This window comes from Triturus cristatus, chromosome 6 (genome assembly GCF_964204655.1).
Source record: "Triturus cristatus chromosome 6, aTriCri1.1, whole genome shotgun sequence".
Classification (NCBI taxonomy): Eukaryota; Metazoa; Chordata; class Amphibia; order Caudata; family Salamandridae; genus Triturus; species Triturus cristatus.
This window is the reverse complement of record NC_140589.1, coordinates 255388064-255460152: the sequence shown is the minus strand read 5'-3', so window position 1 is coordinate 255460152 and position 72089 is coordinate 255388064.

Here is a 72089-nt window from a genome sequence, read left to right as displayed (position 1 = left end):
CGAATGTGATCCGGGAATGCTGCGACGTGACGTCGGTACGCTTTCAGGCAGCGTTTCACGACCCAGGAATTACGATTCGAACCGACAGCAGTCCGGATGGCAATATTTCCACGGCACCCAAAAAGTGCCGGAAAAGCGAAGTACGGCGCGAATCGACCAGAGTAGGTGGCCCGGTACGCACCGTACCCCCCCAGCCCCCGTACGTACGCGCTGACCCCCCCCAGCCCCCGTACGTACGCGCCGACCCCCCCCAGCCCCCATACGTACGCGACAACCACCCCCCAGCCCCCGTATGTACGCGCCGACCCCCCCCCAGCCCCCGTACGTACGCGCCGACCCCCCCCAGCCCCCGTACGTACGCGCCGACCCCCCCAGCCCCCATACGTACATGCTGACCCCCCCCCAGCCCCCGTACGTACGCGCCGACCCCCCCAGCCCCTGTATGTACACCCGTGTACATGTTGAACCCCCCCGTGTACGTTCGAGTCGTACCCCCACCCGTGTATGTACGGTGCGTACCCCCCGTGTACGTTCGAGTCGAACCCCCCGTGTACGTTCGAGTCGTACCCCCACCCGTGTATGTACGTTCGAGTCGAACTCCCCCGTGTACGTTCGAGTCGAACCCCCCCGTGTACGTTCGAGTCGAACCCCCCCGTGTACGTTCGAGTCGAACCCCCCGTGTACGTTCGTGTTGAACCCCCCCGTGTACATTCGAGTCGAACCCCCCGTGTACGTTCGAGTCGTACCCCCCCCGTGTATGTACGGTGCGTACCCCCCGTGTACGTACGAGTCGAACCCCCCCCGTGTACGTTCGAGTCGAACCCCCCCGTGTACGTTCGAGTCGAACCCCCCGTGTACGTTCGAGTCGTACCCCCCCGTGTATGTACGGTGCGTACCCCCCGTGTACGTTCGAGTCGAACCCCCCTGTGTACGTTCGAGTCGAACCCCCCCGTGTACGTTCGAGTCGTACCCCCACCCGTGTATGTACGGTGCGTACCCTCAGCGCTACGCGCTGGGGGTACGCACCGTACATACACGGGTGGGGGTACGACTCGAACGTACACGGGGGGGTTCGACTCGAACGTACACGGGGGGTACGCACCGTACATACACGGGGGGGGTACGACTCGAACGTACACGGGGGGGTTCGACTCGAACGTACACGAGGGGTTCGACTCGAATGTACACGGGGGGTTCGACTCGAACGTACACGGGGGGGTTCGACTCGAACGTACACGGGGGGTTCGACACGTACACGGGTGTACATACAGGGGGGTTCGGCGCGTACGTACGGGGGCTGGGGGGGGTCGGCGCGTACGTCCGGGGGCTGGGGGGGTCGGCGCGTACGTACGGGGGCTGGGGGGGGGTCGGCGCGTATGCGGGCACGTCTCCATGGTTGCTATGGGAGTTCGGTGCGGACGGTGTTTTTTCCATCCGGTTGTAACCTCGGACGCACGGGTTGGATCGTGATTCCTCGGTCGGACTTCACCTTTCACATTTGTACGATAAATCGTACGAGGACGTGTCGGACACATTTTCCGACCCGAGGACGTGTGGAGAATGATTCCCAATGCGGTTCGTATGGACTTTTTACCATGCGAATCGTGATTGCCAGTTCGTACAGCACTTGTACGATTCGTACGGTAAAAAGACCGGATACGAGTCGCACGGGAAATTTTTTACCGGATCGTAATCGGCACCAATGTGTTCACCCGTTTCAGGCTATTGTTCGTATAGAGCCCAAAACAGGTAAATTACCTCCATCAGAGTTGCAAAGAGGATTGAAAGGAAGACTTGTGTATTCACCGTTAGATTTAAGGAAAAATATTGAAACTATTGGTGTAGACCATGCAGAAAATGAGCCACTAGTCATTCTAGTTAATGGTGTTCCTACTAAGAATAAGAAAATTTGGCAAGAGTTAGTGGATGTTAGAAAAGTGCAAAAGGCATCATTGTATCTGTTAAAAAATAATGAGTACTATAGAAATGTGTTTGTAGGAGAAGAAGGAATAGATTTAGCAGAAGATACTGAAACATTAAGTGGGCAAATAGAAAAAGTGGACATGTCTAGATGTGAAGAAATCTATGAACATTACAGTGTACATCCACTTCATTCCAAAGAGGTGATGGGAAATACAATTGAGTTGTTTCAAATGAAAAAAGCAACAGGAAGTCCCATGAGTGTATGGGAAGAGAGCTTGGAAGCTCGTTGTTTCCCGCAGTTTTTTCCAACAGGAAAAGGTGGACGATATGATGAACGTCCCGTGCAGATTCCTGCATCTGAATATCGGACAACAAGATTATATGCAGAAGATCCAAGATTTCGACAATGTATCCCTTATATGTTTCATCTTCTGTTTGAAAGTGACTTGTCTGGACTTTCATATGTAGTAAATCACGTTTTAAAAACTGGAATGCATCTTCAAAATGTAACTGCAAAGGATTTTATGGATAAAGTGCATCAGAGAGATGATCATTTAGAATCTCAGTTGATTAATCTGATGGCATGTCAGCGTGGGACTAATGAATATTGGTACCGTCGACATGGAGAACTGAAATGTATGCTACGGAACTTGGGAACTCCTACATGGTTTGTTACACTAAGCTGTGCTGAGTATGCTTGGGATGATTTACTTGAATTTCTTTGAGAGGCAAATTCCAATATAAAAAATATTGAATACAAGACACCTGGAGAATTGTGCTCTTTGGATCCTGTCAATGTATGCAGATATTTCAATCATAGATTTGAAGCTATGATGTCTTTCACCTGCAATAAAAAGAATCCTCCTCTTGGAGAAGTTGTGGATTTCTTTTGGAGAAAAGAGTATCAAGCAAGAGGTGCTCCTCACATACATATGTTGTTATGGATCAAGGACGCCCCCAAATTTGGAACATATTCAGATGAAACTGTTTTGTCTTTCATTGAAGATTATGCTACATGTGCTCTTCCCAATAGCAGAGAAGATAAAAACTTAAAACAACAAGTCTTACGATTTCAAAGTCACAGGTGTGGAAAATACTGTCGACGAAACTACAAGTCAAAGGATAAGTTCTATACCAAATGTCGTTTTGGATTTCCACGTCCTGTATTATCCAAAGGAAGAGTGAACAGTTTTATGTCAGCTATGCGACATACCATCACAAGAAAGTCTCCGAAAAACACCTACAACTTAAGAAGAAGCGAAGAATAGAAATACATAAATGATTACAATCCAGTTATTTTATCCATGTGGAACGCTAGCATGGATATTCAGTATGTTGCGGACATTTCCATTGCTGTTGCTCGATATGTAACGTCTTACATTACTAAATCAGAAAAGACTGAATTGAAAGAAATGTGGGAAGAGATTTCTCACGAGAAGACTCTAAGTAAGAAATTATACAGTTTCAGTTTGAAGATGTTATCACATCGTGAAATTGGAGCATATGAATGTTCAGATCGGTTATCATCTGCCAGTCTATATTCCAAAAGTACAAGAATAATTTGGGTGAGTCTAGGTCTTGCAGGAATGCGAAATCGGGTACTGAAATCTGTTCAAGAAATGGAATATTTAGCAGAAAATGAACCAGAAAGTACAGATATTTTGAAAACAAATATGTTGGACACATACTACCCAAATAGAAGTCATCATCTTGAGAACATGTGTCTCTATGCAGTGCTGCAAAACTACACTTTTAAACGGAATACTACAGAGAACATCAACGATGGAAAATATGGAGTGATTGGTTCCGAAGGATGTCTGGCGAAACAAAGGAAAGAAAATGTAATTAATCACAGGAAATTGAGTTGTGACACTGCTGACAAAAGGGTATTTTACTATTTAGCCCTTTTGCAAATGTTCAAACCATGGCGTTCAGAACTGGAATTACTTGGAGATTTTCCCAGCTATGAAGATTCATTTAATGCTTCTAAAGATAGCATACAATGCAGTGCTTTTGCAAATTATGTCAAAATGTTGAATGATGAAATTGATCAAGAAGCTACAATTGCAGCTGAGATTGCTAGAAACAGTTCTCAAGACAGTCAAAGTTCTGCTGCACTGAGTCAAGATCCACTAGGACAACCAATTGTTGAAAATGAAGCAGCGATTGCAAAGAATGAGGTGGAAACAGCAATGTATCAAGCTTAAGAAGATGCAATACAGTTGGGAAACTTGGAAGAACAACTAAATGTTGAACAGAAACAAATATATCAGCAAGTGAAAGAGCAGATTGACCATGGATTACTTCATGAAAAGAGAGGGTGCTCATGTACATCATTTCAACCTATCCGAATGTATGTGAGTGGTCAAGCTGGAACAGGAAAAAGTTTCTTAATTAAAGTAATTACAAGTTATCTGCAGAAAACAACTGATTCGCATTTGTCTTGTGTTGGCACTGCTCCAACTGGGTTGGCAGCACATAACATTAAAGGAATTACTTTACATCGTTTACTAATGCTGCCAGTAGAGCATGAGAACAAATTGGAATACCACAAGCTATCTGGAGAAGCTTATTGTGAAGTTTCAAGAGTTCTGAAGAAAATGAAACTTCTCATTATTGATGAGGTGAGCATGGTCTAAAACTTGATGCTTGCCTTTGTGCATTTAAGAATGCAGCAAATTCTTACAACAGAGTATGACGTGTTATTTGGAGGAAAACACGTCATAGCTTTTGGAGATCTACTGCAACTGACTCCGGTAAAAGGACAACCGGTATTTAAAACACTTGCCCAAGAAGATACCAGAAAGTCTCTTGGCAGTGTTGGTAATGTGAACATTTGGAGTAATTTTGAATACAAAGAACTGACAACAAGTATGCGACAGGCAAATGAGTCTGAATATGGAAGTATTCTTCAAGATATAAGAATTGGAATTCTTTCAAAACAAGGCAAACAAGCTTTGGAGAGTCGATTCCTTTGCAATGTCTTTCCAAATGAAAATGCAGTTCCTGCAAAAGTCTACGTGGAAATTGCTAAAAATAAGTCAGTGATTTGCTTAATGCCAACACTGCGCGAGTGTTCCATATTCAACGAAGAATTATTGAAACTGGAAAATGAAGAAATTGTAAAAATGGAAGCCATCGATAAAATACTGCATGAAGGAATCACTATTATTTTGACGGGAAAGTTGAGATCAAAACTGGAATGTTTAGAAAAAAAAATATCTAAAACTGCTGGTTTAGAAAAGACACTATATGCGTGTGTAAATTGTTGGGTAATTTTAAGGTGTAATTTGGATGTAGAGAAAGGTTTATTTAATGGTACAATGGGTAAAGTGGTGGATTTTGTGAATTATCAGAAAAAAGAAGGAATTGAATTTTTAAAAATAAAATTTGATCAGAATGATGAAGTTAAAGAAATTGGTTGTTGTTCAGTTTGTTTTTTGCTTGTTAAAGATTTATATGTCCGTAGGAAACAATTTCCATTTTCTCTGGCATATGCAGTGACTATTCATACATCTCAAGGATTAAGTGTAGACAGTGCATTGGTGAACATTGGATCTACTGTATTTAAAGAGGGTATGGCATATGTTGCTTTGTCGCGAGTCAGAACATTATCTGGTTTGTTTTTGATTGATTTTGATGAGACAAAGGTTACTGCAGATGCAAACTGTGTAAAACAGTATAATAGGTTAAGAAGGGTGTATGCTCCAAATTTAGGTCAATATCCTGTATTTGAAAAGCGTGTGGTTGGTCGAAAAATAAGGTTAGAGAATATCTGTTCTGAAGGTGTCAAGAAGGGAAAAGAACAAGATAATGTTGTGATTGCAGGTAAAAAGAAATTGGACACTGTTGAAGAGATTGTTGGTTATCAGTTTGAAAATAGTTCTGGTGTCAACTGCTATGCTAATGTAGTGGTCAATGTTGTTTTTTATCTGGAAGGTTTGCAAGAACAAATTATGCAGAATCGGGAAAAAAGATTTTGTTCTCTGTTGCAATCTGTGTATGAAAAATTGACAACAGATAGAAGTAAAATACAATCTGTTTCAGATGTTCGTAGTCTTTTGGATGTGTGTTCTGGTTCTACACAATTTACAGAAAATATCCAACAAGATGCTCAGGAATTTTTAATGTATATGCTTACCATTTTTGAAAATGAAGGTGTGAAATAGAAAATATTGTTGGCCTTCCTTACAAATGGGAACATTATTGTGAAAATTGCATGTATACATGTAGCACCAATGTAGACACTGAGAGATTTCTGTATTTAACATTACCAGACTGTAAATCAGTGTCTTTCAATAAATTAGTTAAAGGTGCAATTCAAAACATGGAGTGTAGCCAATGTAAATCAGAAATGCTATCCACATTATTCTTAACAAAATATGGAAAATACATAATTTTAATGATGCAACGTTGTACAGCTGACGGAAGAAAATTGGATACTTTAATAAAGCAATTTGTACCAGAACAACTATCAATATCAGGAAGGACTTTTGTAGCAATTGCAATAATTTTCCATGATGGTCCTTCCACCACATCTGGACATTACACTGCCTATCTAAAATGTGAGAAAGGCTGGACACTTTGTAATGATTCCCAGTTGGTGTTTAAAGAACGTTTGCCTAGGGAATTACCAAATTCCTACCTAATATTTTTAAAGTCAAAGATTTAAGAAGATAATTCACTCTCTGAGGAATTTATTATTATAATTTATTAGGACTACCATTGGACAATTTACAGAAAGAAGGAGTGCAAAAATACCATTTGGCCTCAAGGAAAGCTATATTTTTGAATTATGGACTTTTTGGTGGTCATTGATTCGGTGAATATTTTAACGCGGCAATATTTACAGTTTTTATAAGTTAAAGTTATAAAATCTTGTAAGCTGTAAGCATTTCATATATGTGTGATTTGTATTTTCTGGTATTTTGCTGAGAATAGCATGTTGTTGTTTTTTTAACAATCTTTCTGATTGTTTTTTTTTTGCCCTCTGTTAAGTGTTGAGTACGATTGAAATCACTATTTCTAGTGAAATTCAATATATTCTGAGAACAGCAAAAAAGGCAAACAAATTACTTTGTGGAAATTATGCTGTGTTGTAAAAAATGTATTATTACATGTTATAATTTTTTTTTTCTTTTCATTCACAGATCCACATTTTAAAATAAGCAATTTATATGAATTTAGATGGCAATGAAAATCTGAAAAAAATGTATACCATTTGTTATTCCTATTACTGTGAAAGTAAGTTTAACTAAGTCTCAATATGCAGAATGAGGAGGTCTGCAAGAAGCTACAAAGTTGAAACACGTTTCTAAAAACACTCTGTTTATACTTATGTAGTTTTGAAATCTGACCATAATCAGATATCATGTGACCTGCAAAAAAAGAGATTTGAGGGGTTCATAATATTTCCCATTGTAACTATTGAAGGACCGCAATCATTTCAATCATTCTTCTTTGAACATCTTTGCAGACAAAACTCTGTGCTTACCTTCTATCATTCGCAAGGAATTTTAAAACCGGAAATATGTCACTTTTTGTAACATAGTTATTGCGCAAGACACTCTTTCATATTTACAAAGAGAGGAAAAGGCACTCTGTGCACTTTTTATACTCCATGTAAATACAACCTCATTATGCACACCACTTTTGGTTGAAAGGGTGTTCTATAAGTGTTGTTGTGCATGATTGCACTGAATACTCATAGAACAAGACACATGTCTAGATTTATCAGAAATCATAAATCTCGATATGTGTGTGAATGCTGCACCATTCTAAAATTGGTGTAGGAAAGCACAACAAGGAGAATTGTTTTCATTTCTCCACATTTTTATATCTTCAATGCATGCTGAAATGTTCAGCATACATTGAAGGAAAAAAATGCATTTCCTCATTGTTTTTGTGCAGGAAGGTGTGTCTTCCTGCAGAAAAACAAACAGCACATGACACAGATATCCTTGCACTATGGTGCAAGGGTGCCTGTGTCACCACATGGCTGCAGTTTAAGCAGCCGTGCAGAGAGAAGCATAGATTTGCAACATATTTATGTACATATGTTGCATCCCTGTGCTTCGGAAGTACTACAGCACACTGCAGTTAAAGAGATTACTATGTGATGCTGCAGCACTTCCTCAAGGTTCTGCACTTATACATTCACCATACTCTACTGATGCATTAATTCAGTCAATTACGTACTACACATACATTCATCTAAACTTTCACACACTAACAAAGAAATTTAGCTCTTTTTTTAAACCAGGAAAGTTAGTTCTTAGAAGAACTTTTTTTTCTTCTTTCTTCTTTTATATTTTTTTGGGGGTTTTCTGCAAAAAACAAAAACAGGAGGAACCAAACAATGAACTTCAGGGAACAAAAAAAACCCAAAAAAACTAGCAATTGTGACTTTATTGCCGGCGGCAGATCAGATCGATCGATTGTTCACCGTAGCACAAAGTCGCATTGCACTTTTAAAAATTGAAATTGAGGACGGATGTCCAAATTTTGGGCTGATGGATGCACTCCTGAAGTGCTCGGCTGCGATGAGGTGGAAGGCACAGGAGCAGGAGTGTCTCTCATCCGTCGGCATTCTTCTCGTGCAAGATTGTTAGGATGAAGGGTCCTCAGGTGCTTCATCATACTATCCGTCCCGCAAGAGTATTTCTTGTTAGGATCCCCTCGAGACAGCACTCTTTTGCAAATCTTGCACGTGACCAAGGTGGCATTGGTCTTCGTTTGCCCCTCGGGAAAAGTAAAAAATGTCCACACCACAGATGAAAAACGTGGTGTGTGTGGTGTCTCCTCCAAAAATTCATCCTCAGATGTATGAGGAGATGCAGGTGATGCCTGCTACCCTGAAGCCATTTTTGGTTGAAAAAAGTTAGAGCTAAGTGAAATCTTAGTCCCAAAAATCTTTTTCTCTGCAAAGAGATGCTCCTCCAAAGAAGGTGAAAGAAGAATGATTGAATTGGGTGGGGTCTTTCAATAGTTAGAACAGGAAGTGTAATGAACGAATCAAATCTCTTTTTTTGCAGGTCACATGGGATCCGCGCACCCTGCGCTTAGGCATCACGCACCCAGGGCGCATCCGCGAAATTGAATAAAAATAAAAATAGGATTAGATGTAAAAATATATTACTTTTAAGACTAGTTTAGAGTTTGTCTTCAATTAATATTCACATGAAATACATATATATGTTTTTTTAAATGTTAAAAATTTTGCGGGATCCGCGCACCTACCGACATCATAGACGCAGATGACGCATCACGGAAGCGTGTAAACGTCGCGTTCCGTACATCGAACGTGTCGCGTATAGGCTGGGAGTCGCGTACCGGTCGCATTGTGATCGCGCACTAAACACGTACCCAACGCATACCATGCGCGGATGCTATCGCATAGGGATCGAGAACGGTGCGCATAGGGTGCGCGGATCCAAAAACATTTGAGATGTCATCAGTGATGTCATCAGTGATGTCACTGACCATGTCATGAGTGATGTAATATGTGACGTCATCAGCAGTGCATTGCGGGGGCGTGAGTTATAGTTAGCTGAACTAACTATAACAGAGGAATTTCTAGGGTTTTGTACGAGGGAAATGTCCAGCTAACTATAACGCCCCTGAAACCTATGTTTTTTTCAGTGAATATATATATATATATATACACACACACACACACATTGTTTTATAGATTTAATAATTCCCCTGATCTCTAATAATACACACTCTTCCTAATTTCTGGGTTCATTAAGTGTTTTCATTATCATGCACTGCACTCCATCCATGCTTAAGTGAAGCAGTTTCTATTCCAAGATGGCGCCAAGATTTTTAACAACTTGCGTGGCTTTCTATTCCGGGTCGGCGACGACATTTCAACGGCCGTGCGAGGCTGTGCTGTTTGCAAGCACGGCCCATTAACGGTCCATCAGTAGTGACGAGTACAGCTTTCCTGCGTTCCTCTGGTAAGTTAGGCTTCAGCGAGTAGGGCGCTTATCCACTACCCATATAGGCAGCAGGTATAGCTGTATTTATTTCTCTTCCCGCAGTACGCTGCCGTTTTTTCGATACTCGGGTCTGCAGCGTCCCAAAGTATCCACCGCCCCCCCCAGTAGTTCTCCTCTAGCGGTTTTCTTCACCCAGGAACCAGCACGATTGCACTTTTGGATCCTGCACATGCGTCTCGCCATGCATATACCCCTAGTAAGAGTTGTAAACTCTTTATTTCAGTGTATTACCATGTACGCATCCAGAGTTCTGGCTTCTTGTATCTTTCTCTATCACAGGACGCCACATTATAAATGTATTCCACTCTGTGGTTGGCTATCATCTTCAATATGATACACCGAAGCAAGATAAAATTGTACGAAAACTCTTGTTTTACCCACCTCGTTCTTCCGTAGGAATCTTCTCATGCTGCCTGCACTGAATGAGAAGCTAAAATAAATTCTTTCTTCACAGAACCAATAAGTTGAGTATTTGATATACTGTTTTCTGAACATTGACATCTTTTATCCCTTTACTCTTTGGACTAACACATAATTTCATCTCATTTTATGATGCGCCCATCATATTAAACCTATTCTCACACATATCGCTACATAATTAGGGGGTCTATTAGGATGGCGGTCGGAGGCGCCACCGCGGTGCTGGCAGTGGCATAAAATGAAATTTTCCGCACGCCAGCAGCAGTCCTTGCGCCCGCCATATTAGTATGGTCAAACATAGCCCATTTCCCGTCCGCCGTAGTGCGACGCGAACCGCCATCAAAAAGCATCCACCACCGCGGTGGTGTGAGCCAATGGAGACTCGCCGCCGTGCGGAATGACTTCCCGTCTGCCTAACAAATCAGGATGCTCCAAACAGCCAGCCGCACTGCAACAGAGAAACCGCTCAACCAGAGATGGCGGAAGCACCACAGCGGAGCGAGCGCAACCAGATTCCCAGTCCCTTCCACTCAGTCCCGACTACAATAGATCCAGCTCTACACGTTTTCCCGGTGCTGTATGTGATACACTACCAGGAAGTTATGGACCATCGCAGACGACGACACAGGTACGCAAACACACAACTCCGCTCACAAACACAACACACAACTCCAGGGCTGATATAGGGTTCCTGTCCACACCAGACACATCCACAAGTGTACCCACACATGCCCTACCTGTCACTAAATCACCCCACTGCATCCAGGTCACCCATCTACCGCAATATTGATGCAATGTCCCGGTCACGTCATCGCAGCGCTGAAAACGCGGGAAAACATGTGCACAATGCAGAAGGCAGGGCCAGCGCCAGGCATGGGCAGTGCACAAAGATCATATGGCCACACCTCCACCCTCCACACACTAGGCCCCCCCTGAAGGGACATGCCATGTGCCTCTCCTGTGCTACCCCATGTACATAATCACCCAGGTGAACCCACACCCTGCACCACACACCAAACAACTAGGGAGACAGGTGGGGCTGCAGAGGAGCACAGAATCATAGGGCCAGGGCAACCCTCACACCACACCTACAGTCCACTCCACTCATGTCAAGAATACTGAGTCCAAGCACAAATTGAACACTCATACAGAAAAGGAACAATCACTCAACTGGAAACACAGCATGTCAAGTCACACAGACATACCCCACACTGACACATACACAGACCAGATGTCAGCAGCAATACAAACAATGTATAGGCCCAGGAATGAGAGGAAGTCTCTGAAGTCAAACAGTGACCAGCCACACATCTGCATCCAACTACTTGACAGGTGTGCGTCAGCAGCACAACACACAGTGCCCATTGTCAAACTCCACAACTGTCAAACACAAGTAGGTTCCTTCACACATACCCCCCCAACTCACACCTGCAGCACACAACACCAGTGTCAAACACACAGAAGGGTGCCAATAATGTCCAGTCAATACATTGACAAACAATCACACTCCCTGGGGGCATACACAAACATCACACACACACTCAGAGATGCCTGAACCAATGCTGGCACCAAAACAACAGCCAAACAACAAACTCAATAACAACATACACAGGAGTACAACAAGACCAGACCTCACCTGTGCAGCAAAACTGTAGAAAGGCAATGGGAGCACAGACAGAACACAACATCATCACTCGGCAACAATGCACAGACAACATACCCAAACCCAGTAGAGGAGTGCATCATCTCAAAACAATCATGGACACAAACTGGGACCAATGGGCCTACAATGAAACACAGACAGACATATCACACCACCCATCAAGTCAACATGGTGTCATAGTGTACCACCTGCATTCACATGCACAATCCTGACAAATGACAGCTCACACATGAGAGGAGAAAACCCCAAGGATGCACCCAAAACAAGCCCAGTGCATGTGACAGACACGCAAGTAATGGACACCACACTGGAAACACACATCTGAATGAATCATAACACACTAAGAAAACACACACACACTGACATGCAAATAAAACATCATACACAGAGCATCTGTCAGCTGCAAGAGACAACACAGACCCAACATTGCACACATCCACATCAAACACAAAACAGATCCACATGCCAATACATCACATTGCAAACAAAGCAGGACATCAGGGGATGCATACCTGGCAAGGACAAGGCAACATACACTCACAGTACTGCATGCACGACAAGCAGTGTATGCACACCAAACATACCAGTCCCACACAGATAAGAGTGACACAACATGAACCCACACAGCACTAATCAGCACAGCACAAACACAACATCACACTCAGGAAGTGAAGCAGTACCACAGCAAACACACATACAGCTAACCCAACACCCACAGATGCACAAGTCTGGGACTCCCAGGTGGCAACATCATGACTAGAGGACTGTGCAGCACAAACAGTAGAACTGCATATGAGCAAACATGTCTGCAAAACAATACAAGAAAATCACATATAACCAATTGGTCAACTGTCCTGAGTGGCACATTGGTCTTGTGCACAGATCAGCACCGCAAAGCATAGTGTAACCAATTAAACTGATGGGGAGGCACACACACTGGCAACCCAAGGGGACAGCTGACATGAGAGTGAAGTGGTGCGTACGCCAGTAGTGGAAAGGTGAGGAGTGCCCCATACAAAAATAGATGGAGTGCAGACTCACAATGGGTAGGCATCAGAAGCACAGATAGAGAATGGTATGACTCCACACCACACATGCCATAATGGAGCCAAAAAAGACCCAAGTGACAGCAATGCATGAGATAACACACCCACAATGTCAGTGTGGCTGAGCAGGGCTGCACAGTAGCACAAACAGCATAATGACACATGGCTGATCAACAAAACACAACACTGACTTGCCAGTCACACACTCTGCATACTCACAATTGCCACCAACAAGTAAGTGTCCCCCAGAACTGCAAGGACACACCAACACACTGCATAGTGCACAACCTACAACTCATACATGTGCACACAGTCACAAGGCTGACCAATCCAAACAACAGGCACTCAACTCCTGGGTGACACATGTGTGCAGTTGACATTGTAGGGGCATACACACACAACAACACTACTGACAGTCACCCCTTCACACTGCACACGTCATGAACACCCAAGTGCACACATTACATTTAACCCATGTGACTAGGACGCCTGGCCATCACTAGATGAGCATACACCAACACTGCTGTGCATACATCAAGAAAGCTCACACAGACATGTTGACCCTGGCCAGTCAGCCTGCAATACTGTGGACAGAATCGCACTTTGCATATAAACATGACATGTGTCCAATATAGCTAATCTGACCAAAGAGTGATAATGATAACAGTAGTTCATCACAAACCAACATCATTGCACCCCCAAGTGGCATATAGAGCATGTGTCACAGTAAACCATACCCACACAGAAAACGCTTTATTTAGCAAGGACACTGACAATGCAGACAACAGGAGTAACTGTTTTTAGTCACATATCACACAGATAGGCACCAACAGTAGACAAGAGCAAGGCTAGTGGCTAGGACAAAGTGCAGAGTAGTCCATGAGATCCTGCACAGGGAAGGGGTAAACAGCAAGACCAGTGGCCAGTCCAAGGTGCAGAGTATGTCCATGAGGTCCTGCACAGGGAAGGGGTAAACAGCAAGGCCAGTGGCCAGTCCAAGGTGCAGAGTATGTCCATGAGATCCTGCACGGGAAATAGTTAACACAACAAGGAGCAACAAGGCCAGTGGCCAGCACAAAGTGCAGAGTAAATATATGAGATCCTGCACAGGGAAGGGGTAAACAGCAGGCCAGTGGCCAGTCCAAGGTGCAGAGTATGTCCATGAGATCCGGCACAGGGAATAGTTAACACAGCAAGGAGCAACAAGGCCAGTGGCCAGTACAAATTGCAGAGTAAGCACATGAGATCCTACACAGGGAAGGGGTAAACAGCAGTGAACATCAAGGCCAGTGGCCAGTCCAAGGTGCAGGTGAGGTACATGAGAAGCTGCACAGGCAAGGGGCAAATATCAGTGAACAACAAGGCCAGTGGCCAGGACAAAGTGCAGATGCGGTACATGAGAAGCTGCACAGGCAAGGGGCAAACAGCAGTGAACAACAAGGCCATCGGCCAGCATAAAGTGCAGAGTATTTACATGAGATCCTGCACAGGCAAGTGGCAAACATTAGTGAACATCAATGCCAGTGGCAAGTCCCAGGTGCAGATGAGGTACATGAGAAGCTGCACAGGCAAGGGGCAAACATCAGTGAACAACAAGGCCTGTGGCCAGGACAAAGTGCAGATGAGGTACATGAGTGCCTGCACAGGGAAGGGGCAAACATCAGTGAACATCAAGGCCAGTGGCCAGCCCAAGGTGCAGAGTAAGTACATGAGAAGCTGCACAGGAAATGTGTGTGACTGTACCCTGCCATGGTCAGCAACACAGTCAGGGGGTAACAATGGGCAGTACAGGCACCGCTGTGGGCGAAACAGGTGTGTGAGGGAGACTTCCACTCAGACTTGGCTGTCAATCTGACTGGGAGGTGGCTAAGTGTCAGGGACAGTTGGAGGACTGGACTGGGGAGAGAGAGGCCCAGCCGAGGTAGAGGCATCAGAGGCTTGGGAAGCCGGAGGGCTGCTTGGACCAGGTGGTGTAGTGGCACGTGGAGGTGGAGTCATGCTGCAGTGAGACACAGTGTGAGTGGGAGATTGTGGAGGAGTGCCTTTCCATTTCTTGGGGACTCGAAATGGCTTCCCTGTCTTGGGATTAATGGAAAGTGGTGTGGACACAACAGGCACACTCACCACCAAAGCTGCATCAGGTGCAGACGGTGGCCCTCCCTCTGGGGACATGCTGCATCTAACGGTACGCTACAGTGTCTTCCTTACCCTGCTTCACAGGGCTTTGGATGGGAGTTGAGGTTGTGGGTGAATCTGCCTTGGAGCTCTTCTTATGTGTACTCTTAGCAGGCACCACCTTCTCTGTGGGCACGAAAACTGTCTGCTTGTCTTTGCGAGAAGCTTTTGGGACAGGAGAGTCCTTGGCTGGGGATGCCTCTGAGACATGTGACCCTGAGGCCTGCTTCTTGACTTTGTGGCCTTGGTGTTGCCTGACAGGCTTTTGTCTTTGTGCTCTGGGGTGACTTTAGTTTTCTGTGGGGATGGTGTCTTCGTCCTGGAACGCTTGGGCTGCTGCTGTGTGCTGCATATGCTGTATCTTGCCCTTGATGTCTGTGGTGTGTGGCCACTGGCAGGGGGTGGACAAAGGGACTGGAGCTGGACTCCGAGATTGTGCCAGTTGAATGGCTGCCATCACTGCAGAGGACAAAGACTGGACAGTCCAGTGTAGCCCAGGCATTTCTGAATGTGTGCCCTCCATGAAAGCAACCACCTGTGCCAACTTTTGTCGTGGTCTAGGAAGGCATTGAGGAGAGCTGACTGGGCCACACACAGCTGGCGCAAGAGGTCCACAGACTCATCACTGATGACAGCAGGGGGGGGCAGGGGCAGTGGTGCCTGGGGTGAAAGACACTCTTCCCTTCTTACTGTTGCGAACACGGGCAGCAACAGTGGAAGTAATTGGGAGGGTGGGCACTGTGCACTGTGTGGTGGAAGAGGAGGCAAAGTTCCCGTTCCCTGTGCCCGCCAACATAGATGCGTCACCACTGGCATCAGATGACATTGAGGTTTGCATCTCTGGGTGCGATTCCTCAAGCAGACTCCTGTCCCCCTCCGAGGCGCTGGTCACATCTGTGTCACTGTGCTCGTGTGCAGCAGTTGTGCTTGATGCCTCACCATAGGTGTCCGTCCTCTGTCCTTCCGTGTCCATGGGAGATGCTGCATGAGAGAGAGAGAGAGATGTAGGGTCAGTTCATTGGCATCAACAGAACAATAATATGCAAGCAAAGCATCACTAAAGATGATGAAATCTCCATGTTGCACACCACCCTGTGCAATAACATTGTGCGACCTTAAATTTGAACTAAAATTTTGCGTGTCAACAAGCAAACGGGGCATAAGTGAGCCATGTGATGACCACACAGCACAATATCTTGCCTGTGGCTCCTTTCAACCAGACACACAAATAGCTCTGAGCACACCTAGGGCCCTGATGGGGGCAAATATGTACCCCACGACATGTTGCCACTGTCATATCTGGATGGAGGAGAAGGGGACAACACAGATACATACTACAACATTACAGTCCACAATGGCGATGGGCTTATGCCATCCACCATATTGTACTTTGGGGCACAACTACTGTTGCACATTGGTGTCAGATGTCTAAGCCTCACAATTCTGAGGTCAGGCAATGCACGCATTGATGAAAGCACACTCAGATCATGCACACTGCCGTTCACTTCCATGGGATTTCCCAGACAATCCCAATGCAGATGATACCTGAAGCCCACGACACAGAATGTAATGTCAATACCCGTTACTCAAATTATATTAGTTAGCACAGATAGAGAAAATGCATTACAGCTGCACCCAACACAGCGGCCGCTTACAAGCCACTGTATCACACTACCAATATCATGGAGGCCAGCGCTGGCCCAGGCTGTGAACACATGCAGCCACTCACAACCAAAGTCACCCTTCCCAGAATACTCACCCCCAGCTAGCTGCTGATGCTCCTTCAAACGCATATCCAGCTCAGGCTGTATCACAGCTAAGATGCGGGCCATTAGTGGTGTCATGCTCCGGCCCACCAACCTGCCAGCCCGAGGGATCAGCCCCAGTGTCATCTCGGCCACGTTCTTGCTCAGCCCGCAGATGTCATCCCACCTCTTGTGACAGTGGGTGCGCCATCGGTTGGAGACACCCAGAGCCCGCACCTTGCATGCAATGGCCCTACACACGGCCTTATGCTGGTGGACTTTGAGCTGCAGGCATGTGAGACAAGAGGGTGAAAAAATCTGTGAAACAGTGTAATGTACCACTATCTCCCAGTACAGAAGCATGATACTGACTCATCCCAACTACACCGATATGTCTAGCAGAGACAATAATGCATCTCACATGGTAAATCAGCATGGTAGAATCATACATAAATGCATGCAGGTATGAAGGTGGTCACAGTACCTGCCCATCTCATACCCATGCAGGATGCCAGCACAGAAAGCTATGTGCATGCTGACCACATCTACTGTCCATTTTTTGGGTGACCAAGACATACATTACATCGCAATATATGTTCGTGGGAAGACTCACTGTGTCCAACACTGCGCAGCCCTCAATGTTCTTGCCCTGTGAATGGCTCACTGTGTCATGGAGGTCACATTGAGGAACATGATCTTACAAGCCCACACCCTTCTCATAAGGCCTGTCATGTGCAATCTACAGGGCTGAGATGGCTCATTGATGGAGAGTCCCGAAAAAAAGACACATGTAACACTGTACATTCAGTGATGTGTCCTTGTCAGATTGGGTGGTCCAATAAAGGGTTAAGACACGAAATTCTAAGGGTTCGTGTTGGTATTAATCCTTGGAAGACGGAATAAAAAATAAAGGCAGTATTGATCCAATCAGGTGGTATTTGTAAATGCGGCCTGGGAACATGAAATGATACTTTGCACATATTGCTTGATTGCACACTGATTTTAGCCATACGGAAATTGTTCTTATGTCCAATATTCTTAAAACACAAGGTTAGCTTACGTGCCCAAGCAGTTTGTCTACTTACAGATATGTCATCTCTAGATATTACAATTGCATTGGGAAATTTCTGAAAGGAACAAAAGACTTTGTAAGGGAGAAATTAAAGGTGGGGGATTGATTTTAAATTCTTTTATGATCTCACATTGATGAGAATTTTACGGATTTAGATTTTTGTAAACTGTGTTAAATGAATTATGATTATGGGCTAAAAACATTTTCCCCTGTATGTTAAATTGTTTATTTTTTCTCTGTAGAACTAATAATGTTATCACTATGCGGATCCGAATCATATTCTATGTATTGTTTAAAGACTATGGTCTAATAAACAACGTTTTATCTCTCTCTGGGTGGTGACTGTGCAAGCCAGGTGCGGTCACACTGAGGTCCAACATGGGGCATCAGATATGTTACATGAAGGGACAATTTGAGAGCACAAACAGTGCCTACACATGGGAATCTGTACACATGCTGGTGGAAATGGAAGGGTCTGCGCACAAGAGGGCGGCAATCTGCTGTGTCATAGGTGAATGACCACCACAAGTGTCACCCTCAGGTATTGAGGTCCTGAGCATAGTGCTGAACTGGAGATGAGGCACATTTTGAGTCAGACACAATTCCATCACTACCCTCTGGACAACAACCCTAGCTAAGGACACCGATGGGCCTGTGAAGGACATCAGGGACCCACACAGCCATTCACACAAGCAATCACTGTCCTGACTCCTGCATTACAAACTTGCTGTGTCACTTCATGGCTGACAAGACAATACATGCCCTTCCAATCTTGATGTGCAGGCAGGGAAACGTGTGAAATAGGCTACACATGCCTTTCTCCTGGAGACAGCATGCTAGGCAGTGCATGACACAACCCCACACTCTCAGGCACATACTGCAGCAGATCTACTTCATGTGTGCCCCCCTGCACTCTCACTCCCACTCTGGAAGACTTACCATGACATTTGGTGCACCATATAGCCTTGAATACTGTGTGAGCACCTCGTCCACCAGGACCTCCATCTCATCGGTGGTGAAGGGACTGGCACGGATCTTCTCAGTTCTCGCCATCACTGTGGCCAGGAGACAGCAGCAGTTGTTGTTGAGGGGTGGCAGGCAGCAGTCCATGGAGACATTAGCAGCAGCAGTTGGAGTTGAGGGGCGGCAGGCAGCAGTCCCTGGAGACAGCAGCAGCAGCAGTTGGTGTTGAGGGGTGGCAGGCAGCAGGTTCTGTGAGCTGTGGAAATGTGAGGTTCTACCCCACACATATACAGCCCCCTGGGGTAGTTTTACTGGTTCTAAGCTGCTGCAATTGGTGTACCAGATCAGCCTTTTTCAAATGCATCCAATGACGGGCTCCGCGGTGGCAGAGCACGCCTACCGCGATTTAAAAAATTGCATTAGGCCACCGCGATTGCGGTTCCCATTGGCTGTAAGGGCATGGTCCATGGCGGTGACACACCGCAGGGGCCGGGCGGTAGCTACCGCGATTTGTGTTCCATTCTTTGCTATGAATGACCGTGATTTGGGTGGCGGAGCATGCCAACCGCCATTTGAGCATGTGTATATGCCTATCACTACCGCGATTGTGTGTTGGGCATTAACGGTGACACACCGCTGGGTCCATGCGGTAGCTACCGCGATTTGGGTGCCATACATTGCTATGAATGACAGTGATTTGGCTGGCGGAGCATGCCAACCACCATTTGGCAATACTCATATGCCTATCAGTACCGCGAGTGTGGCTTTGGCTTTGGCTTTGGCATTGGCGGTGACACACCGCTGGGTCCATGCAGTAGCTACTGCAATTTGGGTGCCATTCATTGCTATGAATGACAGTGATTTGGGTGGCGGAGCATGCCAACCGCCATTTGAGCATGTGTATATGCCTATCACTACCGCGATTGTGTGTTGGTCATTGGCGGTGACACACTGCTGGGTCCATGCAGTAGCTACCGTGATTTGGGTGCCATACATTGCTATGAATAACTGTGATTTGGGTGGCGGAGCATGCCAACCACCTTTTGGCAATACTCATATGCCTATCAGTACCGCGAGATTGGCATTGGCGGTGACACACCACTGGGGCCAGACGGTAGCTACCGTGACTTGGGTGCCATTCATTGCTGTGAATGACCATGATTTGGCTGGTGGAGCATGCCAACCGGCATTTGAGCATGTGTGTATGCCTATGTCGGAGAGTAGGAACTGCTTCACATGGGTACCCCCACATTTTGCTGGTGTTTCACTGTTTTTCGACCTTAGTCTGGCTGTGGCCCTGCTAATCAGTACCCCAGCCTAGCTGCTTCCTCTCTAAAATGGTTTCCATGTACATTAGGTACATTTCTAATTGGATTCTGGAGTGCCTTATAAGCCCCTAGTATATGGTATACTATGTACGTAGGGCATAGGTACCTCTGAGGCCTACCAGGGGCTGAAGCATGTAGTATGCCTCCCCTGGGAAGCACTCCAAAATGACACCAAAGGTCTGCTACTGCAGCCTGGGTAAGGTGGTGTTTGCACCCCTTACTGTGGTATAGGCTACATATATCACTACCATTGCAAACACATATAAAACCTATAAGCCACTTCTATGGCAACCCTTAACAATCATGAAGGCAGAGTGCTTGGTTTTTATGTGGGAAGGTGCCCCTGCATGAGCAGAGCCTCTCTGCAGCGTTCGGAGTACCTCCTCTGATGCTGTTTGTGGTGCAGCCTGACCATATACTCTTAAGTGCATTATAACCTTGCGGTAAATGCTAACTTTGGACTGGCTGCACGGAAACATGTCGTGTTTGGTGTCAAACGCTTTGGAATACTGCGACCCCCGCCAGTTCTGGTGGTGGGGTTAGCATTCCACCCTTCTAGAGGGAGAGACATGTTCACACTGGTCTACCCGGTAAGGACTTTCTAAAGCCCTGGCATCACAAAATAGATGCGACTGCCACAGACACGGGTCTGGCCTCCTGCTGCTGACCGAAACTCCAGCAGGGGAGGCCTGGACAATAGGTTTCCTGTCCCAGGGAGGTGTAACCACCTCTCCAGACAGGCAGATGTGTATTGGGGCTGGGCGGGAGCACTCTCTGGTGCTTTGAAGTCCTGCACTGGGGGCACACTTGGTGTCCCTGTGCATAGTCCAGTTCAAACTGGTTGCAGGGGCTACCTGCCCCTGCTCTGGCATGAAACTGGACAAAGGAAATGGGTGTAACCACCCCTCTTTCCAAACCCTCCCATAGGTGGGTCCCTAGAGTATGTCCAACCCCCAAACTTTGCATAAGTATGGGAACCCAGTCCTTGCAACTTTAGATTACCCTGGATGAAACTCTGCAACATATATCCTGGACCTTCAATGTTCTACTTTAACTAGAAGTCTGAAGAAATCTCACTTGGGGTCAAGGCAGGCACCAAAGAAGCAACTGTCCGCTCTGCAATTCTGAAGCTCCCGCCAGACGCCGAAGTCTCTGCATCCCCAGAGGTAGATTTCCAGACTTCCACGAGGCTTCTCTGAGTCCATAGCAAAGCTGAGGACCGTGGCTATCGTGGGTGATGTGGAACCATGACCCCAGGACACCATGATCTTTTGCTGATCCATCATCTTCCTGGTCTTCCTTGAAGTTGTGCTTTGGGCTCCAAGTAGCCCCAGCCTTGAGCACCTCCTATACAGAAGATTTCTGGCCTCCCCTCCGCGAGTGACCCGTGGACCAGTTTCCAGTACGACCGCTCAAAGCTCCTTTGCGATCGCTAGCCCATTGGCTAGTGGGTCCCCACGAAGGCAACTCCTCTTCTGATTGGGCTTTTCTGGTTGCTCCAGACATGTCCCAACTTACCCTTGCTGGGTGAGTCCCCGAGACCTTGTTGGTCTGCACCGACGTCCTTTTCTATTTCCAAGTGACTTGCCGTTGCCAAGGCTTGTTGGGTCCAATCTGGTCGCTGACACTGCAGCACTCGACAAACTTTGTGGGACAGCTGGAATCCAGCTACTGGTCATCGTCGACACCTCCTGGACCTCGTGGCTGAAGAATCAAGACACCCATCAACTCACCTGAAGCACCCGACATCTGTGGGCATGGACTATTGTTCCCATGGTCACTGATAAGTGACCCAGACTTTGTCCCCTCTGCTTTCAGGTTCCTTCCATCCTAGATCCGGGCTTGGATCTCTCTGGACACCTCTCCTCTTCACGGCAGGAGCACTTCCTGAGCAGCTTCCATTGAAAACAGCGACGCAACCTGACACCATTTGACACCTATGCACCCGACTTCCCTGGATGAGGTAACTCGAGTACTCCGGTGCTCCCGTGGGTGTTGGCCCTAGACACCTCTAAGTCCAAAAGGGTTCGCTCGTAGTCATCCTCTAAGTGTCCTTAAACTCTTAATTTCCAACTGTGACTTTCCCCATAGAAGTTAACAGCGATTCGCCGCTGTGTTCTCACACTGCACGAGTCCCCCGTGGGTCCCCTGTGTCACTACCTTGGGTGGTTCCTTGTGGTCCAAGCACTTCTACAGGCTCTAGGCCTTGTGTCTAGTTCAGTCGGGGTGCTTATACCACTTTATTGGTATATGGTTTGGTACGCCCCTAGGGTCCAAACGTGTATTTGTGCTTTTACTGTTGAATACTGACTTGTAACTTAAGTACTTCAAACTCCAGTCTCATAAAGAGACTAGAGGCGTGTATTTTATCTTAAATACATATATTTTAAATATATACCTGGTGTGGTTTTCCTTTCATTTGGTCATTCAAGAGATTATAGACTGGTAAAACAAGCTGCTTTATATTCCTTCAATACTTTGCCTGAAGGCTGCTCTCCATAGCTACCACTAGGATAGCTTTCAATAAAGGTTGTCTTTAACCTATCACCATAAGCAGTTGTTTGGACTGATACAAGGTGGCCACTATAACTAGTGGACAGCATATATCAGGCCAACTTCTCACATTGGTGTGCAGCGTGTGGGATTCCAGCTTGCTATTGTTTTACCAGATAATCTCAATTGAATTGATCAACTGAAAACCACTAAAGGTACCTTAGGTACATATAATATCAAGTTTAGTATACAGTAAGTTCTTCTGAACTTAGAGTTGTGTGTTAAGGGATAGCACACCCTTTCTACAACTCAAGGGAGTTTAGTGGGCCACACTAGTGTAGGTAGTGCAATACACCACACCACACTAGTAATGTCTAATCAGCCAGGAACCAGTGGGTCCCTGCCAGAAGGCAGTGGGCTTCTCCCCTATAAATATGAGGATCTCACCTTTGCACAGCTTAGGGCCTTATGTTCCATTAGGAAGCTGAAGACAGGCAACAGCCCAACCACCCAGCATCTTTTACAGATACTCAGGCTGGATGATCTATCAGGGCCTAGTGGGCCTGAAGGGGTAGGCAGAGTGGGTGGGGCAGCAGCTGAGGGTGGATCTGGGGGTGGAACTTCCCCTGGCCCAAACTCTGCTGCTGACCAGACTGATGACAATGATCAGGATCTGGTGACCACAGCTCAACTGGATGAGGATGATGAGGATGAGCCCAATGCTCCCCTCTTTGTCCATCCAGGAAGAGTTGAAAGTAGGGTTAGAAGGAATAGATCTCTCTCAAGGGAGTCTGTTCAGTCTGCCTCATCTGTAGGGACCTCTGTTTCTTCTCACAGAGGGAGGGAAACCTCCCAGGAGAGGAGAGAGGGACTGCTGAAGTATGAGCAAGATAAGTTTAACCTCAGAAAGAAGCAGATGGCCTCTTGATAGGGAAGCCCTAGAGCTCTACAGAGCTAGCAAAAAGGAGGGACTAGAGTCCCTTGGTGGCAGCAATTTCCCTAGAGATGGGGAGATGTCTTATGACCATAGAAACCTAAGTAAGATTGTCCCTCCCTACCAGAGTGGGGATGACATCCACAAATGAATAACTGCCTTGGAGAGGGCCTGTAAAGTACAGAAGGTCTCCCAAGGGCAGTGGGCAGCAATCTTATGGCTCTTCTTTGCAGACAACGGTAGAGATAAGCTCCTCACTGTAAGAGAAGAGGACGCTGATGATTACCAGGTCTTGAAAAGTGCACTGATAGATGGGTTTGGCCTAACAACTGAACAATACAGGTTAAAGTTCAGAGACACCCAAAAGGCACAAAATCAAGACTGGGTGGACTTTGTTGACTGTGCTGCTAAGGCTTTGGAAGGTTGGTTATTCGGCAGTAAAGTGTGTGACTTCATAGGATTGTACAATCTGGTAATGAGGGAGCAGATTCTTAATAACTGTCAAAATCAGCTGTTGCACCAGTACCTTGTACACTCTGATCTCTCCCCAAGAATTGGGAAAGAAGGCAGACAAATGGGTCGGAACCAGGGGGAGGCAGAAGGTACAGAACCAAGGTGGTGACCCAAAGAAGCAAGATTCTAAGAACTCTGACAAGGGTGGGGAGACAGGTAAAGACCAGAAGTCTTCACAAGGTCCCCAAAAATCTTCTTCAGGTGGGGATTCACAGGCTAACAAAGGGAAAGGCCAAAAGAAACCATGGTGCAAAGTCTGTAAGCAAAAGACACACTGGACCAGTGATTGCACCAAGTCCAAAGAGAATACTCCAGCTCCCACCAATGCCCCTAATGCATCTACTCACCCTAGTGCAGTTACAATTGGTGGTGGGAATACACAGCCAAAGGGTTTAGTAGGGTTGACCCTGGGTATTGAGTTGGGCTCTGGCCTAGTCAGAGAAACCACTCAGGCTGTTCTTGTCTGTGATGGGGGCATGGATATGACCCCCTCTGTGAGTCCCAGTAATTTGGGCAAGTACAGGCAACAGCCTTTAATCAATGGAGTACAGGCTTTGGCATTCAGGGACACAGGAGCAAGTGTCACTATGGTGACAAAAGACCTTGTGGATCCTGGGCAGATATTACTTGGTGAAATGTACCAAATGACCAATGCTAGCAATGTCAGAACAGACCATTCTCTGGCAGTTGTTAACTTCTCCTGGGGAGGGGTAACTGGCCTTAAGAAGGTTGTGGTAAGTGCAGACCTACCAGTCAAATGCTTGCTTGGTAATGATCTAGAGACTTCAGCTTGGGCAGTAGTAGAGCTCAGGACTCATGCAGAAATGCTGGGCATCCCTGCAGATGTGTTTTCTGTGACCAGGTCACAGGCCAAAATGTCTGAAACTGAACAGGCCTTGGATTCTTGAATAATGGACCAAGTGCCATCCAAGAGGAGGAACAGAAGGGTTAAGGCAGAGCCTTTCCCCCGACTCAGAAGGAGGATCAGTCTCTTGAGGGAGGTGATCACAGTCCTGAAGAAGGAACTGTTCCAGAGGAGCTTGAGCCTGATCAGGTTGAGTTCTTGGGGACAGGGGGCCCTTCCAGGGCAGATCTGAGCCGGGAGCAGCAGAGCTGCCCCGAACGCCTCAGACAGCAAGCTGCTGCTGAGGCTGCTGGGAGTGCTAGTGGCACCCATAAGGTGTATTGGGATGATGGACTCCTGTACTCAGAGTGTAGAGACCCCAAGCCGGGTGCCACAATGAGGTTGGTTATACCTCTGAAGTTCAGGGGCTTCCTATTGACCCTGGCCCATGATATCCCTTTAGCAGGTCACCTGGGCCAGAACAAGACTTGGGACAGACTGGTCCCTCACTTTCACTGGCCCCACATGTCTGAAGACACAAAGGAGTTTTGTCGCTCCTGTGTAACCTGCCAAGCCAGTGGCAAAGCAGGAGGCACTACAAAGACCCCCTGATACCACTACCTGTGGTGGTGGTACCCTTTGAAAGGGTAGGGATTGACATTGTTGGTCCCATGGATGCCCAAACAGCACCTGGGCACAGATTTATCCTGGTGGTAGTGGATCATGCTACCAGGTACCCAGAAGCTATACCCCTTAGGACCACTACAGCACCTGTGGTGGCAAGGGCCCTGTTGGGAGTTTTCTCAAGAGTGGGTTTTCCTAAGGAGGTGGTATCAGACAGAGGTACCAACTTCATGTCTTGTTACTTGAGGGCAATGTGGAAGGAGTGTGGAGTGACTTACACATTCATCACACCCTATCACCCACAATGCAATGGTTTAGTTGAAAGGTTCAACAAAACCTTAAAGGGCATGACTAAAGGGCTCCCAGAAAAGCTTAGGCGAAGATGGGACATTCTCTTGCCCTGCCTTTTGTTTGCATACAGGGAGGTACCACAAAAGGGGGTTGGCTACAGCCCCTTTGAATTTTTGTTTGGTCACCCTGTCAGGGGTCCATTGTGTTTGGTGAAGGAAGGATGGGAGTTACCGCTCAAGCCCCCAAAGCAAGACATAGTGGACTATGTACTTGGTCTCCGCTCCAGGATGTACATGAAAAAGGCAACTAAAAACCTTGAGGCTGTACTGACTGTTTACCAGCCAGGATAGAAAGTGTGGGTGTTGGAGCCTGTGGCCCCAGCAGCTCTCCAAGACAAACAGAGTGGACCCCACACTATTGTTGAACAGAAGGGAGAGGTTACTTACTTAGTAGACCTAGGAACTCTCAGGAGTCCCCACAGGGTTCTCCATGTCAACAGGCTGAAGCCATATGTAGACAGGGCTAACATGGGCTTGCTCATGGCTCATGGCTACTGGACCCACTCTCTGACCTTCTCTCATCGAACCCTGATGATGGCTCAGTTGATGGTCTGGCCTTGGCAGGCAGCCTCACTACCCAGCAGCAAACTGATTGCAGACAGGTGCTCAATCAGTTCAGAAACATGTTTTCTCTGACTCTTAAGTCAGACTACCTGGTGCACTCATGAAGTGGACACTGGGGACAGTCTGCCTATTTAAAATAAGATTTATAGGAAACCTGGCCATGTCAGGTACTGTATCAGGACAGAAGTACAGAAAATGTTGGATTTGGGAGTTATTGATCCCTTTACTCCCCTGCTTGGCAGGCACCAAAGAAGCAACTGTCCGGTCTGCAATTCTGAAGCTCCCGCCGGATGCCGAAGTCTCTGCATCCCCAGAGGTGGATTTCCAGACTTTTCCGAGGCTACCCTGAGTCTACAGGACACATATGCTGTATGAAATACTCTCGGGCTGCTCATGCTAGATGTGGCCATATCCCTTATCTCTTTGTGCATTCTCATAGTCATATATTGTTTTGGAGGTACTTGCTGTGTGAAAGGGGACAAGTGTACGAGTAGTGTTGCTGAAGGTGTCCCTACATGTAAGGTGTTCTGTAACTAAACTGTGATGACAGTCATTGTTGGCGTTGTGTCAAAACATAAGATGTTGTACACATCTCATGGTGTATTGCATTGACATGTGTCCCATTTCATCTCAACTAGGAGGAGAACTAATCTGCATCGTCCCTTCACAGTGCTGGCAGCCATGGAGACTGAGGAGATCATCCGAAAATTCTGTCTGGATAGAGCCACCCTACAAAACCTATGTGCTATGTTGGAGCCCCACCTGCAGCCCTGCAGAACATATCCAACTGCTTTCACCCCAACATCGAAGGTGATGGAGGCCCTGCATTTTTTTGCCACTGGATCATTCCAGAACACGGTGTCCAGCGCAGGTGGGATGTCGTAACCTATGTTCAGCATGGTGCTACGTGATGTCCTGTCCGCTCTGATGATCTACAAGGACAGATATATCCATTTTCCCAGGAGGCATGAATTGGCGGGTGTTAAGGGTGATTTTTATTCCCTTGGGCACATCCCCCATGTTATTGGTGCCATTGATTGCACACATGTTGGGCTGGTTCCACCACAGGCATTTGACCACATCTACAAAAATCGGAAACATTTCCATTCCCTCAACATGCAAGTGGTGTGCCAGGCGGATATGATCATCTCGAACATGTGTGCCAAATTTCCAGGCTCGGCCCATGACTCATACATCATGCGTAACAGCATCGTGCACCAGCTGATGGCTAATCTGCTTCCTGAGCGGGCATGGATTGTGCGTGAGTATGCAAAGTCAATTAGCATGATGTGTGTGTGACATGCTGTCCTCTTCCACAGTTCTATTACAAAGTAGATCTGTGTGTCTCACACCTAGGTAACTGCATATCCCAACCGTCCTTGGTTGCTGAGCCCACTGAGCAATCCCCAGACACCGGCTGAAGTCCGTTACAATGATGCACATGGGAGGACCCGTCGTGTGGTGGAGCATACTTTTGGTCTCCTCAAGTCACGGTCAGTGAAGGTAGATTAGACAATTGATTCCTTACCATACTGATGTGGTGACACAGTCCAACAGACGGATGCCATTAACATGGCAGTGTGGGGAAGGACAGTTAATGAAGTCAATGGCAGGGTGAAGAGGTGTGCCATCATGGCTGGCTCCTGGATGGCGTTTGGCAGGTGCTTAGCCACGGATTGCTACCAAGGATTTCTTTGGATGGCCCCTTGGTTTTTTGGCAGGGGGGCCACAGCTGCAGGGCCAGTGAGGTCTGAGGATTCACCCCTCTCTGGGTCCGCAGGGGAGGATGGGGAACTGTCATCCTGCGGGACACCGGAGGGAGGGGGAGATGTTGTTTGTGCCGCTGGCCTGATCCTCAGTACCGCCACGAGCTGGCCCAAGAGGTCCACGATTTGGCCCATGCCAGTGTCCATGGTGGCGCCCTTTTCATTTTTAACAGGGTCCTTGGGACTGGGATAACTTTTTGTCCATGGATAGTGTAATTTACAATTTTGATGTTTTTCTTGGTGGTTCATTTGGATATATCGAAGTTGTTAATATATTTTTATCGATATAGGTATTCTTTTCTCTTTTCTAGAGATTTGTGTTGTTCTTGTTTTGGGCGATATAATATATCCTCCTTGCCTTCCTGCATTAGCCTCTCTCCTTTAATTCCCCTTATGCAGTGCAGAACCTCGATTTATTTTGAGGATTCTTTCCCTTGTCAACATGGCCCCCGTTCTCTATTTGTTATTTGTAGGCCTCTTAGTCTCCTTTCTATGCCTATGCACCTCTGCTGAGCCACGGCATGCCGGTTAAGAATAGACGCGTTCACCTCCTCTGTTCGCTTTCGGATGGTGGGCGGACATCGGAGTTTGGAATTGTGAACCAACCCGTGCTTTACCAAGTAAGTAGATGTCTACTTCACACGGATACATTTCTAAGCGCGTGTGAGCAGGACGGATAGAAGGCCAGTTGACCTCATTATAACAATTATTGCCTTCATTCAGGTGATTGTGACGTTCTCTTCCAGCGAAGGAAACGAATACTGATAGCGACCCTTTGCGCTGTGGGCTGGCAGTGAGCCGTCATTTGAGTTAGGGAGGTAAGCCCTTTTGAATGAATGTTTAGTTTTGTAAGTTGGTTTTGTTTGACTGTTTACTATATATGAAGTGTTGATGTTATATTGTTGTAGGTACTACAGACTGCCTAGGACCCTGTCAATTCGATTTAGCGCCTTATTTTCAAATTGTGGCGGTGGGATTTCTTTATTTGAAGTGAGTATTAGGTAGCCTTAGGGTTCCAGCATGCTTCTTCCTGGCATTTTTGATACACTAGGGCATGTGGGTGCCATCGGTGAATAGGGTTAGTGCTCCTTTCTGTTGCCTCTATTCCACTCGAGGGGTGCTTTCATATTTAGCATTGGTGCTTTGGTGTTTGGATTCCCGTCTTTTCTTCCACTTGGTTTTTATATTAGATATTGTTCACCGGCTCTTTAGTGCTTTGATTGCACTGTGTAACAAGATGTATTTTTGGGCAGTCACCACCCCCTACCACCTTACTCTTGCGCTATGGATGGTCGGAGTAATGCCATTTTATCATCTTTTTTAGTATGTCAGCAGTTATGTGTTAACCCTGTCCTGAGGAGGCCGAAGAAGGAGTAAGGCCGAAACGCGATTGCGTAGACACTTCAAAAGGAGGAGTCGCGGAAATATAATATTGTGTTGATTTTGTTTAATGGTACACTAGGATGGTCTATACTAGTTAAGAGACCTCAGTGTATTATCTAGACTACCTCCTAGTGGCCCTCTCAGAAATTGTAAGGAGGACACTAGTAGAAAACAGTTGGTTTTAGGGTTAGTATTGATGTCTTACTGTATGTTTTGATTTATGTCATGTCATTGTGTATGTACATTTTTTTGTGTATACATGTTCTTCTTCATGAGCAGATGTCATTTTCTATGTAGTTTGAAAAATATTTTGATAGAATCTTTTTAGAGTAATTACCTAAGAGAGAGTAATTAAACGTGCTCTACTCAAAAATTTTCTCTGAGTATTAATTCCTTTAGACCATTTTGCTTTGTATGATATTACGTAACTTACCCAGGTTTATAAAGGGTCAATTGGGTATACCCCTGTTGTTTGCACTTTTTTTTCTAGTGTCCATGGACCTCAGCAGCTGTTGGAGGTCACGGCATCTTGGTGAGCCTGGCCTGTTTGTCGCTGGATCTTTTCATAGGCCCCAAGGGCTCTGGTGATGTTTGCCAGGGCTTCCCATGGTCATGGTCAAATTACACATGCCCTCCCACCTGCCCTGCTGTCACAGACCTGCTGCCTCACCACTGTATGCACACGCCTACTCTCCCTGCCTTCTGCAGTTGTTGGGGTGGGGTGGTCATCCTCTGGGGCAGGGCGAGTGTTGCAGCCAGCACTGGTGGTGGTGGTGGCCGCACAGGTCGTTCCAGCAGGGGTCAGCGTTGTTGTTGCTGAGGGGGCAGGGGTGGCAGTGGTGTCCTGGGACCTGTTGCGCCCTGGCATACCAGATGGGCCATCTTCGGGCTCCAAATCCACAGAATCCAGGGAGTCTGCATCAGAGAGTCCATGTTCCAGGGAAGGAGGCTGGCTCTGCAGGTTGATGTTTTTTGCACACCTCAAGCTTGATGTTCAATGTCTCTTATTTACAAGTTATGCAACACACATGTAACTATTTCACACATTGTATGTCTGCAAAGTTATGTACATCATGCCATGATGTCGGGGTACATACATTATGTTTCTATGGTGCGAAATGTCAATGGATACCAGGCCCCACATGAAGATTTTAGTATTACGATGAAAGGTTGTCATCTTACAACTGGCGGCTATCCAACTTAATGTGAAGCATCTTTGTTGATTACTTGCCTGGCAGCTGTTACATCTGCGCATGAACTAGCCATTGTCATCTCATGCATACCTTTGCCCTGTCCTGTGCTTTGATTTCTTTGTTCAACAGACCATGCTTGTTTACTTTTCCTATGGTCCTTCATGATCAGCCCCCATGGAAGTTACAGAGAGCATTCGTTGCTGTGCATGTTTGTGCCCTGATTTGCTTCAACCTTGGATTTGGTGAGTCACACTTCTGTTTCTGTGACAGTTGCAGACGCTAAGCTGTCTGCACACTGTAACTTGAGATTGTATCTGTGTCACTTTTTGTGTGATGTGAGGCCTTGTGTGGTCATATGTCTCCATGCTTTTCTTAAGGTATGCTGTGGGGGCATGCACTGTCTGCTTACCTGTCCTGTTGTCACATTGTGGTGGACTTTCTGTCATATGCTTCTGGGTCGGTGGAGTGCTACATCCTGCTCAGGGGTGGGACAGGGGTGCAAGGTGGGAGTTGTAGGACAGGCCTCCCTGTTAGGTGAGGGGGAACCATACAATCGCTGCCACATGCTTCTGGGTGGGGGGAGTCCTACATCCTGCTCAGGGGTGGGACAGGGGGGCATGGTGGGAGTTGTAGTGCTGGTTGCCTGGACACATACAACCCTGTAAATGTTGGCTACCTTTGGGGTGATTCAGATGGAGTAGATGTTACATCTGTGAGACCTGTGTTGGGTATTGTGGTGCAGATGAATGTACTTGGGCCTGGGAGATGTGGCTTTGTAGTTGTGCTAGACAGTACATAGCAGTGCAATGGCATACATTTTTTGGTACTTACCAGCCTGCACTCCCCCGGCTATTCCTGTGAGACTCTCTGGATGCAGTATGGAGAGTACCTTCTCCTCCCATGCAGTGAATGTTTTGGGTGAAATTGGAGAGCCACCACCAGTCCTCTGAGCCAGCTCATGGTTCTTGCTCCTCTTCTTCTTCACAATACTCTTCAGGTCATGCCACCGCTTCAGGATTTCATTTCTGTTGCGCAGGGTGGTCCCTACTGCATTGACCTTGTCTACTATCCTTGACCATATTTGTGCTCTTGAGGCTAATGGTGTCTGTTGGACCAGGGAACCAAACAGTTGTGGTTCTACCCTGATTATCTCATCTACCATGACTGACAACTCACTCTCTGTGAATTTTGGCATTTTCTGTGGTGCCATGGTGTGTGATGTGCTAATGTTTTGGGGTGCAGTTGTGAGGGTGGTGGTGTGTGTGTGTTGTTGTGCTGGTGTGATGTGTGCATGTTTGCCTCTCCTTTGTGCTATGGTGTTGGGCCATTCATTTGTGGAGTATTGCAAAGGATTGTGGTCAGGGAAGGGGCTGGTTTTATGCTCAGCTATGTGTGTGTATTGCTGTCAGGTGTGTTGTGTGGGTAGTCCTGGGATTTGTACTTTTTGAATTTGCCATGGTGGTGTGTCTTTGGGATGTGTTAGGTGTTTTGGGGGGTAGGACTAGTTTGCTGTGTGCACTTGGTGGCCTTGTTATGTATTTTTATATCAACCCCCCCATTTTTTTCTCTGAGCGTCCGCAGCAGTGGCTATGCTACAGCCATTCTGCCGTATCTCCCATTCATCATTGTTTCCGACCACGACGGTCGGAAACAGCGGAACGTACTGTGGTCACATCGGGGATATCCTAATTTACCGGGCGGTGTCTCCGCTGTCCTGGCGGCGGGTTGGTGTGTTTCCGCCACAAAACCGATCGCCGCGGACGGGTTTTTGCCTTCTCCGCCTGCTACGTGCGGATTTCATTGTCTCTTTCCGCCGCGGTTGTTTTTTTTGGGCGGTTGATCCTAATCGGACTGCCGGGTTTGCCACGGTATCGGCGGGCGGTTGATTTCCACTAACATGGCGGTCGGGTGGTTTTCCGACCACCATTCTAATAGACCCCAAAGTGAGCACTTAAATACAATTTTGGTAAGATATCTAGTAGAAGGCTGTAAAGACCCAAGAAGAGCTATTAGTGCAAAGGTTATGTACATATTGTTGTCAGCATACAGTAATTAGATTATTTCTATATTGTTTCTTTGGTTTCTGACAGTGGGCCTTTGACAGTGTAGGACATTTCTGCACCTGTCGGCACATTCCTACCCACTTTCTGCTTGCTTATGCAGTTTGTCCCTCAGGTTGACTGGGCCATTTGAATTCCAGGGCAGCAATACCTTTATGCTCATACAATGGCTACCTTACATACTCTAAATGTTAAGAGTATGTAAGGTAGCTCATCTTTGGCTACCTTACAGACTCTAAACTTTTGGCATGGTATCTATTGATCAAAACTCCCTAATTACTTTTTTAATACACATCTCGCCTTCCACGCACTGGTTATTAATTGCCCATCTGTTCTTATTCCTGCTTTTCTCTATCAAAATTTATGATTTCCTGTATCAACACATTTTTTGCAGTAGTGAAGCTAGAGGCAAGCACATCAACTGTTTTTAAAACCATAATTTCCATCCTACCCCGGTGACAAATCTATGACTTTTTGACCGGCACATGAAATATGAAAACTACTCGTCTATTTCTCTGTTTTTTCTCCAGAAATTATTGTGAAGGCTTCCTGATGAAGGCATTGCGCCGAAACACACATAGGGGCAGATTTACAAGCTCCTTGCACCACTTTTGCGTCACTTTTCCCATGTTAAATGTGACGCAAAAGTGGTGCAAGGGGCTTGTAAATCTGCCCCATAGTACTTACATCTTCAAGCCTGCCATAATATATGTTGCATTGTTATTAATTATCGATTATAATTCAAGAATTAACATCTTTTAGTCACAAATAATATTATGATTATTTGAGAACATGTTAAATTGACTGCATTGATATCAAAATATCCTACTGTATGTTTACCATATGTAATCTTGTTTGATCCATTACACAAGACGATTTCTGAACAGTAGTACGGATAGTCTTTTAGGAATATTTCAGCTTTCTTATCAATTGTGCATCAAATAAAATATTTTTGATATTTTGAATATAAAATATACCAGATTGTGTTCATGTTTATGTATGTATTAAGTCCATCATTTAAGATGTTTGTTTAGACACATTCCCATCACTTATATGTGATTGTTCTTGCTTAGGATATCTTTTCAAGCTATATTGCCTTTTATCTGCTCTTGGTAAGCTATCCTTATGCAGGGGACCACTTTTTTCTAATTAATTATTACCTCATATGTTACATCCCTAATGACAGGCTCTATGCCTTCATTGATAACATCAGTGATGACATATAAAATGACACCATTGATGACAATACTGTGCACGGCAGGGTCACAAGTTATAGTTACTTTAGTTAAGTATAACTGGTGAATTTCAGTAACTTTTTAGTTTAAAATGTTAAATTTAAACTGATGTTTTCATCTAACTATAACATCACTTCAATGTTTATTTCTTCAGTGAATTGCCAGGGTTTGAGGTACCGTAGTCCATCCAACATTGTGCTCTGAGAAAATAAGGCACAGATTATGTGGAAAACGCCATGAACATGGGATTTAGTATTGGTGATAATGCTGAAAGGTACCAGATTATGCATGTTCTTCTACACTACAAGATGGCTGACATGGTGATAATAGAAAATCCAGAGTAGCACGATCTTGCAAGACCAAGGTGGTTTGGTGGAAATATATCAACTTTATTTAATCCAGGGAATCACCTGGGCTGGCATATGCTATTTGGTACCTGGTTATGGGTATTTTCCATCAGTTTCTGTTCTCGGTCTTCTTGGTTGGGCGGTAATATCCATTTGTGCTTGTGCCCCTTCAGCAGGGTTTGTGGAAGTGAAGGAGCGTCCCTTCTTTTATGCCATAAGTTTTTTTTTACATTTCCTCCCCTCAGTCAAAAACCCATTGGTAGCATGGCTGCGGGCCTTTTCTTGCTCACCTATGTATATTTAAGGAGAACATTTCGTGCAGCTCTGTTCTCCTGCTTTGTAACTTGTATGGAACGTTCAGATTTTGTGGCTCCCAAGTATTGCACATAAAGGACTGTAACAAAATATTGTGGTGTTTCTTCATTGCACTTTCTGCTGTCAGGTCACACGCATGGGTTAAAGTTGGTTACTTATAGAGTGTGATATTCCTTGCGTTGCAGCATTATACTTTTGGAAAGTCATATAGTCCTAGGAGGATGTCCACATGAATTGTTGAATTATGTACACACATTTATTATTGTAAATATTATTAGTTTTGGCTATTCCTTAAAGCGCATGTCCTGTTCATACGATCATCATGATTAGTTCTTCAACACCCTCAAGTGTAAATTGATCTGCAGATAGCAATTGTATTACCAGCATATGCTTATGTGCACGTAGCAGTTCAAATATATATGATATGACATTATTTCTCCATGTACAGTTATGTGATAATATAATTTACTTACAAATGATTTACTGCTTATAGTACATGAATGATGCCTTGCAAATTGCACATTGCACATTGGTATTTAGTGTTGTGGTTGGTTGTTTTTATCTTTCAGTTCTCCTTCTTTGGTGTCTCCACCCCAATTCCCTTCGCTGAAGGTGAGCTTCTTGGGGGTTACTGTTACTGAGGATCGATATATAAATATATATTGATATGATTGAACGAATCCCGTAGCGAAGCAAGATGCTGGCTGCGGTGAGAAGACCGATGTCCAAGACGTAGGACGGAGAATTTTCGACTGAAATAAGTAGCTGTAAGGGCCTATCATAGCCCAAGTGATCCACTGTGATTGTTTTTGAACACCACATCCTGGAATATCGAGCATCATTTCAAATATTAACTTGCTAAATATCCATACTACCTACATGAATGGTCAGCATCATTTTATTTGCGACCAGTACAGGCCCCAATACACTTGAATGTGGGCTCTTCTTGATGTCTGATATTTGTGAACAAAAAGAATCACCTCTGTGACAAGATTTTCAACATATTAGGTTATTCCAGGATTACAAAGGTTCTTGAAAAAAGCCTTGAGGAAGTCACTGGATGTGACGAAACACGTGTTGGCTGTCTCTGCTCATTGGGATTGAGACATGTATTCCCTAATTGAAATATTCTGCTGTTTATACTCATTGTGGGATTTACTTTGAATGTATCCAGTCTCATCAAGAATCAACATGATATGGTTCTTGGCTTATGTATAAAAACTAATTTTGCAATACATTAAAATTTGCTAAGGTGGTTTTTTGTGTATGAAGTGATCTTTGGTCCTTATCCTGTGGAAAAAATTTGAATTTTGTTGTATTGATGTTGAAACTAATTGTGGTTTAATACTTACTGTTTTAAATTTTGGAGTGCCAGGATTCGTTCAATCATATTGTCTTACACGTGAACCTTGAGTCTAAGTGTTTTCTTTGCACCTATGGTAGTGAGGTACTAGTAATCCTGAGTGGCACCACAACTTTTTCAATCACCTATTTGCTTTTCTAACTTGCTAGCCCTGAACAATTTTCAATCTCTTTTGATGTGCGACTCAGTTATACACTGCTACCTCTGTTTTTGTATATAAATATATATTCCCTGAAAAAGCAAAGGTTACAGGGACGTTATGGTTAAGTTCAAGAGTTCAACTTTCACTCCTAAAAAAACAGAAACATTTAGCAGTTATAGTTAGCTGAGCTAACTATAACTCCCGCCCCTGCAATGCACTGCTTATGACCTCACATATTACATCACTCATGACATGGTCAGTGACATCACTGATGACATCTCCAGTAACTGAGTGTTTTGAAAAAGTTGAGGAGTGTTAGATATATATACCAAGGGGTATTGGTGAATAAGTGGGTGTTTGAGTGCCTGTATGGATGATTCAGTGGATGCATTACTGACTATATAGGTGAGTGATTATGTGCCTCAGTGAATGTATGGGTGAGTGACTGGTTGTGTGAATGTTTGTTTCAGTCTGGTAGTTGATAACTACCTTGGTCTATGGGTGTGTGAGTGGGTATGTGAGTGGATGTATGGGTGATTGATTGGCTATCTGAGTACCTATATGAGCATCTGACTGTCTGCATGGATAGGTGAGGGTGTGTGTGACTGTCTGAATACAAGTGTGAGTGGGTGAGTCAGTGTCTATATGGGTTAGTGATTCGGTAAGTCAGTGGCTGTATGGGTTAGTGAGTGTGTGTTAGGGGGTGTATGTGTGAGTGAGTATGTGTATAGCTGTGTGGGTGAGCGGATATGTCAGTGGTATATTGGTGAGTAACTTGGTATGTGAAAGACAGCATAGGTGAGTGATGGGGTATATGGGTGACTGTATGGGTGGGTGAGTGAATGTGAGTGGCTGTGTGGGTGAGTGTGTGCTTGTGTCAGTGCCTGTATAGGTGAGTGAGTACTTGTTAGTATCTGTATTAGTAAGTAAGTGGATATGTATGTATAACTGTATGTGTGAGTAAGTGGCTGTGTGGTTGACTCATGGGTAAGTGAGTAGGTGTGTGAGTAATTCTATGGGTGACTGACTCAATGTGTGAATGGATGTATGGGTGTGTGAGTGGACATGTCAGAGGATGCTTTAGTGAGTGAGTGGGTGTATGAGCTGATATTTGGGTGAGTGAGTGGATTTGTGTGTAGATCTATGAATCAGTGAGAGGGGGTATAAGCACTGGTATGGGTCTGTGAATGGGTTTGTGAATGGTTGTCTGGGAGTGGGTGTATGAAAGGTTCTATGGGGGTGTGAGTAGGTGTGTTAGCGATGTTTTGGATGATGTAATCAGTGATATTATCAGTGAAGTCGTTTGAGATGTCATCAGTGATGTCACTGACCATGTCATGAGTGATGTAATATGTAAGGTCATAAAGAGGCACGAGTTATAGTTAGCTCAGCTAACTATAACAGCTGAATTTCTCTGGTTTGGTACAAGTGAAAACTGAGCCTAACTAAAACATCCCTATAACTTTTGTTTTTTTCAATGAATTTCTATGGTTGTTTTAATTCTATTTCCTAACTATAACGACCCTGTAACCTTCGTTATTTTCCGTGAATGTCTAAGATTTTTTCAAATCCTAATTGTTAACTATAATATTCCTATATCCTTTGGTTTTTTCATTTTCTAAGTTTTAAAAAAATTCTGTGGCATATTATCAAGGGCAATATCGGCGCTTTAGCTGCACTTTTTGCTGCTAAAGTGGCGATATTTTTATCGCCCTATTAGCAAGCTGTCGCTAACAGCTGTTAGCGACAGTTTACTGGCAATAGCGCACGTTTATTTTGCCGCTTTGCATGTCAGCGATGAATATCGCTAATGACATGCAAAGTAGGTGTTTCCTTACATCTCTCCGTGGAAATTCACGCTGACACAGTAGCGCAATGTTAGCAAGCCTCGTGCAAACCCCGGAAATGATAAAATAAACCGGGCTAACCGCGGTTATCGCAGGTTTGCAACGCCTGTTTTGAAACTGATGTAGCCATACTTATCATGGCAGGTGGATTGTACAGCTGAGGCAACGGGGCATATTATCAAGGAAACTTGATAAATATCGCATTTCACAATTTGTGCGTTTCTGTTTGACGCCGCTATCGCAGGATTTGATCGCCATGGAGATATGCGTTGATAATAACGCGATATCTCAGCGACTGAATCCTGCAATTCGCGGCGTTAAACAAAATCGTGCAAAGCAGGAAATGCGTTTCCATGATAATATGCCCCTTAATTTCTTAATTGTAACGCCCATTTGTTTGTAATTAAAACTATAAGATTTTTGTACTTTCTTTCTCTAATTGGATATTGGATATTATATTTATATAATACACCACTCATTTTTAATTGCATATGTGTTTATCAGAAAATACATTAACCCCTTTACCGCAGGCGCAAATTCCATTGAGTGGGCGGGCCGTGTCGGCCAACGGACGTGCGCAGCACTACCGAGGTAGTGCTCGCGACGGCCGTTGGCCGACGGGCGCACTTAATGGGTTAATAACTGGTTTTATTTTTAACAATTTGTAAGTCTGCACAACATTGTTGCATTTACAGTGGAGATTCTGTCATCAGTAAATTTATTTCACCTACTGCAAAATACACTTAAAGACAATAAACTTTAACTCTTAATATTTACTACACTATTCCTTTAACTGTTCTATCTTTGATCAATTTAGAAGAAAGCAACTTTAAATAAAAACAATTATCGCGACTACCGAAATCATCGCGATGGTGTCGGTAGTCGCAAAGAGCATGCGGTTTATACAAAGTGTAAAACATACATATAGACATCTTCTACAGTACATTCAACGGTAGAGCCTTATTAGTGTACTTTTCAAACTCATATTTTTCTAGTGAGTTTCCAGAATAATGGCCTCCAAACACTTTTTCCTGTTTCCCAGAAGACAGCGGAAGTCGCAATGAAGTCAGTAATCGCAGATAGCGCGTGTTTTTCAACTCTGTAACATATAGGTAGAGATATTGTGAACAAGTTTAGTATAGCTGTTCACTATTATATTATTGAAAGATTCACTTATCTTTCCATTTTTAAACAAAACTACTTTAAAATTATATTTTGCATTTCCGCTTCACCACGGTAACCATGACTATTTCGGTCACCACGAATATCACACGACCAGGAAAGCAAGGAATATAATAGGATGAAATACTTTCAACAAAATCAATAGAAAGTACACACCCGATGGTCCTTCATGATTCTTCTTTCATAGAACTTTATTCTGAGCAGGTGGATTCATTTTTCTGTGCAAATGTTTTGGTCTTTTTTTTATATCACTAATGGCAACACAGCAAGAAGATGGGGGTCAGCAGGAACCACAGCTGTACCAGGATGTATAGGAGGCAGACACTGAAGATGTGAAAGAAGAGGAACCTCCACAAAATAGAGCCAGTTTGGCATGGGAGTTTTTTCCAATCCCATCAGGTGAATTTAAAACAACTACCAAACTTGTGCAATGCACAATCTACAAGAAGACCCTCACTAGAAGGAACAACAAGAAATATTCATGTGGGACAACGTCCATTTTATACCATTGAAAACCCATCATAAACAACTTTTCCAACTGGCAATCAAGCAGAGGGAATCTGGAGGACCCTCTACTTCAGTGGCAGCAGCAACAATTCCTGGTCAAAAACTCCCTTCTGAGGTGCAGAGTACTGCAAAATATATGGTTCCAGAGATGTCAAGAATGGCCACGTACTGCATAGACCTTAATGTTGTCATAGGTGCTGGTGAGCAGTCTCTTACAGCTATTTACAATGCTGCCAAACAGCATACATGCTAATTTTGTCCTTTTTCATATGTTTTGTATATTTTTCAGTGCACGTTTTTTCAATTCCTGCTATCTCAGTTGCCATTTTTGTTTTGTTATTATAAAATAGAATACAAAAAGGTAAAACTTTACAAAAGCCTTAAAAGGAAGAGGTTCCTTTTTGAACCGTCTTTTGTAGTTAAAAAAAGATAAAGTATGTACATATACTGGAATGAGTGTATGACTAGTGTATGGATAATTGAAGCATGCATGTTACAATGAGTGCATCAGTGGTGCCTGAGTAAATCTATGAGTGCACAAATAGTACCTGAGTGATTGGATGAGTGCAAACGTAGTGATTGGGTGATTGTATGTGTGCATGGGTAGTGCGTGGCTGAATGGATGAGTGCATATATAGTGCCTGAGCAAATGGGAGAGTGGAACGGTAGTGCCTGAGTAAATGGATGAGTGCATGGATAATGGCCAGGTTAATGAATGAGTGCATGGATAGTGCCTGGGTGATTGATGAGTGCATGCATAATGCCTGGGTGAATAGATGAGTGCATGAGTACTGGCTGCATAAATGGATGAGTAGAAGGGTAGTGCCTGGGTGATTGAATGTGTGCATGATCTGTGCCTTGGTGAATAGATGAGTGCATGGGTACTGTCTGACTAAACACATGAGTGCATGAGTGAATGAATGACTGCAAGGGTAGTGTCTCAGTGATTGGATGAGCGCATGCATAGTACCTGGGTGAACAGATGAGTGCTCTCTTCCTTGTGCTGGGGCGGCTGACGTTTGTTTTCTCGACCGACGCTGCCACTGTTGGTTTGCTGCTACACGTTGGGAGCACAGGACTACGGCTCCCAGGTTTCCTGGAGACTCCGCCCCCACCCGCAGGCACTTCCGCGCCCAGAGGCGCTAAAATCGAACGGCTCCCTCCGCGTCGCGGGACGCGCGCGAAGCCCGGGCAAAGGGCGGGCCGTCTTAGGCCGTCAGGGGCCGGAGGAGGCCGGGCTGGGCAACCCCCCTTGGCTGTATTCTGCAAAGCCTCTGAGGAGTTGCTCTCCAATCTAAGGTGATTTGATATCTTGTGTGGTGCTTGCTTGCTGTTGTGCCCCTTTGACATTTCCAACGTTGCTGCCACTGCTTCCCGAATGGGCAAGAGAAAGCTAGCCGAGAGCTATGGGGGAACAGGGGGTAATAGTTCTTTGCCTAAAGTCCGGAAAATCAGGAAGCCGCGACGTGCTGGCAAACAGCCCGACCCGGAGGGGACTTTGTCACGTATTGGTGTCCTAGTGGGGGAGTGTGAGGCCATTTTGGGATCCGACCAGTCACCGGCGGACGATACCCTGGTCACCGTTCCATCTTCTGCTGACTCTGGACATGTTAACTCTCTGCCAGCACTTATTGTGCCGGAAATGTTTCGTTGTAAGCCCACTGCAAGAGTTGCCAAAGGGGTTAGTAAAGTGGATGTGCCCGAGAGTTCGATTGTTGGGGATAGCCCTCCATTGTTTGCTCCAGCTGATACTCAGAGCAGTGCTCCTGCTGTTCCTTGCTTTAACAGGTTTTCTCCTTTGATGAATGAGCAGGTTGTTACCAATGGGGTTCCATCTGAACCTTTGTCGCATTCCCCCACAATCCCCTTAGGTAATTCTATTGACTTATCTGTTAATCCTTTATTAGATGTTATAAAAACGGTTAACTTGTTGAGAGATGAAGTCAGCCCACTAAAATTAGTGATAGAGTCTTTGTCTAGCAAAGCAGGGTTGTGTTCTGCTGTCCCACGCCCGCCTCTGGCATTATTATACCTAACCCCTCTCCAGCTCCAGAAAAACCCTTAGGAACGCAGGCTGACAGGCCAGGACTTTTTAATCCTCGCTCTAAAGGTTATGTTACCTATAGTAATGCTGTTCAGGCTGACACGAACCACATTTTGGTTCGCTCAACAGTCAATACCAAATGTACTTTGCAGGACAGAACAAGTCGTACAAAGAGGCTGGGCGTGGGAAGTGACCCTGACACTTTAGAACAAGGGTCCCTGGTAGGCCGGGGTGATCGTAATGTCCCACCCAAGGGCCACGCCGTTGATTGTTCCAACAAAATTTATATGACCAATGTTCCCAAACTGCCATCTAACGGCGGCACCGAGTCTCCCGAGTCGCTGACTAACAAGGCGATCCACTGGTTGAGACATGTGAGGGGCTGTCGTTCATTCATTAGGGAGGATATCTCCAGAGCTATTAGACTTTCTTCATCCAGGGTCTCTGTTGATTGCATCGAACTAACTCTTAAAAGCAATTACCTCGCCGAAAATCTTCTTTCTCTTGAGTTTAGAACTTGTCCCCCAGAAGGTTCCTTCATCCAACTGCGAAGCTACCCCTCGCATGATCTAGGGGGGTCGAAGCATGGCCAATGCAGCGATAGGGACGTAGTTGGTTCATCCCTGGATATCAATGACTGACTATACAATGAGGGGGGTGCTGGTTTTTGGGATAGGGGTGAGAGGGTGAGGGACACTGAGAACCAGGAGTCCACTATGGCTGACCCTTGTATTGACCCCTATTCTATACCCGTCCACCAAGTGGCTATAACCTTGAGTAGCAGTCATTCTGTCTCTGCCCCGGAATCCTGTCAGGGGCTTGATCCACCCGCCATTAGCCCTTTAGCAGATTCGCAACTTACCATCCCTGATACTGCCGGTTTTCCTCTGGCTGGTGGCTCTCTTTGTTCTTGGAATATTGCTGGTTTAAATTCCAAGCTAGCTATTTCTGATTGGGTAGTTTTTATTAACTCAATGGACATTTGTATATTCCAGGAGACTTGGCTTCTCGAACCACGTTTTTGTATGGGCTACCTAAATTTTCACATCCCGGCAACCAAGGGATCCCATGGGCGTCCATCAGGGGGTTTAACTATCTGGTTAAGAAGCGAATTGTCTTTGACCACCAAGCTTTTCCACACGGGAAGTAGAGACATTCAACTGTTGAGGTTAGATCTTGGTTCACTAGGTATAATCGACATATATAATGTGTACGTAAGGGGATCCAGAGGTGTAAAATCTTCGGTCATTGATGACCTACTTCGCCTGTTTGATCTTTATTCAGCTGACACCTTCATCATCGTTGCAGGTGACTTTAACGTATCATTTGAACCTCTTGTCGATAATAAGTGGGACCCACAGGATAGTGAAGAGTTATGTTGGGGTATCCCTCCCCTGGAGTTGTCCCCTATATCAAGATGGCCAGAAGTTGCCATTCAGATTAATTCCCTTTGTATGGAAAGGGGCCTGAGGGCTCTGAATGGTAGGATGCCAAGCGATCGTGAGGGTGCCTGCACATTTAACAACGGACTGAGTAGGAGTCGAATTGATTATATTTTGGCTGATATGAAATTATGGCACTCCCTTGTTGATATGGAAATAGTGTCCCTTCCAGAGAGCGATCACAACCCTCTCAGTTTATTACATAAATGGTGGAAGGTAGACTGTGGTCCTGTTGAGGCCAGGGAGTTATCCCCTCCCGCGGTGGTGTCATCTAACTACATGCGCCGTTTGAGATGGTCCGGACTTATGGAGAACCCTACCACCTTATCAAAAATTATTGAGGAGGTGGATGGTTCCATCATTGTTATTGAGTCAGTTTTTGCCTCTGAGGGGAACTTGAGGGATGTAACATCAGCGCACGATAGTTTATTTGCAAGTCTGAAATCCTATTTCCTCACAAAAGCGAGACCAGGACCAAGAGGCGTTAACCAACAAGCCTCTTGGTATAATAAAGAATGCAGGGAGGCAAGGCTATCGCTTGGGTCTGCCCTGAAGGGTGGCGATGTAAGCCTGGTTCGTCACAGAAGAATCATCTACAAGAGCTGTGTCGCTAAGGCTAAACGCCAATGGGATGGTAAAAAGTGGGAGGACCTCCTCGAAGCAAGTCTTCGGAATGATAGTAAATTATTCTGAAGCATTGTAAAGTGGGGTTCTGGTGCGCAGCCTGAGTGTCCCCAAAACAATGTCTCGCAAGAGAAGTGGGTGGAGTATTTTAAACCGCAGTATGCTTCCCCTACTGATCTTTCTGATAGCTATGGGTCCCCCCAGTTGTTTAATCCAGAAGATAATTTTTCTATCTCTGAGGTGGATCTAGCATTGGTAGGAGTGGCGTCTGGCAAGGCTCCTGGCCCGGACGGTGTTCCTGCGGATGTCTTCCTGTATGACAAGCTAAAATGGGGGAGATATATACAGCTGATTGCTAATGCGATGGCACATGGTGCCCCTATTCCAAGCTCATGGAAAGCGGCGGAAATAATTCCGGTGTACAAAAAGGGAGACCGCTCGCTTCCTGAGAATTATCGGCCGATCAGCTTGATTGACGCTATCCAGAAGATTACTGGTAGACTGATTTTAAATCGTGTCCATCTCTGGATTGCGTCAAATAATATTTTATCCCCATTTCAAGCAGGATTCCGCCAGCACATTAGCACTGTTGACCAAGTCTTCCGTTTTATCCTCCTTTATTGGAAGACTGTGGTCTTGGGCAAGGGAAATTTGTATGCAGTGTTTGTGGACCTAAGGGCCGCCTTTGACTTAGTCCCTCGTTCGAAACTATGGCAGACTCTAAAAGATCTGGGGCTTCATGGCGGATTGTTGTCCTTAATCCAGAGGCTTCACGCAGATAATTCGGCTAGAATCAGATGGAGTGGCCAGGGCACGTTGACTGAGGATTTTCCGGTCCAGGGAGGTGTCAGGCAAGGTTGTGCAATGGCCCCCACTTTATTTTCCCTATATATCAACGACATAGCGGATCGTCTTTTGAAAGCTCACGTTGATGCTCCCATTCTTGGCAACACAAAGGTCCCTATTCTAATGTTCGCTGACGACACGCTTCTAATTGCTAAAACACCTGGCGGACTTCAGCGTTCATTAAATATTTTTGAGTCCTTTTGTGTTGATCGTGGCCTGGAGGTCAATATTAGAAAAACTAACCTTATGGTATTCAGGCCACATAAATCTTTTAGAAATCAATTTGTTTTGTTCAATAATCCACTAGACCAAGTACAGCCTTTTAATTATCTTGGAGTCAATATCCAAAACAATTTTGCATGGAAGCTACAGAGAAATCTGACTACTCTAAAACATAGGCAGCTTGTTGGAGTATTAGCCGCTGAATTTAAAAAGTCTCCTTCGAAGCCTATTAGACCTGTGTTACAGGTCTATAGTGCTAAAGCAGTGAGCTCGGCTCTTTATGGTGCGGAACTGTGGGGGTACGAGAACTTGTCTTCCTTAACCATCTCGGAAAACAAGTTCCTGCGTAGTATCACTTCTCTCCCGCAGAGCACACCTATAGTTCCCTTAAGGTATGACCTTGGGAAGAACTCTATAGCTGATGTAGCCAGGCTTCGACCTATCCTTTATTGGCGTCGCCTATGGACCACTCCGGCGTTGGCACAGTATGCAGAGGGTTTTCTTGATATAATGTCGCTGGTGAGCTCCCGGAAGATTGCTTGGCTTAATGAAACTAGAAAATCCCTTGAGGCTCTGGGGTTGAGCGATCTTTGGGAGAACCCTACGGTAGCTACTTTCCCATCTAAAGCTCTCTTGAAGGAGAAATATTGGGAGTTGACCAACACAAAGGTATTTCTTGCCACTAAACCCCTTTCGCTTTCTGACGAATTCATGAATATCAAATCTGTCCCTAGGTTAGAACATTTCTGGGACCTTGTAACCAAAGTTTTAGATAGGAAATTATTTTTCCAGATGCGGGTGGGAGCGTTGCCCTTAAATTCATTTGTAGCCCGGTGGGAACCTAAGAAAAGTAATTTATGCTCCTTCTGCAAATCCTAGGTGGAAACATTAGCGCATATGTTTTTTGTAAGCCCTGCCTATTTGGCCCCGAGGCGTGTATGGTTGAAACCCGTTTGCCAACTATTGGGTACTAGACAGAGTGCTGAAGCAGGAAGACTTCTTCGCACCTGCACTGACCAGGTAGTTGTTGTGGCTGTTGCTAAATTCCTGGGGTGGGCATGGATTATAAGAACCAAGTGTAACAGTTAGTAAAGTCAGATGTCCGGTATGTTACACCCAATGATTTTTTATCATATGCATTTTTAAAACTTGTAAATATTTTAAGCAGTATCGTTTTTATACTGTCTTTCTGCTAAATGTATTTGTGTATTCTGTACCTGTACTTGTATTGTTTCGCTTTTATGACTTTTGTCGAATAAAGCTGTTTGGATTGGATTGGCAAGGGTAGTGCCTGAGTGATTGGATGTGCCCATGGTTAGTGCCTGGGTAAATGCATGAGTGCCTGAGTGAATGGATGAATGCAAGTGTACTGCCTGGGTCACTAGATGAGTGTTTGGATAGTGCCTGAGTGAATGGATGAATGCATGCAATGTGCCTGAGTGAATGGCTAAGTGGAAGGGTAGTGCCTGTGTGATTAGCTATGTGCATGCATAGTGCCTGGGTGAATGGACAAGTGCATGGATAATGTCAGAGTGAATAAATGAGTGCATGGGCAGTGCCTGGCTCATTCGATGAGTGTGTGGGTAGTGCCTGAGTGAATGGATAAGTGCATGCATACTGAATAATTGAATGGATGAGTGCAAGGGTAGTGCCTGGGTGGTTGAATATGTGCATGGGTTGCATCTGGATGAATGGATGAGTGCAAAGGCAGTGCCTGGGTGATTGGATATGTGTATGGTTAGCACGTGGGTGAATAGATTAGTGTAGGGGTAGTATATGAGTGAATGGATCTGTGCAAGCGTACTGCCAATGAATGAGTCGAAGGGTAAGACCTGAGCAATTGGATGAGTGCAAGGTGGTTCCAGGGTAATTGCATGAGTGCAAGGTTAGTGCCTGAGTCATTGGATGAGTGCATGGATAGTGCCTGGGAGATTGGATTTGATGACTGCATGGGAAGTACATCTGTGAATAGATAAGTAGAAGGGTAGTGTCTGGGTGATTAAATGTGTTCATGGGCAGTGCCTTGGTGAATAGATGAGTGCATGGGTACTGTCTGAGTAAACACATGAGTGCATGAGTGAATGAATGAGTGCAAGGGTAGTGCCTCAGTGATTGGACGAGCGCATGGATAGTACCTGGGTGAACAGATGAGTGCAAGGGTAGTGCCTGAGTGATTGGATGTGCCCATGGTTAGTGCCTGGGTAAATGCATGAGTGCATGAGTGAATGGATGAATGCAAGTGTACTGCCTGGGTCACTAGATGAGTGTTTGGATAGTGCCTGAGTGAATGGATGAATGCATGCATTGTGCCTGAGTGAATGGCTAAGTCGAAGGGTAGTGCGACCTTTGACCCTGCGTGCTGGCCGGTCGCTCCCCACGCCACCACAGGGCTGCCAGCTGCTCTGTGCCTCGTAATCTTGTGGCTTCCATTCTGATTTTCGCTGCCTGTTTATTTGTGTGCCCACCTCCTGTCTGGCCAACTAATCCTTTATTTTTTCCTCAGGTCCTGTGCCGGTGCCCACCGGCTGCTGCTCGCCGCATTCCCGCTGTTATTTCCTACTTTTCCCGCCGCTGCGTCCCTGCGGCCTGCCCCCCTGCGTTCCCATTGGCCACCCCGCTCCTGCCTCCCAGCTGCTCCTCCCTCCCTCTCCCCCTCTTATGGAGGCCGCGCAGTGGTGAAGGAGCGACCTTTGACCCTGCATGCAGGCAGGTCGTTCCCCCCGCCACCACACAGCTGCCAGCTGCTCTGTGCCTTGTAATCTTGTGTCTTCCATTCTGATTTTTGCTGCCTGTTCATTTTTGTGCCCACCTCCTGTCTGGCCAACTAATCCATTATTTTTTCCTCAGGTCCTGTGCCGGTGCCCACCGGCTGCTGCTCGCCGCATTCCCGCCGTTTTTTCCGCTCTTCCCACTGCTGCGTCCCCGCCCCCCTGCGTTCCCATTGGCCACCCCGCTCCCGCCTCCCAGTTGCTCCTCCCTCCCTCTCCCCCTCTTATGGAGGCCGCGCAGCAGACGCGCTCAGTGGGCGCGCCGCCGGCGCACCGAAGGCGCGCCAAAGGCAAGCCTGTCTGCGCCCGTCTGCGCCCGGACCATGCCCATCGCCAGAACCCCTGGCCCACGCGCACGCCATAACGCTAGACTCCGATATGACACCAGCACTCTCCTCGCACTCAATGGCAGCCAAAACCACCGCTGCTTCCAGGCTACCCCAAAACGCGCTCACGGACCTTTCTCCTGCCTCACCTGCAACTTCACCTGCGACAGATCCACCAAACCTCCAAGGACCGGACCCAACCACCTCCGCTGCATACTCCTCAACACTTGCTCCGCACGCAAACACGCCGTCGAGCACTGGGACCTGCTCGACACCTCCGACCCGTACGTTGCCTTCCTAACAGAGACCTGGTGGAACGACTCCTCGGCGCCTGACATCACCATAGCCATCCCGGACGGCTACAAGATCACCCGCAGGGATCGCGACAACGGAATCGGAGGAGGCTTAGCCATCGTCCACAAGTCCACCCTCAAGGTCTACACCCACGCAGATGACACCCTCAACACCGCCGAACACCTGCACTTCCAGATCCACACCGACCCCAACACCACACTCAGAGGAACACTCGTCTACAGACCCCCCGGGCCCCGTGCTCAGTTCAGCGACTCCATCGCCGACCTCGCCAGCACCCACGCACTCGCCTTCACGGACTACATTCTTCTCGGAGACCTGAACTTCCACCTCGAGAACAACAACGACGCCAACTCCGCCACCCTGATCGACAACCTGGCCAACCTCAGCCTCAGACAGCTTGTCACCGGACCCACTCACTCCGCCGGCCACACGCTTGACCCCGTCTTCTCCACAAGCACCCACGTCGTCTTCAACCACGCCACCGAACTCCACTGGACCGACCACCGCTGCATCCATTTCACCTTCAAGAAACCAACCACGGACCACCGCACCCAACAGCTGCCTCGCCGCTGCTGGAGCAAAGTCAGTGAAGATCAGCTGACCTCCACCCTCGCCCATAACCCAACCACCGACCCAGACATCGCCGCCCACAACCTCAGACAGTGGATCGATGACTGCGCCAACACCCTCGCCCCACTCAAGAACCCCTCCAACAGCCACACCAGCAAGAAAGCATCCTGGTTCACCGAAGAGCTCCAGACCTCCAAACGTACATTCCGGAAACTGGAGAAGAAATGGCTCCACGATCTTACACCGGACAGCCACGCAGCCCACAAGGACGCCACCCGCAGACATCACCAACTCATCAGAGCAGCCAAGAGATCCTCCTTCAAATCCCGCCTGGACAACAACGCACACGACAGCAAAGAGCTTTTCAGCATAGTGAAGGAACTCTCCAACCCCAGCGCCAACACCAATGACATCCCACCCTCACAAGAGCTGTGCGACTCACTGGCCACCTTCTTCCACCGCAAGATCGCTGACATCCACGACAGCTTCAACACTACGACCGCCCCGACTACGGCTGATTCCATCTCCCCCACGAACACCACCTGCACCAACCGCCTGACCTCCTGGTCCTACATTAACGACAACGAGACACGCAAGGTCATGAACTCCATCCACTCAGGATCTCCGTCAGACCCCTGTCCACACCATGTATTCAACAAAGCAGACGCAACCATTGCACCTCAATTATGGAAGGTCATCAACATCTCCTTCGAGACAGCGACATTCCCTGAAAACTGGAAGCACGCTGAAATCAACACCCTCCTCAAAAAGTCCAAGGCGGACCCCAAGGACCTCAAGAACTTCAGGCCCATCTCCTTGCTCCCTTTCCTGGCTAAGGTCATCGAGAAAATCATCAACCGTCCCAGTCCGGATTCAGACGAAACCACAACACCGAGACAGCCCTCATCGCCGCCACAGACGACATTAGATGCCAGCTAGACAAAGGCGAAACATCAGCCCTCATCCTCCTGGACCTATCAACTGCCTTCGACACGGTCTGCCACCGCACACTAATGACTCGCCTTCAAAGAGCCGGAATCCAGGAGAAGGCCCTGGACTGGACTACGTCCTTCCTCACTGGCAGAACCCAGAGAGTCCGCCTCCCACCTTTCCGATCCAAAGCCACCGACATCATCTGCGGCGTACCCCAGGGCTCATCCCTCAGCCCGACCCTGTTCAACGTCTAAATAGCCCCTCTTGCACAAGTGGCCCGCCAGCACGACCTGAACATCATCTCCTATGCCGACGACACCCAGCTCATCCTCTCCCTCACCAAAGACCCGCACACCGCCAAGACCAACCTCCATGAGGGAATGAAGGCCGTCGCCATATGGATGAGGAGCAGCCGTCTGAAACTGAACTCAGACAATACGGAAGTCCTCATCCTTGGCCCCACCCCCTCTGCCTGGGACGACTTCTGGTGGCCGACCTCTCTGGGTACAGCACCGACACCCACAGACCACGCACGCAACCTAGGATTCATCCTCGACTCCTCCCTCTCCATGTCGAAACAGGTCAACGCCGTCTCCTCCTCCTGCTACAACACCCTCCGCATGCTCTGCAGGATCTACAAGTGGATCCCGACTGAAACTAGAAAAACGGTGACCCAAGCCCTCGTCAGCAGCAGGCTGGACTACGGCAATGCACTCTACGCAGGGATCCCGGCCAAACACCTACGACGATTGCAACGCATCCAAGACGCCTCTGCCCGACTGATCCTCAACATCCCTCGCTGCAGCCACATCACCCCCCACCTGAGAGACCTACACTGGCTCTCCGTCAACAAGAGGATCACATTCAAGCTCCTCACCCATGCACACAAGGCACTCCACAACACCGGACCAGCCTACCTGAACAGCAGACTCAGCTCTACCCCCCACCCGCCAGCTCCGCTCCGCTCCGCCAGCCTCACCCTCACCGCCATTCCCCGCATCCAATGAGCGACCTCCAGTGGCAGGTCCTTCTCCTTCATCGCCGCCAAGACCTGGAACACCATCCCTACCCACCTGCGGCAGACCCAAGACCTGCTCACCTTCAGAAAACTCCTCAAGACCTGGCTTTTCGAGCAGTAGCAGCACCCCCTTCCCTCAGCACCTTGAGACCGTCACGGGTAAGTAGTGCGCTCTACAAGTAACTGATTGATTGATTGAATGCATAGTGCCTGGGTGAATGGATGAGTGCATGGATAATGTCAGAGTGAATGAATGAGTGCATGGGCAGTGCCTGGCTCATTCAATGAGTGTGTGGGTAGTGCCTGAGTGAATGGATAAGTGCATGCCTACTGCATAAGTGAATGGATGAGTGCAAGGGTAGTGCCTGGGTGATTGGATATGTGCATAGGTTGCATCTGTGTGAATAGATGAGTGCAAATGCAGTGCCTGGGTGATTGGATATGTGTATGGTTAGCACGTGGGTGAATAGATGAGTGTAGGGGTAGTATATGAGTGAATGGATCTGTGCAAGCGTACTGCCAATGAATGAGTGGAAGGGTAAGACCTGAGCAATTGGATGAGTGCAAGGTGGTTCCAGGGTAATTGCATGAGTGCAAGGTTAGTGCCTGGAAGATTGGGTGAATGGATGCATGGTGTCTTTGTGATTGGGTGAGTGCATGGATAGTGCCTGGGTGATTGGATTACTGCATGGGTAGTGCATCAGTGAATGGATGAGTGCATGTGTAGTGCCTGAGTGAATGGATGAGTGCATGTGTAGTGCTTGAGTGAATGGATGAGTGCAAGGCTAGTGCTTGGATGCATGGATGAGTACATGGATAATAGCTGAGGGAACTGAGGAGTGAATGGGTACTGCCTGAGTGAATAGATAAGTGCATGGATAATGTCTGGGTGAATGAATGAGTTTTGGGTAGTACCTGGGTGAATAGATGAGTGCATGGATAGTTTGCAATTGAATGGATCAGTTCAAGGGTAGTACCTGAGTAAATTAATGAGTGGAAGGGTAACGCCTGAGTGATTGGGTGAGTGCATTAAGTATGCCTGGGTGATTAGGTGAATGAATGCATAGTGCTTACATGATTGGGTGAGTACATGGATAGTGCGTGGATGATTGGATGAGTGCATGGCTAGTGCCTCAGTGAATGGATAAGTGCACAGGTAGTGGCTGAGTGGATGGATGAGTACAAGCATTGTGCCTCAGTGAATACATGAGTAAAAGGGAAGGGCCTGAGTGACTGGGTGAATAGAAGGGTAATGCCTGGGTAAATAAAGGAGTGCATGGGTAGTGCCTCTGTGAATGGATGAGTGCAAGGATAATGGCTGGGTGAATGAATCAGTGCATGGGTAGTGCCTGGGTGAATGGATGAGTGATTGGATGAATGTATGGGTAGTGTCTGGGTGAATAGATGAGTGCATCGGTAGTACCTGGGTGAATAGATGAGAAGTGTAGTGCCTCAGTGAATCCATTACTGCAACTGTAGTGCCTGGGTGAATAGATGATTGCATGGGTAGTGTCTGAGTAAATCGATGAGTGCATGGGTAGTGTGTAGGTGAATGGATGAGTGCATGGGTACTGCCTAGGTGATTGGATGAGTGCATGAGTAGTGCCTGGGTGAGTGCATGGGTAGTGCCTCAGTAAATGTATGAGTGCAAGGGTAGTGTCTGGGTGAATAGCTGAGAGCATGGGTAGTACCTGGGTGAATAGATGAGTAGAAGTGTATTGCCTTGGTGAAGCCAAGAGTGGAACTGTAGTGCCTGCATGAATAGATGATTGCATGGGTAGTGTCTGAGTAAATGGATGAGTGCATGGGTGACACAGTGAGTACTTGGCTAAAACCATCTCGGACCATACCCCTTGCATGGGGGTGCTGCAGTGGTCTAGACAGCGGCAGGCGATACCCACTTGGCGCTTAAACCCCTTGTTGCTGGAGGACCCGGTTTTCCGGGCTGAGGTTAGCGGCTGCATAGAGCAGTACTTTAGGACTAACGCGGATACGGCGTCGACCCGGGCGGCGGAGTGGGACGCGTTCAAGGCAGTGGTCCGGGGAGTTTGTATATCATCCACCGCTGGCGTGCGGAAGACTTTGTTGAAGGAGGTAGCGGGGGCGGAGGCCCAACTGCGGACGGCTGAGCGCGCACATCAGGCGGGGGAGGGCGAGCTACCTGCGGTCGTGGAGGCACGGGAGGGCGTGGCGGTGTGTGTAGAGAAGCTTCGCTGCTTTGATCATAAGGAATACCTTACCCGGGCACATGCGGAACGGGACAAGGTGGGGTCTCTTTTGGCATGGTTGGCGTCCCCGACGGCCCGCGGTACACCTATACTGTCTCTGGTCGAGGCAGGGGGGGTCCCGGTCTATTCTCAGGAGGAGATTAATAGGCAGTTCGCCAGTTATTACGCAAGGCTGTATGACAGCACCATGCGGGGAGAACCTGAAGGTTTAGCTGAGTTTCTGGTGGCGGCTCGCCTGCCCCGGCTGGACCCGGAGAGCGAGAAGGACCTCGGGGGTGCTATCACCCTGGGCGAGATTCGTGCAGCAATTAAGCAAATGGCCAGGCGAAGGACCCCGGGGGTAGACGGACTGCCCATCGAGTTCTATGCGGCTTGCCCAGATTTGCTTGCGCCGCAGCTGCAAGTCCTTTACGGAGAGGCTTGGCGTCTTGGGCGCTTACCAGCCTCCGCTCGAGAGGCTATTGTGGTGCCTCTGCTGAAACCAGGAGGGGAGGCTGGCGCGCGCACGGCATACCGCCCACTCTCCATGTTGACGGTGGACTACAAAATCCTGAGCAAAATCCTGGCGTCGCGCCTGTTGACTCATATGACCGCCTTGATCCATCCAGATCAGGCGGGCTTTATCCCACGACGTAACACGGCCACGTCGGTGCGACGTTTGCTACGGGTGATGGAGCTGGACCGGGACATATATCCGGAAGCCTGCACTCTGTCGGTCGATATTGAAAAGGCCTTCGATAGTGTGGAGTGGCCCTATTTATACCGAGTGCTACGGGCTTTTGGCCTGGGGGACGGCTTTGTACGCTGGACCACCTTGCTCTATAATGAGGCCACGGCCCGGGTGAAGACGGGGGTTACTATCTCGGCCTCCTACCCGGTGCGGAGGGGAACGAGGCAGGGTTGCTCGCTCTCCCCCTTATTGTTCGCCCTGGCTATTGAGCCGTTGGCGGCGCATGCCCGGCTGGGGCGTTCCTATGCTGGAGTTCACCTAAGGGGGGATGCTCACTATATCTCCCTGTATGCTGACGATCTGCTGATGTTTCTGGCGGATGCCGAGGGAGCACTGAGTGGGGCGACTGCCTTGTTGGAGGCCTTTGGACGCCTCTCAGGGCTCAAGGTCAACTGGGGCAAGACATGCTTGTTCCCGCTGGGACCGGGCGGCCGGGCCCCCAGTCACTGGGACTGGTCCAATGGGAGGGGGACTGCCTGCGGTATCTGGGGGTTAATATCTACCACATCCAGCAGGACTTGCTGGAGGGGAACATTGGCAGAGCCATTCGCGGATTGCGGGGCAGCATGAGTTTCTGGAGTACACTCCCGCTTTCGTGTGCCGGGAGGGTTGCGCTGTTGAAGATGGTGGCGTTGCCACGACTCCTCTATTACTTTCGCACCCTACCTATATGGGTGCCGGCGGCGTACTTCCAACGGCTTAGGGCGATGTCCACGGGCTTCATTTGGGGCTCCGGGAGAAGGCGGGTGGCGTTGACCACCCTGCGGCGGCCGAGGGCGGAAGGGGGCCTGGCAGTCCCGGACTTCGAGTGGTACTATTTGGCGGCCCAACTCCAGTGGCTTACGCAGGCGGTTGCCAGAGAATACCGGGGCCCGGAGGGCCCACAGGGCAGGCTGATTCCGCGACATGTGCTAGCCTTCATAGTCTTACAGCAGAGGCTGGACCTTGACCTGCTCACGTTGGAAGAGCGTACACTCCGGCTGTGTTGGAACCGATGCCAGAGGAGGGCGGCGATAACTCGCTCCTATGCCCCGGAGATTCCTTTGGGGATGTGTACGGCGTTCCCGCATGGAGGCGATTGGTCTGGGCTGGCTGTTTGGGAGGAGTTGGGTGTGCAGATGGTGGGTGACTTATTCCGGGAGGGGGTGCTGCTGCCGTTCCAAGAGTTGCAGGACTCCTATGGGCTCCCACGTGGGGACTTCTTGCTTCACGCGGCCCTGGTAGCGAGCCTTCAGCGGCACTGGAATGCGGGGCTCTCGGAGCCGCCGGTCGCTGCGGGTTGCCAATATGTAGTGATGGCAGCGGGGACGTCCAAGGTCATTACTTGCCTATACCGCAGGCTGGCGATGGAAGGCTTGCCGCCTCTTGCCACCTTGAGGGGCAAGTGGGAGTTGGACCTTGAGAAACCGATCCCCGAGACTACCTGGTCCACGCTGGTGCGGCGGGCCTGGAAGGGAACGCGCAATGCCCGGTTCCAGTTGGTGCAATTTTTCACGTTGCACCGGGCGTATTTGACACCGGCGAAAATATTGCAATTTTTTGGGGGGGCGCACTCGCAGTGCCCGCGGTGCGGGAGAGAGGGCGCTGATTTTCGCCACATGTTTTGGTCCTGCGTCCAGCTGGGTGATTATTGGGCAGAGGTCATGGATTGCCTTAATCAGGTGACGGACCGAGCTATTGACCCGGACCTGGGGGCCTGTTTGCTGCTTTGGTTCCCGCACACCCGCCGGACGAAGGTCACTAGCAAGTTTTACGACTTAGGATTGATAATGGACAAGAGGGAACTGACTATGCACTGGAAGTCCAGGACGGGACCTAGCTTCTTGCGATGGAGGACGGCCTTTGTGCGTTGGGCGGGGGCTGAGGGTGCGCTCCGGTTGCAATTAGCTCTTCGGCGTGATGACGAAAAGGCGTTGGCGACGGCCCGGGCGTGGGAGGCGCTGGTGGGGGAACTTCAGGGGCTGATGGCTGACAATGGGGTAGAGGGGGACACATCTGGCGGGCAGGAGGAGGTGGCGAATGGGGAGTAGAAGGGGAGTAGTAGTGATCGCTGGCAACGAGGCTGTGGCTAAGTGTAAGGGAAAGACAGGGATTCCTAGGGGAGGGCGAGTACCCATGTCTGATTTATGGCAGGGAAGGGGCACATCGGGAGCGAGGTGAAAGACAGGAGGCACACTGACATGGGGTGGGGAGGGAGGGGGGAGGGCCGGTAGGGGCCGGAAGCTTATTCTCCCGGTTGTTGGCTGGTAACTTTATGTGTACTAAACATTCTTTGGCCGTGGAGCAAGCGGGTTTGTACTGTGTTGTTGCTATGAAAACAATAAAACATGTTTCAACAAAAAAAAATGGATGAGTGCATGGGTAGTGTGTAAGTGAATGGATGAGTGTATGGTACTACCTGGGTGATTGGATGAGTGCATGAGTAGTGCCTGGGTGAGTGCATGGTTAGTGTCTCACTAAATGAATAGGTGCAAGGGTAGTGTCTGGGTGATTAGATGAGTGCATGGATAGTATTTTGGTGAGTGTGTGAGTGAATAGATTGTGCCTGAGTGAATGAATGAGTGCATGGATACTGCTTGGGTAATTGGATTAGTGCACAGGTAGTGCCTAGTTGATTGTATGAGTGCAAGGGTAGACCTTGGGTCATTGGATGAGTGCAAGGGTAGTGGCTTGATGATTTGTTGAGTGCACAGATAGGTCAGGGGGACTGGGTGAATGCATGGATACTGTCTGCGTGATTGGGTGAGTGCAAGGATAGTGCCTGGGTGATTGAATGAGTGTATGGGTACTGCCTGGGTGAATGGATGAGTCCATGAGTAGTACCTGGGTGAGTGGATGAGTGCATGGGCAGTGCCTCAGTGAATGGATTAGTGCATACATAGTGTCTGGGTGCTTGCATAGTGCATGGGTAGTGCCTGGGTTATTGCATGAGTGCCTATGTAGTGCCTAGGAGATTAGATGAATTCAAGTGCAGTACCTGAGTGACTGGATGACTGCGTAGGTAGTGGCTGAATGATTGGACTAGTGCAACTGTTGTGCCTGGGAGATGGGATGAGTGTATAAGAAGTAACTCAATGAATCCATTACTAGAATAGGGATTTAACACACGTAATATATCAACATAGAGAAATGTTTTACTGTCTTTTCTTGTTTTCAGCTTTAATACATATTCACTTTCAACAATGCTTTGTATGAAGACTCATCATGAAACAATGGGAAAAAACAAGCAATAGATTGCAAAAAAAATCCAGATATGCACAGTAGATCATTATAATTATCACATACAGTTCACTGCACTCACTACAATCAATCTATCAGGAATTTATAGAGCACAAGCTACTCACCCGGAACGGGTCTCAAGGTGCTGAAGGGAATGAGGGGTGGAGTTGGGGGTATTCCGCAGATCCTGGAGGTTCAATGAGTTCCATCCAAGAGCCAGGTTTTGAGGGCCCTGAGGGATTTAGGTAACGATGCAGTCTGTTGGAGGTGGAGTGGGAGGGAGTTCCATGCCTTGGCCGCGAGGAGGGAGAAAGATTGCCCTCCTGTTCTGCTTTTCTTGATCCGAGGTACCGTTGTGAGGGAGAGCTGGGCCGAGCGGGATGAACGCTGGGGGGTGTGGAACATGAGGCAGTGGTCCAGGTTGGCGGGCCTGGTGTTGTGGAGGGCCCTGTGTGCGTGGGTGAGGAGCTTGAAGGTGATTCTCTTATTGACGAGGAGCCAGTGTAGGGTCTGTATGTGTTGGCTGATGTGGCAGTGGCACGGTAGGTTAAGGACTAGTCTAGCAGCGGCATTCTGGAGGTTCTGGAGTTTGCGGGTCGGGTTCTTGTTGGTACCGGCATAGAGTGCATTGCAGCAGTCCGGTCTGCTACTGATGAGGGCATGTGTGACAGTTTTCCTGTGTTCTAGGGGATCCACTTGAAAGTCTTGCGGAGTAGGCGGAGGGTGTGGTCACAGGGGGAGGTGATGGCATTGACCTGGTGGTTCATTTTGAGTTCGGATTCCAAGATGATTCTGAGGTTGTGTGTGTGGTCTGTGGGGGCGGGGAGGTCTCCGGGGGCGGAGAGGTCTCCGGGGGCAGGGGATCACCAGGTGTCGTTCCAGGTGTCGGGATGTGGGCCCATGATGAGTATCTCGGTTTTGTCCGTGTTGACTTGAAGGCAGCTGTTCTTCATCTATCTGGCAACTGCTTCCATTTCATCTTGAAAGTTGCGTTTGGTGATGTTGGGTTCATTGGATATCTGCGTATGATGTTATTTTGAGTCTGTGTGCTCTGACGATGGATGCAAGTGGGGCCATGTAGATGTTGAACAGGGTCGGGCTGATGGAGGATCCTTGTGGGACTCCGCCGGTACTGCCGGAGAGGAAAGAGAGGATCCAGTCAAGGGCCTTCTTCTGGATTCCAGCGTTGAGGAGTCTGAGGGCTAGGGTGCAGTGAGAGACAGTGTCGAAGGCCACAGCGAGGTCAAGAAGGATGAGTACCGCGGTCTCTCCTCTGTCAAGGAGGGCGTGGATGTCTTCTGTTGCTGTGAGAAGTGTGGTTTCTGTGCTGTGGTTCTTCCTGAAACCTGATTGAGAGGAGTCGAGGATGTTGTTTTCTTCTATGAAGCCAGTGAGTTGCCTGTTGACGGCTTTTTCAATGACTTTGGCCGGATAACGGAGTCTGAAATTCTTGAGGTCGGTGGGGTCCGTGGGGTTGGTGGAGTCCACTGTAGGTTTATCAGGAGAGGGTTGATCTCGGCGTGTTTCCAGTTGTTGGGAAGGAGGCGGTCTCGAAGGAGTGGTTGATGATACATTGGAGCTCGGGGCAATGATGTCTGCGGCTTTGCGATAGATGTTGTGTGGTCAGGGGTCCGTGGGGGCTTTGGAGTGGGTAGTCTTCATTATCCTCGGTGTGTTTTCAATGCTGAGGGTGGTCCATCTTGCAAGTGTCGGCTGCGTGCTCCAGGGAGCGGTGTAAGGGGGTTCCTTGTCATCGAAGTTGTCATAGATGGTCTTCATTTTGTGGTGTAAGAAAGCGCTGAGTCTGTTGCAGAGGTCCTGGGAGTGAGTGATGTCTGTGGACTCTCTGTTGGGTTGGGTGAACTCTTTGATGATGCTGAAGAGTTCTTTGCTGTTTTGTGCATTTGTGGGGATTCTGTCCTGAAGCTCTTTCTTCCTGGACAGTCTGATGAGCTTGTGGTGGGCCACTGTAGCTGTTTTGAAGTTGTCGAGGTCTCTCAGGGTTTTGGAGTTCTCCACAGTTTTTCGAGTCGTCTGCAGGTGCGTCTGGAGTCTCGGAGTTCAATGGAAAACCAGCTGGCTTTCTTGGCATGGGGCTTGAAGGCTTTCTTGAGGGGGCAATGGTGTTAGCGCAGTCAGTGATCCAGTTGTGTAGCGTGTGTGCGGCGGAGGTGGGGTCATCATCTGTGGTGGCAGGAGAGGTGATCTTGTTCCAATTCCTGTGTTGAAGCTGATGCGGGCGTCTGTGGGGGATGTTGGATTTGAAGGTGAAGTGAACACAGCGGTGGTCCGTCCATGGGAGTTCAGAGGTATGGCTGAAGGTGATGTAGTTCCCTGCTGTGAAAACGGGATCAAGGATGTGCCCAGCTGAGTGCGTTGGTTCAGGTATGACCTGTGTGAACCCTGTGGTGTGGAGGAATGTCCTGGAGGGCGGCGGAGTTGGAGTCCTTGTGGTTGTCGAGGTGGATTTGAGGTCTCCTTGCAGTGTGAAATTGGTGGAGGTGATGGCATGTGGCGTGATGATGTCATTGATGAAGTCCTTGAAAGAAGTGCGGGGTTCGGTAGGTCTGTAGATGAAGGCGCCTCGGAGGGTGGAGGACGGGTTGGTCTGGATTTTGATAAATGGAGGTGTTCCATCAGGTCTGTGGGCCCATCGGAGTAGGTGCTCAGCCGGAGATTGGCCTTGTGGGCGATGGTGATGCCTGCTCAGAGGCATTTGGGACAAGCCTCTCGGGTGTGCTTGTATCCTTCGGGGATAGCAATCGCGATGTCTGGTCCGGTATTTGTCCGGGTTTTGGTGAGGAAGGGGATGTCCACGGCGGTGCTGTTGAGGAGGTCCCAGATTTCCATGACCTGTCTGTGGAGGGAGCGGACGTTAAGGAGGATGCATCGCAGGGTTTGAGGTGCGATGGAGTTGTTGCTGGAGGCAGGTGCTGGGTCTCGGCAGAGATGAAGGAATGGCAGCAGTGACGGCAGGTGAAGGGTCCGTGAGTATCAAGTGGTGAGGAGAGCTTGCTGTTGAGGTTCTTGACAGCGTTGAGTTCCTGGCGAGCTGAGGAGCTGTAGCGCTGGCAGGCCGGCAGATCAGGGCTCCCGGCGCTGGTCGCGGTCGTGTCGCGGCCAGGTACAGATGGGCTTGCCTTTGGCACGCTTTCGGTGCGCCGGCGGCACGCCCGCAGCACAGCTGTGGAACAGCCTCCATTTAGTAGAGGGCGGGGCAGCTGGGAGGCGGGAGTGGGAAAAACGCAAGAGCAGGAGGGGGGTGCCGGGGAGCAGCGGCAGAGACCGGCAAGAGGGAGAAAGTTGGAAAAAGGAAAGGAAGTTGGAAAAAGGAGCTAAGGGGAGAAAGAAAAAATGAAGCAAACAATGTTACGAATAAGGAAATAGGTAGAAATATTTATGACAAGTCACCAGTCGAGAAATAAGACAAATAGAGGAAATAGAGCGAGAAACAGAACAGCAGGAGAAAAAAGGGAAAAAAACTACCACAAGCAGGATACGGGCCTTGAACCATGGTCTGAGCGGCCAGGAACAGAGCACTACCAGGGTAAGCTGCAGGGCTATGCGCTGGGAAGGCAGGAACACTACTGATCCAGTACAGTCATCAGTGTGTTTTCTTATTCCAGTAGTAGCATGTGTAATAGTTCTATCACTTCTTAATTCTTCAAGTAAACTACACAGTTGTAAATACATTGTTTCATTTACCTTTCCTTTTATAGAATTTGTAAAATGAGGCAAATGATATAGTCCATTTAATACTACATTTGCATACCAGTATACTGCAGATGTATTATCAAAGTGATAGCCTTGTATTTCATCATTGTGGTCTAGTTTTATTTTATATTCTCCTTGGTGATTTTCTTTTTGTTCACCCTCCTTTTTAACTGTGATAGACTGTTTAGATATTTTCCGTTTTTGAACACAGAATTGCTTTTTGAATCACAAGATACTTGCCTTACTGAGGTACATATTGAGCTCTTAACTGATTATACTCTGTAACATAACTCACATCAGCACTTACTTTCTTCTCATCAAAATCAATCAGAAATAATCCAGACAATTTTCTAATTCCAGACAAAGCAACATATGGAATTCTTTCTTTGAATACACTACTACCATTATTAACAAGACCTGTAGCTAGCTACACCTTGTGATTTATGAATAGTTACTGTATATGCTAAAGACACTGGGAACTGCTTTCACTGGACATACAGGTCTTTCATAAGTAGAAAACGTGCAACACATCTACCTATCTGCTTAACTTCAGCAATATCATCAAATGTTATGGCTAAGTATTCTACATCACTTCGGTTTAGTTAATTAACACATTTCATAATTTTTCCCATTGCAACATTCACTAGTCCTTCTTCAACATTTAAATTATGGCATAATATTACACAACAGTTTTTACAGATCTGTAACTGTTTATCTAATCCTGCAGTTTTCGACTCAGACTTTTCTAAACTATCCAATTTCAATAGCAGTTTTCTGTTAGCATCACTGTAACTCCTTGTTGTTCCATTTTATCATTTGCTCTAATTTTGACAATCTCTTCTTTTTCCTTGCAATAATTGTTCATTGAATTTAATACACTCCTCAAGAGTTGGCATCGAACAAGCAATAGACTTCTCTTCCTTAACAAAATCGTACATTACTTCAGCAGCTGAAATATTACTTGGAAACAAATTTTTGATGAGACGGGTTTGTAATTCTATCTTCTCCTCTCTTGGGAGCACTCCCACTCTTATATATTTTAGTATATCTGCAGCATAATGCATATCTGATGCAAGACGCATATTTTGGATTAACTCTGTATTAAAAGTTTCCCTAAATGTTTACATTTCCAATAATTTCTAGTGAATTCCTTATTTTATCATGCAGTAGTTTCTTGAATACAGGTTGTCCTTTTACAGGAGTTAGTTGTAGCAGGTCTCCAAACACTATTAAGTGTTTTCGTCCAAAAAGTACATCGTAGTCCGTTTTTAATATTTACTGCATTCTTAAATGTATAAAAGCTAGCATTAGGTTGGACACCATACTGACTTCTTCATCAATAATTAGTAGCTTTATTATCTTTAATATTCTTCCCACTTAATGACAAGCATCACCAGATAATTTGCAGTATTGTAACTTGTTGTCATGTTCAACAGGCAGCATTAACAATCTATGAAGGATAACTTCTTTAACATTATGAGCAGGTACGCCTGTTGGTGCAGTGACTACATATGACAAATTGGACTGTGTTGGCTTCTGTAAGTAATGTGTCAGTACATTAATCAAGAAACTTTTTCCAGTTCAAGCTTGACCCTTTATGTACAATACAAATGGTTGATATGTAGAACATTCATACTTTCTATTCTCATGCAGAAACCCATGTTCTACTTTACCTTTTACTGCTTCAAAACTGTCTGATCTGCAGTCAATTACTGTATTAGTAGTCGAGATCCAGTTTCCTGTCTTATTTGATGCTTTGCATTCTCCACTATATTCATAGCTATTGCAGCTTCATTTTCAATGATTGACTGTCCAAGAGTATCTTGACTTCCAGGTGCTGAACATTGACTGCTCTGAGAACTCTCTCTTGCTATCTCAGCAACAATTGTTTCTTCTTGGTCAATCTCATCTCTCAACATTTGAAGATACACTTGAAACACAGACCATTCACACATGCATACAAGCACTTCCACAACTACTCACTCACCCTTAAATTCTCACTGACACTCACCCCCAATACAACCACCCACATACCAACCCACTTAACCAAACACCCACTTAAACAGTAATTCACTCGCCCACACAGCCACTTATACACCCAGTCACTCACTTATATGCATATTTACACATCCACATAGTCCCTACGCACCCACTTACCCAACCATAGAGCCTCGCGCACAATCACTAATTCACTGATACAGCCAGTGACATGCCCACTCACTCAACAATACAGCCACTCACATAGCAACTCACTCACCCACACAGCTACTCATATACCCAGTTATACACCCATACAGCCACTCAAACACCGATGCACACAAGGATACATACAGTCATAGAGCCACTCACATAATATGTGTTAGAAGTAGTATCACTCACTAGTAGTGCACCTAGTATGCTACTTTAACTTTTGTAGTAGGTTAGTATATATGTTTAACAATCATAAGCTCTTAGAAAATTCACTCACTAGATGATGTCATCAGTGATGTAATTTGAGATGTCATCAGTGATGAGATTGATCACGTCATGAGTAATGTAATATGTTAGTTCATAAGCAGTGCATTGCGGGGTCGCAAAGTAACTATAACTGCCAAATTTCACTGGTTTTCTATGAGTGATATCTGATCCTTACCATAACGTCTCTGTAGCCTTTATTTTTTATAGTGAATTTCTAAGTTTTTAAAATTCTATTTGCTAACTATACCGTCCCTGTAACCTTTGGTTTTGTCAGGGTGTGGGACTTTGGGTGGCAAGGGAATTTTTAGTGTTTAGGGTGGGTATGGGTTTTTGGGTTGTAAGGGATTTTTTAGGGTTTAGGGTGGGGTGGGTTTTTGTGTGACAAGGGTAAGTTTAGGGCTTAGGGTGGGTATGGGCTCTTGGGTAGCAAGGGTAATTTTAGGGGTTAGGGTTGTTATGGGTTTTGTGTGGCAGGGGAATTTTTAGGATTAAGGGTGGGTAGGGGTTTTTGGGTGGCAAGGGAATTTTTAGGGTTTACAGTAGGTGTGTGTTTGTGGATGGCAAGGGTAATTTTAGGGTTTAGGGTAGATATGGGTTTTTGGGTGCCAAGGGTAACTTTAGGAATTAGGGTGGGTATGGGTTTTGGATACCAAGGGATATTTTTAGGGTTTAGGGTGGGTATGAGTTTATGAGTGGCAAGGGTATTTTTAGGGTTTAGGGTAGGTATGGGATTTAGTTTGTCAAAGGACATTTTAGGGTTTAGGGTGGGTATGGGTTTGTGGGTGGCAAGGGTCATTTGAGGGTTTAAGGTGAGAATGGTTTTTTGGGTGCCTAGGGTGATTTTAGGGTTTAGAATAGATATAGATTACCTACTGGCGGTCGCCAGTAGGTAGTTGTAGTTAGGATGTAGTTTCCATAGGAGGAATGTCTTTTCATTTGTCAATAACTTTGGCGTCCTTTGACGAATCTTCTCAAAATGTTCAAAGCTAATAAACCAGTCACTTCAGCTGCTGTCTAGGAAAACTTCATGGTGATCTGTCAAGCGGGGGCCGAGAAAAAGGGGGGTCCCAAAAATGTTTTTTCTCTATGTTACTTTTCATAGAAAGCTTTAGACACGGCTACAGCCCGAACTGCTGAACGGAATTACACTAAAGTTGGCAGAAAGGTAGCTCTTGGTCCATAAAGCACCCTTCATGTGAAATGGTGTAAATCTGTTCAGTAGTTCCTGAGAAATTTAATGAATTTTAAGATATACAACTAAGGGCATGTTAAGTTTCCGCGACCCCTCCAGATCTCGTGCCTGAGATTTGATTGGCAGCCAACACTTCAAACCAGGAAGTGTTGGCAGCCATCTTGTAACTCGGTTGAACTAAGCCATAAGAATTATCATTAAGCAAAAGAAATGGGGGCATGGTAGAAACACCTGGACCCCTGGGTCTCTTGGTGGGGTCCCACAGAGACCCCCCAGAGCCAAAAAAGCATTGAAAAAATACAGCAGGAGCCATGCTGGATCTGTGACTCTCGCCAAAATTAAAAAAGGAAAACGAAGCAGAGGCTCCTGCACTTCGTTAGATAAAGGCCCTTGGGTGGGCTAGGTCTGGGGGCATGCTCTTATAGGAATGTGGGGGGATACCCATCTGGGACCCCATGCCCTAGGGACCGCCAATTACTTGAGGCAAAGATTGTGATGCGGAACCCGCACGGCCCGCCACCACCTCCCCGGGGCTAATGAAACAAAATAATGCAGGGAAGCCCTTATGGTTTTCCCCACAGCCCTGCGGACTGCCACCTCCGCCGGGCTTATTATGACAAATACAGGGGCCATGTGGCCCCTCAACAGCCCAGAGACCACCACATTCCAGGAGCTAAATTTAATATCAATGCATGGGGGCGTTGGCCCCCCACACAGCTCCAGGGACCAGCACCGCCCCAGGCTTAAATACACTAGAGGGGTCCACTCGGCCCTCTCGTGGTGCCCTAGATGGCCCTGGGAACCACCACCTCTCAGGGCCGACTCCAGCAATGATGCCCACCGCCGGGAACTTGCAGTTCACTATGGCTTGGTGGGAGCACCACTCCCACCAAGCCATAGCGATCCTGCTCTGCTTTCAGCAAGCGAGAGGAGAAAATGCTCTTGTTTGCTGAAAGGAGAGTATGTCTGTTTCCCTGCCTGCTGTCAAGCAAGCAGGGAAACAGACATTGCTCTGAGATCCATAGAGCTGCATGTCTCAATGTCACTGATGCTATCTAATATAGCCACTGACATATCCACTCATACACTCATACAGCCACTCACACACTGAGTCAGTCACCCATAGAGCTACTCACACACCTATACACTCACCCAAACAGTCAGTCACTCAGCCACTTACTCACCCATACAGTTACACACACACTCACTCACTTACTCATACAGATACTAATGTGTACTCACTCACCTATACAGTCATTTACACATGCACACTTACCCATACAGCCACTCTCACATTCACTCACTCACCCATACAGGCACTCATAACCCCATAACTCACCTATACTGCCTTTCACATATGCAGTTACTTACCCATATACAACTGACACATGCACTCACTCACTGGTACAGCCATTTACACATTCACTCACCCATACAGACCCACACACAGATCACTAACCCATGCAACCACTGACTCACCCACTCACTCATCACTCACCCACACAGACATTCAGACACCCATAGAGGTACTCAGACAACCAATCACTCACCCATACAGAAATGTACATACCCACTCACACACCCATACAGCCACTAAGACACCAACTGACAGACAGATATAGACATCCACACAACCAGTCACTCACCTATACATTCATTGAAACACCTAATCACTCTCTTATACAGTTAGTCACTGTTGGACTTGACCCTTTTTGCAGGATCATCCCAAAACTTTTTGCCTTCCTTTTGTATTTTTTGTGACCTGTTGTTGGTGGTTTTATGACTCTGGGCACTTAACCACTTCTGATCAGTGCGAAAGTGCATGTGCCCTCTTCTCTTGTAAACTTGGTAAGATTGGTCTACACTTGTTTGACATATCTAATTTACCTATAAGTTCCTCGTACAGTGGTATCCCATATACCCAGGGCCAGTAAATTAAATGTTACTGGTGGGCTTGTAGCGCTGATTGTTCCAACCACCGAAGTAGCCTTTCAAACCTGTCTCAGGCCTCTGCCCCTGCAAGGCCTGCAGGCACAGTTGACTGCTGCAGTGACTTGGCATGTAAAGTGGTTGCCACGTCTGCAACTCCCCTTTTACTACACATCAGTCACCCTTAAGGTAGGCCCTAGCTAGCCCTATGGGCAGGGTGCGGTGTTAGTAAAAGGTAGAACTTCTGCCTTAACTATGTGGCATGTCCTGGTAGTGACAAACAGCCTATTTGGTTTCTAACTGCTGAGAGGCTGGACTCTCATAGGGATGCATTGGGGATTCCCTGATATGTGCTTCAGTGGTAATTTCTGATCTGAGAGGGATAGCGGGACCATTTTTGGTATGTTTGTAATAGTAGTGAATAGTGGTGAAAGCAGATTTATTATTACTATATTAGAAATGACACTTTTAGAATTGGGTATTTCTGTGTGCTTATGTGTCTTTGTGCCTCTGCTGGTTTGTGAATTGACTGTCTGGTTTTGGAGTGACAGTGGCATGGGATGTTAATTCTCTTCAGACAGCCACTGGGGGGATTGAGGTGTGACCTGCCTTTCCTGGATGAGTCAGGTATATGCTGAATAGACCTGGGCTGCATATAGAGTGGTGAGAGGAGATTTGCCTTACCACTGAAAAGGCCTGGTCTGCCCTGAACAATGTTGTCTCTGCCTCCTGCCAGGAAACTTCACCAGTGAGGACAGAACTGGTTTGGACTGGGCTCAGAGCCCTCAACCAGAAGAGAACAAAGACTTGGTGCACTACAAGTAAAGGGATTTGTGGAAAGGAAGAAGACACTGTCTGGACTGCCGTGTGTCAGGGGGAACTGCAGTTTGGGACCAAGCTACTGCCCCTCGGTGGTGGAAGAAACTGCTCTCTTCTAATAGGCCCTGCATGCTATGGAATAGTGCATGGTAAGCGCTCCCAACTCAGTGACACCAGGAGTGGGCTCACTCCATGCTGAAACAGGGGAGGAGTGGTCTTTGCCCTGTTCTCGTGATTTGGAGTACTGGGAGGGAGAGCTGGTAGCAGAGGAAGCGCTCTCCCTCTCCAGCATAGCCGGTGAGTGTGCAGCAAAATTGAAAGCTGTCAAACATAATAGGGAAGGAAGGCCCGGGCGGGAGCCTACCTCGCATTTTTGTGCCGGAAGGAGGACTGCTCTATACCCTCAATGGTGCAGAGACAGAATATCGAATGAAATATATCAAGTTGCACAAATATCGAGTTGTAAATATCGTGGGTCAGAAATATCGACAGCAAGAATATCGTGGTCAAGAATATCAACTTAATGTAAGTAATATCGATTTAAAAAATATTGAAGTGTTTAATATTGTTTGCAAAAACATAGGGCCTGATTCTGATGCAGTTAGGAAGGCCCCGTAATGGCATTTGCTCCGTCCAAATCGGGTCAGGAATGTGTCTTTCCAACAGACTCAGAAAGGTTTCCAACCGACCAAGTATGATGCAAGTTAGGCGTTAGGAATATCCCAATCCAAACCTGACGGCATTTGGAATGACCGAGCCGTATGGAGCAGAATTGTACGTCTCTATGGGCTGCGTTTCCAAACGACAAAGTACGATATTGGATTTAGACAGCCTTTACATATCGTGCCGTCTGACTCGAATCAGCAGTTGGAATCAGACTTTGGGAGCCTGTAGTGGGCCCGCCTACACCTGCAGCCTCACCAATCGGGCCCGTGGGGGTACCCATGGGTCTTCCCTTACCAGCCATGCACAGTGTGGCAGGCACCAGGGGGTGCCCGCCACAGGGTGCCCGATTTTCCCGAGACACCCCTTTCTTCAATGGCAGTCTATGCATTCGGTCGGAACAAAGGCTCCCATTGAAGTCAATAGGAGTCCAAACAAACAGTATCTGGAAGCATCCGGATGCATTGTACTCAGTCGGTTGGACTCTCCCGATCTGATTCAGTTGGAAACCATTCCCAAACCCATTCGGTCGGGAAGCTTTCCAAACCGCATCAGAATCGGGCCCATAGTTATTCAAAATATTGTTTGTTTATTAATGTTATGCGTTTTAGTATATATTTTATATGTATGTGTTGTATTTTTTTGTATAAGAATTGTTTGTATTTTTAATATATATGTTACATTTTTAGTAGTTATAAAAAAAAATATTTGAATTTTGCATTTTTAGTTCTGTAGCGGGTTGTGGTTTTATAGCGGAAAAGGGTGGGAAGTAATCTAATTATATTAACCTTATTGATGATTTTTTATTTATTAATATTGGTTTATTTAGATGGCATAGTGTTAAATGTGTAAAGTCATTTAATATTAATTAATTAATAATTGGTTGGTAAATAATTTTCCTTAATTAATTGGTAATTCATTATGGTAATTGTGTAATTAATTCAGGTGTGTGTTGTGGTGTTTATAGGTTTTAAGGGTGGGAAGTAATGTTTTTTAATTGATAAATTAATAATTGGATGTTAATTAATTTTAATTGATTAATTGGTAGTTAATGATGTAAGTTAATTGTTATTTTATTAATTAATACATAGTTGTTAATTAATGTTAATGTTTATTTTTATTTTCTGTTGTTTTTACTTTTAAAGGGGTAAAGGGTGGGTATTAAATATATTTTGATTTCTTTATTGTTAGTTGCTAATAGTAATAGTTTTTAATTTATAAGTAAGTTTTAATTGTGTTTTATTATTTTAGAATTTAATGCATGTGTGTTGGGGATATCATAGTGTTAAAGTGTGTGTATTCAATTAAAGTTTACTAGTTTTTTTCATTATTATTATTTCATTATTTTTAAATTGATTATTAAATTATGATAGTTTGGGGGAAATTAATTAAAAATGTTGAAGTGTTTTGTTATTGGTGTGGGGTTATAGGGTAGGAAATACAATAAACGCATTTATGTATTAATTAACTCATTTGCTTGTAAATATTTTCTAGTTTAAAAGAATCATTTTTTCTAACTGTATTTGTTATTTTATATTATATATTATTTGTAGGTTCTTTTTATATGTAATTTATATTATAATATTTTTTCTTTTTAAATATTTAATACATTTGATTTTTCATTTCTAAATTTTGTTTATTTATTTTTATGCATTTCTATAAATTTAAATGTTTTTTATTTTTATATTAACTGTTTGAGTGTGAATAGTAGTTATTTTCTCTTGGCTACCCGAAACACTTTCCCTAATGTTACACTTACTGGAGTCGAAGTAGTAATTTTTACTCCTCCACTATCCAAAACTTTCCCTACTGTTGCACTCACTGGAGTTGGAATAGTAATTTTTCCCCTCCGCTATCCAACATTTTCCCTACTATTGCTCTCACTGGAGTGGGAATAGTAATTTTTACCCCTCCACTATCCAACACTTTCTCTACTGTTGCTCTCATTTTGAGTTGGAATAGTAATTTTTACTCCTCCGCTATCCAACAGTTTCCCTACTGTTGCATTCTTTGGAGTAGGAATAGTAATTTTTCCCCTCCACTATCCAACACTTTCCCTACTATTGCTCTCACTGGAGTGGGAATAGTAATTTTTACCCCTCTGCTATCCAACACTTTCCCTACTGTTGCACTGATATTGGGAAAGTTAAGTTCTAATATTTTTTTAATAGTTTAACCCCTTCTGTGCCCATGACGTGCTGGACTCGTCATGGAGCACAGTCGCGCTGTGCCCATGACGAGTCCAGCACGTCATGATACCCACCCACGGGGGAAGCGCTGGCGCTCCACCCGTGAGTGGTCGATCCTTTTTTTTTTTACTGGGAAGGCAGGGGAAGACTTTCCCCTGCCTCCCCCCGCCCCCCACCCTCGCGTCATCAATGACGTCAGCGCGCGAGCTGCGCTGACGTCATTGGAGGTTTCCCCTTTGTTCTCCGTCGCGCAGGAAGCCATTTGCTTCCTGCGCGTGGGAGAGGAAAGGTGAGTTTGGGGCTGGGGTGGGGGGATTTCCGCGATCGTGGCTTAGGTAGGGTGGGGCGGTGTTGGCACAATGTTGGGGGAGGACAAAGGCATTCAGATTACGCTCGGCTCGGTTTAGTTCTGCTTTATTTCAGTTGCTTACCTGTGAAATGGATCCAAAAAAGAAACACACTCTTGCGAGAAATGGCCTTTTTCTCACATTTTTCTATTCCAAAGTGCAGCGGGATGGAGAGAAATACAAGGTTTTAAATATGAAAAATAGATACATAACTAAAGAAAGCATGACAGAGGGGTTGCAAAGTGGCCAGATTGGTTTTATTTACATCCAAATACATCAGCCTCACTTTACAGAGTTTGCCAGTGAAGCGCTACTTTCGTTTTCTCGTCTTTCTTTGAACAGCATTGTGGTTCCCAGGTGGGAAAGTGTACCATGAAGGTACTGCAATACCTGGTTGATGGGTGGATTGAAAAACACAATTTGTACCATGGCTCTGTGTTTATGGGTGTGGTCTTTTTATACCATACTGCTTACGTTTTGTAAGGATATAAGCAATGGACATTGAAACGGTTCCCTTCAGGGCCCTCTAGTCATGTCCATAACTTTTCAGGTGAAACCACTCGCTGATTTCTGAATAGTGAGTGAGAGATCATTAAGGTAACCATGTTGTTTCTGCTTACATTTCACATGCTTTACTTAATCTTGAATTCCCTATGAGTGGTTGCTTTTACTTTTTTTTTTGGCAGGATATTACTCTTATCAAGGGCATAATTTGTTTTGAGCCACACCCAAGTGTTCATAGCGGGCACAATTAGGTTATAGCTGAAGGCAGTGTGAGTTTCTCTCAGTGGGGAAGTATGGTGTTCAGTGGGGGAGAGGATGTGGCACTATGGCCAGAGCTGTCGAATTTTGTACTGGGGAACCGGGTTCAGCCTTCATGACCAGTCCACCAGACCACTCTACTGAGGGAGCACATTCCCATGCTAGACCATAGAAGGCCCCACTAGACTTTAGAAAGCTTGATGTCTTAGCACAAGCAGGTGTACCCTAGTGGTGTCTATTGTGGGTTAACCTTGAAGGCCTGTCCACCACAATCCATCTCCAGTCTTGCGGGCAGGCCTACGAAGCAGGACACCCTAGAGCAACAGTGATCCAGTCGCTGTGACTCTGTCACTGAGGTCACATGAACCTTGAGCAGGTTAGGGCGATGCGAACGGTGTGACCTCACTGGGTACCTATTTTGGGTGGGTGCGTAGTGTTTGCAAGTATATTATGGTTTGGAAAAAACTTGCTGCCTCCTTCCTTGCCTCCAGCAGTTTTCAGAAACAATAAAAATGTCATGATAACTTTGGTGATTAATGTTCTTCCTAGAGAGATATGGAGTTTTGTCTAGTGGAAGGGTTGACTCCTGGAAAGGTAGCACAGAGGGTTAATGTGCCTGCTGCAAAGAACATGTACTATGCAGATCACAAAGTGCACTGCTTTAATGGGGGGACCATGATGAATGGTCATTTAATATCAGCTGTAGATGATGGATCCCTGAACAGTGTCATG